Raw genomic sequence first — 71069 nt, 5'->3', positions numbered from 1 at the left:
CATGTCATCGGCGCACTTTGGCTTTAGGTCCAAAGAGCTCGAGGTGCCACCGAGCAGTGGCAAATAACAGAACTGAAGAGAGGGTTCGGGAGCCGATTTCAAAAGGGAGGAAGAGCAGGCAGCACCTTGCGTGACTGAGCTCCCGGTAATTTCAACACAAAAGGAAAACGAAGCTGCAGAGATCCCCCCTCCTGGTCTTTGACTGTAAACATTTAGTGACTGAAAATACCTGATTTTTCTTTTTCTTCTTTTCTGTATGTATGACATTGCTCTCATTACCGGTTCCTAAATAATTGGGTAGTAATCCTCAGCTCACAGCTTTGGAGGCGTTGGTGTGGCTGCCACAGTGATGGAATTCTGCAATAAACCAGCAATTCAAATCACTCACTGAGTGGGAGCTGAAAACTCCCTCAAAACTCTCAGTGCAGAGAATGCAGAGAATGACACGCCTGTAAACAGCACCTTCCGCTAAGATAGATATGTATATTAAAGAGTTACATTGAGAACACGCTGTCCAATTAAAGAGCTAACAGATTGGAGTATTTTTTTTTCCTTATGTGTTTTTAAAAACAGCTCTCATGTTGTGGAAAAGGAGAACAAACAGAAAGCAGAAAGGTATTTTTGAAGTATACAGTTATAAGGTGCTTGGCTGATAATTTGCAACCTTGGTACACAACATACCTTTTAGCAAGGCTATTTATTTCTCGGGGAGAATGCTACAGTACTTACGATAAAGGCCTCTGTTGGACCTCTTCATCAATAGCAAACCTTTAAGCACAGCACATTTCATAAATAGGAGTTCCACTAACACAGACTTCAAAAGGATAGAACCTGATAATTCAAAAATAGAGCTATATTAAGTGTTCCAACAGTCCATCCATAAAAGCAGCCTCCAAACGCCTCCTCTGTGCAGCATGACAGTCTATTAGAATAATAGCAGGGGAAAGCATAATTACAAGTAATCATTGGTTGGAAAGGAGCTAGTTGTTTTTGTAGAGTAAAATGCCTTACTGAACCCAGCAGAAAATGCAATGCTGGTTCTAGCAGTGAGGGCAGGTAGCCGCAGAAAATAATCAGAGCACAAATCTTGAGTGATCTGGGTTTATTTTTTAAAACCTTCCGTATTTCTTAATATTTTCCCAGTGAATTGCACTTAATTTGCTGCCACAGTTTAAGTCCGGTTACCATATTATTGCTGTTGGTTGGGCAGTGACATCCCTTCTGCTGGAATTATCAGCTCGGTTTTGGAAGATCCGTGACTTAATGACTTTCTTCTCGTCGATGTGGAGATGTCGCTGCTTATTGCAGGGGGCTGGGACCCCATGACCTTTAAAGGTCCCTTCCAACCCAAACCTTTCTATGGTTCTATGATTTTAAGACAAAACATCTCCAGCAGCCGCCATTTTTAACACATGAAAGGCTGTCCCTGCAGACTATAAAGGTGGTTCAGTTACTTGTACGAGAAAGTTCAGAAGGGATTCACGGGTCTTCCCCCTTCCCCATCCACGTAGTACTTGGACCTATGTCTCCAAGAGCAAAAAAAGAGCCCACAGGTAAAAGCAACTCCTGTTTGCGTGTAGCTGAGCTCCAGAAAAGCCACCGCTGAGAGCTCCATCTCTCTTCTGTTTTCTAAATGCTCTACCTTCACTCCTACCTCTTTTATACTCCCCAGCCTCAGACATCTGCCAGCCATCACACTCCACCACCAGTTGATAAATCTGGAGATTTGCTGTTGACTTCAGTAAAAGTAGGACTGTGGGGTTTATTCCCATAAATCAGTCTCCAGGATGATTTACGGTTATTCTTGTTAGAGGTGTATATCTTAATAACCTCTGCGTACCACAGCCAACCTGCTTACTCCAAAGATCTAGGAGATCACGGCGGAGATCACGAAGCTAAGGAGCTGAAAACTTCATTTGGCACTACATTCCTCAGCTCCCTTGTCATTTTAAAAATTAGCAGTTTTCCTCATCACAAATGAGTCCAAGAATATACTTGGGCCAATTAAGCAATTATAATTATACCACCAACTGCCAATCACTTATCTTTATTTTGCTATCCCAGATAAAGGACCAGCAACTCTTTTGTATTCATCATGTAGAAAGCACCTTTGTAGACCAGCCTATATTTCCTTGCTCTTATGATAATGCTTTTAGGGTAAAAACACCTCTTTGTGAGGACAGTCCCATTATAAAGCGATACACTTAGTCACAGCCAGCGCTTACGGAAAAGTTTCAATGTTCATTACATTAGCTAGCCCTAAAAACGGAATACAAACCAATTTTAATCAATATGTAGTAATAAATAAATATTAAGGAGCTATACCACTAATGTACAGGTAGCCTAATTAAAGTAACAGCATTTGCTGCACTTACATACCTTAATTTTCCCTACAAAATCCTTATTGAACCACTACTTTTAAAAAAAATTGCATTTGCAATTAGAAACACTGAAGTTACATTATCGATTTTCTGCTAAAAACCTTTTTAGTAAACAAGCACAAACTACATTCATTAAATGTAAGTGCTTGGAGCTACGGTGTGAAATTCAATTCAGCCATTATCATGAATTACACTGATTATTGCTGTAATTATTTTCTCTTGGATACAACTGCATTTCAGTTCCTTGCTAGTTGTGTTGGACATATAACCATGTTCATTTTATAGCTAATAATACTCAACTGTAGTTTCAGCAATTACTATCACTTATACAAATCATTAAGTTAAGCTATGGGTACCTAGTTTAAAAAAAAAAGTAAGTAAAACATCCTTTTTTTTTTTACCTTTGAAATAACTAATGGCATTGGCAACAGAGGAAAATTATCAATGTTAAATGATTTACATTAGAAAAAGTGATCACCTGTAATACACTTTCACTGATATTTTGGTCACAGTGAACTCATAACGATCCATTTAAAACCTGCCAGGTAAACTATGCTTTTGCCTTTACCACACAGGCCAATAGAACAAACCCTTTTTAAAGTTTGTCTTTAAAAAGACAAAGACAACAAACCTTGTTAAGAGAACAAACTTTTCTCAAGGGCCATTTACACATTGGCAGGCCACAGCCAAAATTAAATATCCCGATGATTTGATCCATTAAAACAATTTATTTCACAGATCACTTCAAGCATGGCAACAAAAAATGTTTTACAGTTAAAGACTCTTTCCCAAACCCAGTGACCACAATCGAGAGGCTGTATTGCCAGCAATGGTTATTGCTCTTCAGCCCAAAGAACACCCAAACTACCCCGCATTTTTTAGGACAAATCCGTAAGTGTCGATTTCAAGCGTTGCTGGAATAAGAACTCCGGTATCAGATGCTATAGTAAAAATGACGTTCTTGAAAAGCAGTTATTTCTAGAATAGTGGCGAAGAGCAACCAGTGAAAAACACGCTGCAAACCAGCCCGTTGGCTCATGGTATGACAGCAAAATTTTATTTGACAGAGAGTCTCCTGCGACGACAGATGCTGCTGCAGAGAACCGAGGTCCGCGCGCATCCCTGCTTCTGCCTGCTGCTCTCGGGTCCAGCCACCCTGCCCGGGAATGAAGCATTTGTTACCATTTGCCTGATATTTGCATATAGCAGCGTGGATGTACAGCGCAACAAACAAATGTTCACCGGGCAATTCACAAGCTACTTGCGTATAGAACAAAATTCTATACTTGTGTACAGAAAAAATTCCCAAGGAGCTGCCGAGCCGAGGGTCCGAAGCAGAGCGTGGGTGTCATCCCAAGTTTGGCATAAACGTTGCAGTCTAAAGAGTCTGATGTATCGATTGTTCCCCGTTAAACTTGGACTAAAAAGGGAAAACAAATATATGTGAAATGAAAAATCAATGCCTTTTAGTATTGGATGTAAAACTCAAGTTCAACATTCACTGTCGCTCAAGCCAGACCCAGCACAGCGAGGTCCTGGGGGCTCCCGGAGCCTGGGCTCATCCAGTAGCTTCATTTGCATCTAGGCAAATGTTTGCCCAAGCGCTCACGTCCCCCGGCTCTGACGGACTCTGCATTCTTGCACCATTTTACACAAGCAGAAGCTTTGCCCTGGAGATATTTTTAGCAAAGGAGGCATTTATGCAACACGTTGGCCATGTCATTACCGTTCAGAATATTTTTTTGTTCATCCCGTTTCCCCTATGTTTCTTGTAGGAAATCCTGTTCACACCTGACTTTACACATGTCATTTGAAATTAAAACAACACGACAGCAAAGATCATTTGAATGTGACCTAGAACAAACATGGAACAAAGTCTTTTACTACAGACACGCTAGTCACATTAGCAAGTTTCTGTAGATTTATTCGATCTACTCTGATGTATGCTTTAACAGAATCATTCTTCTCTAAGTTATGTTTAAAATCTTTTTTCCTTTTCTTTCTCAATGGCACAGGATTAGCCAAAGGCATTCCAAAACAAAACCTGATGTTTCTCTTACTTGCAGCCATCACTGTATCTCGCAGCATAAGGGGTGCTAACTTTGGGGGGTACCATCACCCATTTACTAAAGACTTGATTATCCTTTTGCTTATGGCTACCCTTCAAAAGCAATGCAAATGTCCACTGGGGCCATGAAAATTCTGTAACGAGATACAGTGTGAGAGCAGTTTACTTCAGATTGCCCACAAAACTGACACAGGGCTCCAGCTCTCTGGCTATTTTCCAAGACGTTGTCTATGTCCTGACAGCAGCTAATACGTCCTTGTCTTGAGGAAGAGCACCCACAGTATTTTCCCCTGTAAATATAAAGAAAGGAAGATCTCAAGGCAACAGGCAGCCAGCCAGGAGATCTCTTCCAGAACCACGGTTCTCCTGAACACCCCACCAAACCCATCAGTGCTCAGTCGGCACTGAAGGGCTGCGACGCTGACCTTCAGCGCAGGAGTCCTGGGCGTGTTTCTAGCTCTGCTGCTAGAAAAGTCCTTTAAACTATTCCTGCCTCAGTAACCCTCACTTATAAAAGAGGAAAAGTGGTATCACCTTTTTTTCCAAAACGATACGAGTTTTACTCGTGAAAAGTTACATCACTTGTAATCTTTTCAGTGAAGAGCAAATATACCGAGGTCTCTGTACATACAGTATTAGAAAAAATATGTTTGCTATATTTGCCAAAATGCAAAAACTTTAAGGACAACACATACAAAGTCTCTGAAGAAATAGAAATACCACCTCTCCTCCCAAATCCAAGAAAGGGATTGGAAACCTGGGAAAAAATTCAACAGAAAATTTTAAAAGCACTGTGCTCTTACTGGCTGTCCCGCTTTATTACGTGCTAGATTAGAAAGCACTGAATAAATAGCAAGGAAATCTTACACGAAATGCAAGCATTAAATACACAAGACAACAATGGATATTCCTAGATATCTTCTTCATATAAGAATCTTTCCTCTGGCTGCTTTGAAACCATGTAACATAACCTTCAAAGCAGGGAAGATGTGTTGTAGAAGTTCTGCTTAGCTAACCATGAATACTAATTGCAGGAAGAATGATCTGCCCGGGGCCGGAGGGCATGAGCTCAACCAACAGGCACAAAAGTTTCATCACGCTACTGCAAACAATGGAGCAGGGCACTGCTCAGGACACAAAACAGCTTCCCGGAAAGGGGATACCTCCCAAACCTTAACAAAACTCTGGAGGAGAAAAAGAAATCTCCTTATCGAAGTAGCCTTGGAAAAGAAAGGGTGAGTAACGAGGATTTTCACGTGTGCGTATACTTACTTTTGCACGCGTCTCTGTATTCTCACATGGCAGACGGGACTTTTATTATTCGGTTTGACTGTGCAAAACCCAGTTGCCCCAGTCCAGCCGAGCATCCTGGTTCCTTTGCTGATGTGAGGGATGAACCACTCCAGCTATTCCTCTCGGTTCATCAAAAGCTCAGCGGTCCCTCCACCACGTCTCACTGATTTCTCCTTTGTTGGGAAGGTCGTACACAGGCGTATCCCCACCGCAGGGGGCAACGCTGGCACCGAAACAGAGCTTTGGCCACAGCAGCAGAGTCCAGATTTGTACGTGTGCCTGAAGGAAACTGAGTCACATCAGCATTACCTCCAACGAAACGTGACTGAATTACCATCACCGGGCCAAACAAACACCAGTGCTACGATCCCATCGTGTTCCATCAGCTCAACATTTTGTAAACGGGACCAGATCTGTGGGCGCAAGATCGGCACCGAACGCTCCTCCGCTCCTGCCTGCTCCTCTGGCCCAGAGCTCACCCAACCTGGACTACCAGGTTACCTGCTAACTTCTGCTAGCCTAAGGCCAGCCTTTTTCCAGAGGCTTGTTCCCACCTTGGCCAAAGGGAAGAGGTGCACTGCTTCCTCTGGACCCTCCAGAGACCCTTTCTGCAGGACAAAGCCTAGGAGCGCTGGTGGGGACGGCCACCAGTAAGCGGGACCTGAACCGCACCACCTCATCTCAATCCCAGTTGTGGGAGACGGTATGAAACCGCATCAAAGGTGGAAAGAGGAGCCCGATACGAAATTCTCAAGAGGATTTGCAATCAATATGTGAGCCAAAGGTAGAGCAGACCTAGAAGAATCAGGAGCCAGTGAACTAAAACCGTTCTCACAGCTTGCAGCACAGCAAGTAGGATAAGCGAAGCAAAGCCTTGTGCGGTGACCCACAAGGACAGCCACCAGGTCCTGTTTGCTCAGTTTACCACAGGTTTGCCTTCAAGACCAACCCATGCCAAAGCTGGTCTGGTTTATGCCGTTCCCCTAATGGCAGGTGAGACAGCTGTGTTTAGTACCTGCTCTCCAAGTGCCTTTTTTAGAGGCTTTCTGTGTCCAGAGCAGAAATCGATGTTCTTTGCTTGGTAACCCAAGTGAAAACACTCTCAACTTGCAAGATGATGCGGTTGGCAGCTGCATCATGCACCTTGAAGTCAATAGATGTCACCGAATCGAATCCTGCCCGCTCGTTAAGGGCTCTGCACGCTTCACGCGGGCAGGGCAGGAGATATAAAATCCATACCCTACGATAACGTGGGCAGTCCATACTCCGAGGCTTGGGTGAGAGGAGGAAGAGAGTCAGCTTTCAAACTTGAGGACACCACCTCCAGATCACGAAACCTCTGAGCGGTGAACTGTGAGGGGGTGGAAGAGTATTTGGGGCTGGGGGGTCGCCGTGTCCTTGCGCTGGTGTACACTATATGGTGCGAGCTGCTGATGATAATGGGCATACTGGGCTAGGCGGACCTTAGGAAGACAGCATTCATCTTTCTTACAGATGACTCGGTTACATTCAGTCCTGCCTTGAGACAAGGAACGAGCTCAATGACCTATTTTCTAGACCTCCATTAATTTGACAGTGCCAGATGGGAGAAAATTTTAAAAGGCTTGATGTTCAAAGAGAGAATTGCTATCGTTGTTTCAAAGTCAGGCTCTTCTCCCAAGACCAGCATTCAAAACTGCAGGACTCAAAATCACATTTGAAACACGTGAAACACTCTTACAGTTTTCTAATGAGTTTAATAATAATCCTACTGATAGCAACTCTGTGATGCCTGCCAACCAATACAGAACTGCAATACTATCAGGAAAAAAGGAAGCTTCTATTTCTGGATCGGGGGATATGTAGAGATAAGTAAAAATAATCAGAGGAACTGTGGCTGGAAAGCCAGCCTGTAATTTTTCAAAAGCAATACAAGTGTTCTCTGGACCTTGTTTTCAAACATAGATTGGGATGGGATTCGCTGTGCTCTGGCTAAACCCTGCTCCCACTGAAAGCAAGAACAAACCAGTGCTGAGTGCTTTTGGAAAACGAAGTTATATTTTTTCTTTCCATTTGGGATGTGCGCAATGGGACTCAGGAGAAGCCAAAGGCAGACTTTCAGGCAATGACTAGGAAGTGAAGCAAACAAACACATAAACAAACAAAATATCCTGCTTGCCTAAAACAATTCTAAAAGGGGGTTTGTTTTATTCTCCTGCAAAGCTGGTGCTCGGGTAGAGAAACAGAGAGGATGGGAGAAGTCGGGGAGGAGAGCACGTATCCCAGTCCAGGAAAATCACGGAAGTCAGGAGTTTTTGTTGTGCAGGGCTCTTGGTGATCATGTAGGCAGCTTAATGGACTAAGTCTGGCAGAAATATTTTGTGGCAGAGCTTTCTTATGTGATAAGCAGCAAACTAAGAAGCACGCCGTGATGGCGCTGCCCACCTTCAAAAGAACGGAAAACCTAATTAGAGAAAGAAGCGTCCTGGGATAAGTTGATTCCCCTGACAAAACGCCCAGCTGCCCGTGGAAATGATATGCATGAGGGTAAGCGGGATAATATTGTTAACTTAACCTGCTCCAACACATCTTCATAGAACTTTGCTTTTTATTTGTTATTAAGAAAAATTGCAGCTGAGGTTTTTCCTCCTTCCTTGTAGTGCTTGGATCTGTACAATTGAAGTACTTAAAATGACATTTATATGACTGCTAGCAATGGTTGATCAGTTAGTGTGACATGGCACAGATAAAAGCTCCAATTAGGCCTTAACTGTTTACTTAATAGAAAGACCTGTTAGGAACAAGAAGGATTGCCTGTTAGCAGAAGAACAGAACTTTTTCACGTGGCAGATTATCAGTATTCTTTAGATTCACACATAAACAAGGCTGAAATGCAATTACATTTTCCACAAGGACCCAAATGCTTTTAACCTTTTCAAGGTAAAAAGAGGGGGAAAAAAAATGCTGAAACTGCTGTTGAATTAGGTCTAGCCAGCTTTTTTTTTTTTTTTTTTTTTTTTAAGTTTTTGTTTCATTTTAATAATGGTTTAGTCTGTTTCACAGCCTGTGGCCTCTTCAAACCTGTTACTTTTAAAGATATAGCAGATGCTTCCTAAATGGAAAGGAAATTGTAATGATGCAAATCCCTATTCACATGATTTTCCAAATAGGTTTGAGCACAACAAGCTGTATAGGGCAGGTGGGGTAGTGTTACTGACAACCAAAAAAGGTAAACTTGAATACAAATAGACAAATCAAGCACACGTTTGTGTTTGAAAGTTTGTAGTCAGCTCCCCAATCTGCATGCGAGAAAATAAGCTATTATTGGCACTGAGTGTCGTTCTTAGCAACAAAAAGCTAGAAATTAACTTAATTGCTGAACTGCACCTAAAATCAGCTGCTTTAAACATTACAATTTGGATTTTAGTCTCATCAAAATTCCAAATATGTTAAAATTCTAATTTGCAAATGTGCTAAATTAACACTTTGAAACCACAATATTTAACCTGTTGGCTAATCTGATGTCAAGTAAAAACAAGTCAAACAACATGGAAATCATATACTGTACAAAAAGCCATAGCAACTTACCTAAAAATCTTTAGTATGGGGGTGCCATGAGGAATTCTGAAGTTTGGTTTCATTACAAGCCCTATTATGTCTTTCCTCATCCTAATAACTCATAATCTGGATAAAGAGGAAGCTTTTTGATTTAGGAGTTTGTTGACATTTTCTTTGCTTTAGAAACATAATTTTGCAAATCCTTGTAGGTTTATGTGAGCAGCAGATTTGCATCTGAAAGCAAATTGGCTTCATTTGGTAATGCACGCAGACATGGTGCAGCCCCCACTGCGCGACCAAAACTATCTTTGAGAGATGCATCCTATTCTGAGCGGTTATTTGTAAGACTGGTCAGAAAACTAGTTAAAATACACCCCACCCCCCCTAATTTCTCTCCTCCCAAGTGTAATCTGACTTCATACCAAGAGGCAAGATGCTTCTTTTTTGGGGGGGTGAGGGTGGGGGGAACAAAAAGAAAAACCACAACAAAACACAACCGTGCAATGTAGAGTTGGCCAGTGGCAATACTGCCATCAGTGAAAGATCACCTTCTCACATCAAAAAGGAATACAAAAAAAGTCATGGAGCACTAGCCAAAAATGTTACTTTAAAGACACTGTTTATTACTGCTATTTCTGTGTAATATTAATATATCTTAAAGGAAGCAAGCCAGACAGAAACTCAACTTAAGGCTTTTGACAAACTTTTCTCAAAACCGCCCCGAAAAGATTTCTATAAAAGGCAGTGAGAGGTGAGAAGTGAAATATTGCCATGGATTAGAAAGTAATTTGCACTGATCAAGTTCAGAGAAATATCAGAGAAACCTAGTAAATAGATAAATTGACTACCTGACAGTGGTGACAGCCAATATTGACAAATGTAAGGCACAGCAAAAGCCATTTGAATTCATACACAGAATAATCTGTAACCACACACCTTATACTGAATTTCCCGTGTTTAAAAAAAAAAATAATCTATGCAATACACAATCAACAGTGGTGCTAAAAACCTTTTGTACAGAAAAAAATCGCTACTCCTTTCTGTGCGGTTTCAACTTTGCATTTGCAAATAGCTGGCATGCCCAGTACCAGTACGCTACAGATAGGCTGTAAAGGAATGGTACAGAAAACGCTGAGAATAAAGAGATTCTACAAACTGATATGTCACCAGTGCTTAAAACCCTGTAGAGCTTCCTAATCACGGGATCTTAATGTAGATTTAGCAGCTACTCAACACACTAAAATAGGCTTAATAATTTACTAACATCAAGATCGCTGGCTCTGTGTCCTTCAAGATCCTCATGTGAGCGGGGGCTAAGAAATAACCTCTATTTTGTAATTTTCCAAGGGCCACTGCTGGCTGTGCAGCTCTTCTTTGCTGACCCACGTGCCTGTGAAGGAAGAGAAACAGCGAAGGCGTCATTTGTTCTTAACGTGAACATGGAATTGGATTATTGGTGTGTGCAATTGATGACCATTAAAAAAACCGTGCAGGCAAATTTGGGGAAGTACAGAAACAGCACGACAAATGCTCTTCCTAACTGCCTGAAATGAAGGGTGCATTTCACTCAAAGACCAAGAAAAACTAATTATCACCAAATACTTTAGCAAGAAAATCTTTAACAACTACAAGAGACATTTCGTTAACCAAAACTTGGTTTTAGCATTTTGTAGTTTTTAAGGTGGAGGTGGCAAGGCAGGCAATTCAAATAATCTCAGAAAATTGTTTTCCTATTCAGTTAGGCTACATAATAATGGTAATGAAATATATAAACAAGAGGTAAGGAAAATATAAACATTTACCTTACTGGTTAGAAGCAGGTAGGATCCCAGTGCTCTGGAAATGTACCAAATAACATCTTTATATAGCCAACCATATTTTCATAGGAAATCTTTTTAGTTTAACGTTCTGGAAGTAAAACACGCAGCAAAAAGAAGGTCTAATACAAATGCAGATGTCACCGCCATCTAGCCTTATTCAAACAAACAGCTTCTCGCACATGTGGCATCGCTTTGGACACACACGTGCACACAACTGTGCACAGAATCAGGCTCGTGGAAAGGAAATTGGAGTTAAAAAAGAAAAATCTCTGTAACCTATCAGACTGCCACTACAGAAAAGACAATATCCACAACTTGTTGCCTTTCTGATCTTGTTCTTTCTTCTAATATCTAACTAAATGTTTTCCAGCTTTTATTTATAGGGTTCTATGAGACTGAATATTTCACTATCAAAGTTAGCGATTCCAACAGGAAATTGTTTTCTGGGGAAATTATTTTTATTTCAAATTTTAATCATTTTTCATTAAGCATCCTTAAATAGTAAGCTTACTATACACAGAATTTACACATTTAGAAGAAAATTAATAAAGTTTCCAGTTTCATAACTTATACTGAACTTGTATAAGAGGACCTGTTAATAGAAAGTATCTCTTGTGCTATAGCTGCTTGTCTGTTTTTCAACAAATTTTGGACTATTCCTTATTACATTATGGCATTGGAACACTGACAAGAGAAATTGCTTTTTGAGTAAAATACAACAGAAGACCTCTGCTTCTAAATACTTTTAATTAGTTTCTAACGTAACGGTGCCGATAACGAAAGGATGCTTCCTTAGCCTAAAAGCCTCTCCCCCAAAAATTTTCAGCAGAAAGAAAGTTGCAAAGCCTGGAGCCCTTGCTGAGCTGGGGACCAGCCTGGGTTTCCCTTCGGATTGACATGATTCATGATCAGGAGGGCTGGAGAGGCACCAGCCTTCCTCCCGCAGCCCTCACCCTGCTCCGATGGGATGCAAAGGGAGAAAATACCCCCATCACAAAACATGACACCAAACTAATGGTTACAAATGTGTTTTCAAGAAGGAGGAGGGGGGGGGGGAAAGGGCTTTAGAAAAGCTTCTATTCTACTGTATGGGAGAGCTTTTGTCTTTTTAAAGCAGCTTTTTTTTTAATCATCTCTAAAAACACCCCTGTTCAAGACTACATTTAGAAACGCTGGCTAGAATAGCATAATTCATTTCTTATGCCAAAATCAACAGCAGCATTTTGCAAGCGGCGGCCAAATAAAACAAGGCAAGGATTAAATCAATTTAACACCTTCTAGGGTTTCTACCAAATGCTCCTAGAGAGAAGCGTGGTTTTGTTTTCCTGACTGTCTGCTCCCTTCAGTCTCTTTTTAATTTCACCCTGTGTCTTCTTCGCTTGCGAATACTCGGCGTCGTGAGCACAGCCGGGCAGACACGAGACAACAAAGCACACCCACAGAAACAGGGAGCTGGATCCTCACAGAGAGCAGAATTGTGCCTGGGCTGGTGCGGAACGCCGGCCAAGGGAACTGCTGTGCAAGGGTTGAGCAGGATGAGGGTGCCGGCACCGTGCACCCCACGTCCCAGCTCGACGCATGATGTAGGTGGCCGAGGGTGGCACTAGGGCCAAGCTTCTCCTTCCAACCTCCGGTTACTTTTGCCGTGGGTAGAAATGGAAGGGAAGGTTGCTGCTTTGCAGTAGCTCCACCAGCTTACAAGAACATATTGACCTTGTCTATCAGCCCCAGAGCCTGCCTGTGCTGGGACTGCAGCTATTTTTCTTAGACCCACGTTTCGATGACCGACATCTGCTGATTCAACACCAAAAGGCTTTCACCCTATTGAACAGCCATCTAATTCAACTAAGACACTGCTTTCACATGCCACAAACACGGGGACAATCAGAGATGGGCTGTAATGGCAGAGCACAGCAGTTTACTTCTTTTCACTTGACGCCAAAAGTAAAATTAGCCAGAATTCAGACCCAAAAATATGTGCAGTACCCATAGTTTTCTTTAAATTCCCAGCTATACTAACGTCATTTTCCTTTCCCAAATCATGAAATTTCCCAATATTGTCTCAGACTAGATGCCTGGCTCTGTAAAAGTGGCTCCGTGCTGATCCAGCAGCACACGGAGCATTTCAGTGAGAGCAGAGCCCACCTGAGGATGTACCTCTGCTTTTAGCAAGGTCTGGACCACACCGTCTCTTAAGGTCTCTTATAAACTAAATCATTCTGTGATTTGATACCAGCCCAACACCAGGAATTGGTGTCAACCTTTTTCCTTTACGCTTACTCAATGGAAAGACCACCAATACACAACATATTCCTGGAAATTAGCACCTGGGCACCTGACAACTGAAACGCCTGCTGTTATACACTTTTACCTAGCTCTTGCCTCACGTTTACTTCCAGAGGAGATTTGATAAGGCTTCCACTTCTGTTTAAAGCTGTCTTGGTTAAGGTTAAGATATCTTTCTGCACAGGGGAGTTGTCCCTGTGAAGTTAGTTGGAAGGGTTTCACCGGTAGTCTGTGACTTTCCAAGACATTAAGAAACAAGCCTTCAGCAGGAACGCACAGAGAGCATCACCCTGCAGTCAGCGGAGATGGAGCAATTACAGAAGCTGGTGAGCTGAAATAGGAGCCAACACGCAAAAACAGCTTATTAAAACTGTTACAGTAGTGGGGAATCACTCCAGCCTGAAGACACAGCTCATCTGCTTTCCTTGTTTATGTCCTCAGTAGAGAGGCACGCTAAGGAACATTGACTTAGATCCCCTGAACCCAAGACGAAGCTCTCAAGGAAGAGGTTTTGGTGAATCATAGTTGGTTATACACCGAGTGACTAGCAGATTGGGGCACGAGAAAAGGTTTTCCTCCTTTCTTCCTAGCTAGATGAAACCTCCCTCAAGGCATAAGTCTCTGCTTGAAAAGGAATGCTACATGCAAGCCCGTGCTCCAGGTAGTGCATTCGCAATGAGATGTAAAGTGACATCCATCTTGATTTAATGCCACTCAAGAGCCATCGGGATTCTGAGCAGCACTTGGATACAATCCAAAGGCGATGATTGTGCATTGCAGGCTTCAGAAACATGTCCCAAGACCACAGCTCTCTCCTTTCCGCCAGTAAGTAAAATATATCCCAGAGGCTTCTTTTGTTATACAGCAATCAGGGTCTCCAAACCCATTTGCTGGCTGCAGCACATCTCATTTCCCAGTTTCTTTCTCTTCCACCATGCTCACTGTTTCTATTCAGTCCTAACAGCTGCATCTCAGTCAAAAATCAAACTTTCTGCAGACAAGCTAGGCTTCAGAGGTGAGAAGAAGGCATAAGAAATACCAAAGACAAAAGACAACCAAGTCTTTTGCTCCTGCCTTAGTGTGAACATGGCAAATCAGATCCGAGCGCTGCCTGTCACGCTTCCCTACGCTTCTTTCCACAAGTAATATTTGGATTAAACCAAGTCATATACATCTTCCCATTATTTTCCTTCTTTCAAGCTTTTAGTCTGGCTCTGGGAAAAAAAAAAAAAAGGGGGGTGGGGGGGGTGGGGTCTGACACTTTCAACCAGATGGACTTGGCCATGGAGTAGAACAACTGGACTCTGAATTTTTTATGCTGCAAATGTATCTCATAACGGAGTAAGCGTAAGGGAAGAGAGGCACAGGTTTGTGTGCATCTGTGTGCGTGGGTACACATGAACTTTCCTCTCATCTTAGTTTTAAACTGCTAGAGAAAATCTTCAAAATGGGCAACAGTCGCAATGCAATCAGACAGACAGACTGTCTGCAGCAAAACGATTTAATTCGGTCCTGTTGCCCCTTCTGAAAAATGATGTCGACAGAAGATAAGGAGACAGAGAGTTTAAAATTGTTCTATCAGTACCAGTTGCCTGTTAGGAAGCTTATTCGAGGCAATTCAAAATTGTTCAGTTTTTTTACAAGGCAATTGCCCATCAGGAAGACTTTTTGTAACTGAAGTAAAGGCTAAAATGGTTTACATAGCAAGAAGAGGTACCGTGGATTTGTACATCTTCTGTACCATAGACTCTCGTGTGCATATTTCCCTTACCTTGTTTTGCTCTTTCTTCTGTTTGCTGCTGAAGCTTTTTCTTCCTGAGAGTCTGTTCATTAGTCGAAAATAACAAGAGCTTTTTCATTTTTATTTTCCAAGGCAGGCAATTCAAATAATCTCAGAAAATTGTTTCCCTATTCAGTTAGGCTACATAATAATGCAAGACCAAACCTTGTCATTTAGTAATGAGCTGAGATGGATTTACTAGGGGAAGACTAAGAGATTGATATGGCTCTAGCTCATCCTCTTCAACGCCACACCGACCGGCATGTGCTTTGCATAGAGACTGCCATCAGCCAAGGACAGGAGCACCTCAGTAGGGACCACTGGGTTAAGAACTCCTTCCTCATTACTAAATGCAATCATTCCTTTCTAACCCATACCTTACGGTGGTCATTTTATTGTTTTGATATTATTTATACATCCATGTTTGCTCATGGTAAAGAAAGTAGACCCGAGATAATCAGTGTATTATTCTGTATATACTGGTATATTAGCATACAAAGCAATGGCATTTGGAAGTGCCTGAGCCTGGCCAGCCTGGGTCTCTAACTCTGGGGTACATCTCAGCAGCTGAAGGAGAGCTCTGAATAACACCCGCCAGCAGAGCCCCGAGGAGCTTTCTCCCCATCAGGAACTGCCCAAACAAAAGGGGTGAAGCCAAAAGCCGGGAATGGCCTTGCACCCTCCATCCTTTCGCATCTGTTTATTTTCTGTTACTGTTTTCTCTCTCCACTTCTCTGTCCAGTACCCTTTCTGAGAAACTTCACCTCGAAGCTTTGGGGGGCTCACCAAAAAAAAATGCATTATTTTGTTAAAAGTAGAGTTGGAAAGAGCAACGCCAAAGTAATTAATTCCTGATATTAGCAGATGTCATTTCCATCTGCAGGTCTTTTACCTGAGCTCCTCCATCAAGTTCTTAGTAGCTGGTAACATCCAGACCCCAAACATCACCAGCACCATTTTGCCAGCTGAAGGCAACGCGTCTCTCTTCAGCAAGGACGGGATAGAGACTTCTTTCTTTCAAGTCCCATTTTGCACCTGTGCCTTAAATGGAACATGAACTGACAGGGAGCAAGGTAACACAGACAGCAGGCGTTTGCCCTGGGCCTGTTTGCTCGTGGGCGAACGGCAAAGGAGAAAACAGAGGGCTGCACTACGAGACGCGCTGCGAGAACCACTGCGGGTCCCTCCCCCGTGTCCCTGGCAGGGCACCCGAGGGGGCTGGATCCTGCCAACACATTCACACGCTGCTGTGATCACGGATGTTTCCACACTGACTCACAGAAAGACACAAAAATGTTCTTGTGTACCAGCTCTTCCTCCAGAAAATTTGCTTCTCAAAGTTAACCAATTCAAGGAAAACCCTCGCAAGCCAATTTCATCCACACAAAGACAGACCACCAGGCATGACACCGTCTCTGCTGCCTCACGAAAAATGGCATAGCAATGTTTTTTGCACAGAAATGACTGACTTCTGCAGAACACGTTATGTTAAGGACCAGCTAACCCCACTGGTAAAAAGGCAAAGATCTGTGCTGTCCCGTCGAACTAAGGCTGAGCATCTTCAACTTTAATGGGGCAGGATTTGTGCTTGAAAAGGATAACAACTATTAAGTAAAAGATAAATGTTTATCAGCCAGAGTAATTTCTGTTGATGCTCGTGAGCCATTCAAGACTATACAGCCTACCCGGATATATTTTGTAATTAAATTTTCTATATCAGTTCTTACCATAAAGTAAAATTGTTCTTTAAAGATTTATTTTATAAAGTTAGTCCACAAAAACTGAATAAGGCATGAGATGCTGGCGAGGCCATTCCGATTCAGACCTGTTACAGACCTATAACTCACTTAATGCATAGATCATAGACATCAGTTATGAGTTTGATCGATGTATGTTTGGAATATCAGTGGGTAGACAACCATGAAAGACATCATACACACTGTCCCACGTGGACAGGTTCTTAATAAAGGGGGGGATCCCAGGCGTATTTTGTTACCGTGAATGACACAGGTGAGAAACATAAACTTCAAGGTTTCCTTATCTGTCAGTAGTCTCCTATTCACGAAACAAGAATTGTGGTCCCACACACAGATTTGCTTTTACGGACTGACCTCATGGCAACAGTTGTCTAAGTGCAATGTTTTTCTGGTCAGTACAGCAACACCGAGCCAGAGAACAACTATTCAAGAAAGCTTAGGAATACGGGCCAGCCCCTCCCTGATTTAGGGCAGCCCTGTGTCCGTCTCCCTGCTCAGAGCTGCACTAGAGCCACTTTACCCACCCACAGAGCAGCGCGCAGAAGTGACATCAGCCCTCGGTCACCACTCCTCACGCCTGGATTTAAGGCAGCAAGCACAACGTTCTCTTCACCTCCTCATCCCTGAAGTCCTTAAGCAATTCTCTTCTCTGCCAAAAGGCTGAGTGCTGAAGGCTGTTTTATGACTGAGCATAAAGCAATGCCAGAATGAGGAAAGTGCAAAGGTGGCTCTCGTAGACTCGTGGAAACAAACATTATTAGATCACCAAGTCTGCCCTTCTTCAGAAGACAACACGGAATTTTATACGGCAAACCCTTCATCAAGCCTAATAATTTGTGTCCCTCTTGCAGCAATAAACTGAAGGCAGATCCATCCAAGTTTGTAGGGTGAGCCTGGTTGGCTATTGGAGCATATGACAAAAAGATGTGGTGGATTCCCTGGCTCTCAGCATTTTAAATCATGTCTGAACGTCTCTGACAGACTGGCGTTAGCCAAACGCAAGTCATTTGGCTTAATTCAAAACAGGGTGAAGTTCCCCATAGCCTATATTACACAGGCTGACCTAATCGACAAGATAACCTCCCTGTACTGCACCCTACTCTGCAAATACCACCAGCTTATCGTATGACAGAGGCTGCCACAAACTAGTGCAACATTACTGCTCAAGGCATGAACGTGGAACAGCCCAGGGTCCGATCCTGCATCTCACAAGGTCAATGGGCGTTTTTTTCATTGAATTCAATGCGAGCAGAAATGACGCTAAGATTTTTCCAGTTCAGATGTCAGCTATTAATTTGGATGATGGTTATTTGATTCCAAGGAAGGTCAGTGGAATCAAGTTAAAAAGACAGAGATATATTCATATATCCTTAAACTGGGAGACACCACAATTCACTGATAACCTAAATTAGATTGAGCTAGTGCTATCTCTAATTAGGATCTTTCACTATGAACAAGGAAAGAGGACAAAGTGAATTAGCAAAGGAAACAGTACATACATTGGCTCAAAACAATAACCAGAAATGTTAGCTTCCATGTCAAGATGCCACGCACAAAGAAAAAAATGTTTCAAAAATTATTTTACTACGGAAAATCTGAAACTATTCAGAATTAGAGAGACTCACTAGAAATGTTGGTGATATTTATTAACTAATTAGCTAAATGACCTTTGCGTCATTTTTATACACAGTTTTCTTTCATAAATATTTCATGAATTACATGTAATTATTAGTAACATCAACTTTAGTGAATTAATTACTGCCAATTCCTATTAATAAAATGCATCTTGTAATAAATAATGTTAGTTTATTACAGAGTATTGGTCTCGGAGGTATTCACATCTGTCAGTTGCCTTCTACTTCAGGCTAAAAGAAAGGTAATCAAATAACTGTAATTATTGTACTAAATATATCACCGTTTGTTTAAAATGTCAATGGGAATGGATAAAGGCATTTGTAACAATCTGAACCGAGTATCCTAATCCGCAGCGGCGTAAGTGCGTATGACAGAGACCCACATTACCATCAGGATACCGGCTGACGTCTGGGGCTAACAGACAGAAATGTCAACAAATGGTTATTTCTCTGATTTACTAACAGGGGGGGTTTGCCTATAGGCCATTGGCTTAGGGCTACTCTAATAAAGTAACAGTGAAGTTCATTTGATGGCTCCTAATTAGCCCTCGTGAAAGGGGTGTTGGAGTTAGTCCAGTCCTGGTAGGCAGGTTTCCACCTACTGACGGATGCTACCGTGACTGGTAGCATCCGAGGCTGTTGGACCACGGACTACAGGAGAAGAAAAACCACCAAAGTCCACCTTCCTCCTGCCTTACAGACAACTACCAGGTTTTGGCCAAGCCTGCACGCAACCCGTGACTTTCCAGGCTAAGGCCAGGCTGAAAGGCTCACCTCGAGCAGTGCTACTGCTGCTTCTTTGTGCTGCCCTGGAGGGTGGACCCTTCTCCAAACAGCTGCTCATAGTCTCACATCTGGCAGGCACGAAGAGCAACCATCCTGGCAGTCTGCTCGGGTGCAGCATGGAGCCAAAAAGCAAAACCAGGGAGTTTTGTCTATTTATCACCATTTCCACACAAGAACCATAAATAATTCCCCAGTACTATACTGTTCAAAACTGCTCATCTTACATATCTGAATGCTTAAATACTGGCAAAGCAAGACAAGCTTAATTTGGTGACGTCTGTCAACATTTAAGCCCTGGAATAAACCACAAATTGCCACGATTTTTCAGGGGTTTATAGTGAAGCCTCCCAAAACAGTATTATCTAAAAAGGACGTATGAGCATAAGAACACTCCTTTCTAAAATGAATGAGAATTCCTTTCTAAAAAGGAAATATGAGCAGTTGGTATAGACTGGGTTTCCTATTCTGCATTTCCGCCCTCTTTTACTTTTTTCTTTCATTGCATACAGGAATTCCTGGAGCAAAATAAAAAGGAAGACTAAGACGGAGATGAAAATGGAAAATCCAAACATTGTACCTCAGGAAAAATGGTATTTGAAAAATAGCAAATCAGGTAGCGATAAGCCCAGCCTCTTGTATGAGCCTAACTTATCTTTGCTCCTTTTCTGCTCCCCAGCTGCATTACAGTGGTTGCACACACACCCTACACCCTGCTGCCATGTGGTTACTGTGATTTATGCTTTCATCCGCAGTCAGCTACACGATGAAGCTGTTCTAATTCCTATGCTATAATCCTTCAGACTTCTACTGGTAGGAAATACTAAACAGAGAAAACTGCAAAGACAACAGCAGAACTTGCAAATTCTCTGGGTTTGGCTTCTGGTGCAGGGATATCTGCAATGCCAGCATTTCCGTGGCAAACCTGGCTTTGTCCCCGGAGTCTAGAGCTTCACAGGAGTCTCTGCCAAAACCGTATCATTTGGTTTTACTCTCCCCACGGGCTGCTCATTATTCTGGCCAAATCCTGTGATATTTCAGAAGAGGAAGAGATAATTACTGCTTGGACAGGAAAGCCTGCTGTCTCAGGATCTTCTTTCCTCCCTTTTGCTGAAAGAGACTGTGCTTGGGCTGTGGCACCCTGCTCCCCGCCGGAGCACCCAGCCTGCCCCATCTCCAGCCCTGCTCCAGCTGGGAAGCAGGCAGGCGTCAGCCGACCTGCCTGCAGCTGGTTTGCAGGCAGCAACTGCAGGCAGCACAGCTGATGGCTGCTTTGCCATGGGGGCATCCTGGCCTTTGCTCTCAGGCTCCTGTCAGCTGCCTGCAGCTGGGCATCAAAATCACGTGCTTGGGAGTCCTCTTTTCCCAGAAAATGACTGATGTACTCAAATGCCTGGGACTCCAGACCCATCTCTTGTGGCATAGGGATGGGCCTGGCTTAGCTCTGTTTGGGTATCAGCTCCTTTGTCAGAGACAAGCCAAGAATGTCCAAGTGGACTAGGGCCACCTAAGAAAGCTTTTAATGGGAATGACCTGGTGATAGGCTCCGGAGATCTTCCGGAGCCTGAGAAAAACTGGCAGACAGGTACTCTTGCTCCAGGGTCAACACATCAGGCAAAATAGGGAGTGCCTGCAGATTTCCAGCAGTGTGAAACGGTAGCAAAATAAGCCTAATTATTTTTACTTATTTAAATATGAAAGTGAATCAGTTGTGGTGATGATCATTACCTCCTGCATCATACCTGCTACCTCAAAACAGTTCTGCACCCCAACAGTTATGGCAGCATCCTAGAAAGAAGCTGGAATTCCTTCTAGCAGAGTTCACGGCTGAAGGTGGGTCACCACAGCTCCGACGAGCACCCTCTCCGCTAGAAGCTTTTTGTTGTTGTTGTTTTAAGAGAAAATTGCATATATTAGGCAGGCTTTGAAGTTACTACCAGACTGTAACAACTGGAAGACACGAGCAGAACATCATAGTTGGTTTTAAAGATGAGGGAAGTCCTGACCTGCTCAGCTCTATTAAGGAGCTTTGGCTTTCAGAAACTTAGAGAAACATAAGAAGAAGCAAAGCACTGATCAGATTTAGGTATGTCCCAAAGTATTGCAGCAGTTGAGAGAGTGGTTACATTCCTCATAAATACCACTTAACACAAGTGCATTAATAAAAGAGAAGGCACTTTCTCAGAGCATTACTTCTGGGACTGACTGCTTAGAATGAGAGTAATTCCTATCACCAGCATTATCTGGTTTGAGTGTAAATTCTTCTGGATGGGTGCTGCCTCAGTGGGTTTCTATAGCTCTCCTGATAATGGAGCACAGATCTTCACCGCGACTTCCCAAACGCTGTTGTTGCAAAAGCAACAGGAGATGGATAACACCTGTAAAGTCTGATGTTGTATTTTGAAATGTATCTCATTGAACCTCTGTATTATAAGGATGGGGTTGCCTCATTTGTTTAAATGCAATAAACATTTAATGAATGCATGTCCTGCCTTCCTAATAATATTGAGGAAAAGTTTTCACTCAGAGTTGATGCCCATAAAGTATAACCACCAGGTAGCAGGTTCCCCTTCTTAGCAGGTCTGAGTATTTGCTTTGAGTTGCAGCAGACTGGAGGTAACCAGTCATAGCCAGACAGCTTTAAATCATGTAACATGAACGTACCAAGCTTGTTTCTTTTCCCTGTCAACCTCACCAGGGCAATATCTTAATGCTCAAATTTCATTCATTCCCTATTCTTTGATGTAGTCTTCCTCTAGATATATATACTGAGTTGCAGACAGGAAAAAGAGATTTTACCACCGCGTGGTAAAGAATTTTTTCAGGAGCTTCTTTAATTTCCCCGCACATTGTAGAATAGTACACTGCAAAATTGAGAGGCACATTTCTGAAAGTTTGAAGGAAAGAACTAGGAAGAAAATGGAGAAAATCTAGCTTAACGACTCTTTCAATTTTGAAAATTGCAATTTGACAGCAACCCTGTGGGCTGGGAAATAAACGTTCATGCCTTTGCCTCTATAGTCATTTGATTGATGTCAAATTGCTTAAGATGAAATAAAGAGTGAGATGCAGTCATATTTTTCCAGCTTCTTTCTATAGAATTGGGGTCACAGTATTTGGGATCAAAAAGTTATTTATGACATTTATTTTCTACCGCTGATTGCACTTTAGCCTCTCAAATTCTTGGTTTTATCATGAAGATGTACCTTTATATTTAGAACTTTGCAGCACCATGGTTTCTTAGACAGAAAAAGTACACTTCTGATACAGGAGCCCACCATTTCCAAGACTTAATCCTTTGATCTGTACAGATTCTGATCCTGACTCTACAAGACCCTTAAATGAACACATTTTAAAGCATGTATATAGTTTCATTGACTTCAAAGGGTATAAATGCAACATATTCACCTATAGGAGTATGTATCTTCATATCAATAAAGGTTCTTCCGTGGCTGCCTCTTACCAATACGCTCATGCTGTTGCCAGGATGAGCAGGGCAAGTCTTCCCAACTGACAGAAAAAAAATCTCTTCCAAAGAGAGAGAGCAAGTGAGAAATCACACAAGACTTCGGTAACAAACATCGCCTTCTCCCGTTCCCTCCCCAGCCACCCCTGCTAGACAATACAGTTTTCCCCTGTACAACTGGATTTTGGGTTGATTTTACTGCCTCCTGCAAGGTTGGCGCACAGAGTAGACGTGTCTTGCACATATGGCCAGGAGTAACGTTTGTTGCAAAGGTATTAGAAAGTTTTAACAATGCTGGGTCTGGCTGCTATACAATAATTTCAGGGCTTTGCAGAGGAGATGGCTGTCATTAACACCATTATTGATGGAGACTGACGTGGAGAAGGTAAAGTGACTTGCCCAAAGCCCACCTGCAAACCAGATACACCCAGAACCCAGGTTTTGCTCATTGCCAGGTATCAAAAGCTGTAAGTCATATCTCAAGCCACAGCAGAGAAAAATAAAAAATTCCTTAGCAGGTATGACAAATAGACCTTACCCTTCATATAAGTTTCTTGCACAAACAGGTGTTATTTTACAACACTCCAAAAACTGGAAATAGGGGCTTCCTCATTTAGACTAAAAACCTTGCTTTTAGATAGTTAAAGGTAGGTGAGATAAATCCATCTCTAGATTTTCTACCAGAATTAAGACAACTAAATGTTTTTTAAAATGGCAATTCAATTCCTAATGCAGAAATCGCCCTTATACAATTTTATTCTCAAATGCTACTCCGTTCATAATTTTTACAGCATTTTGAATTTAAAAAACAAAAAAGCAGACAAGAATCACCTTATCGGAATAACAGGAAGAAAATTACACTGACAAAAGATAGGAAATTCAGAGTAATTAAAATTACTGTTGATTCTATTTTTACTGAAATGCTACATTATTGTTGTTAACTTTATGTATCCTACAGCTTTTCATTCATTCCAGTACCCCAAATGTTATTCAAATGTAAGAAATTTAAGAAAGAACAGCCATCCAGAATTGAAAACAAAAGGCCCCCAGCATTTAATATTACAACATGCATAAAAATAAATTTAATTAGTCACCAAGGGAAGGGGGGGCGGGGGGGGGGAGTGTTACTAAAACTTCATAAAGATAATTACCTGATATAAAGAGCAACTAACAAGACCATTCTGCATTGGATATTATCCAGAAAAAAAATCAAACCTATGTTGCTGCTTCAATACCATCTAATACTAGGAATTGGCAGAAAAACATCTATTCTATGAATAATAGCTCAACAGTCCCAAAGGACTTCAATACATGAATAAGAAAAAAAAAATCTCAAGCCTTTCCAAAATGGTGCTAATGCTCCACTGAAACTTAATTTTATAATTTACTGGCAGTCAAGATGGCAGGAAATAAAATAATTTGCTATATATTCTGCACAACAAACCCCCTGCTTTTCCTGGGAAGGGTAATTATCCCTAAAAAAAAAAAAAAAAAGGGGAAAAAAATACGACATCTCATATTAAGCTAAAGTCTCATCAAGAAGAGAAAGAGTGCCTCATTACATGTAATTACCAGGGAATTAGAAACATCATTTAACTAAATGAGCGAATAATGCTCAGGATATTGAAGAAACTTGCCTGCACTTCTGCAGAGCACTCTAAGTCCCATTACAAAAATTGCACCTCTTTAATGGAATAATTTTAGGCCTTGTCTGCCTTGCTTTAAAAATAAAGAGCCTCAGAGAGGCAGAAAGAGGCTGAAACTACCATAAACAACTGTTGAAAAGAGCTGCAGAGTAGGAGCAGTCTCTACTGGATACCATGATTTAAAATGACTCATAATCTAACATAATCATGAAAATTAAACCTAAGGACTTGGGTGGGAGGATGGGCGAGAGGGAGGGAAACGAATTACCCTTTTTAATTGTACTTACTCAAGACTACAATGTATTTATAATTATACATTATAGATAATGGGTGAAAGATTCTAGGTTAAAGGTAAATCTTATATAGAGGGATGAAAGGCTGCTGCATTAGAAGCCAGCTCAAAAAAAAAAAAAAATTATACCTGCTGATAGATACTTACTGTCCTGCAATGCAATTTTTTTCTAATAGTAAAGAGTTATATGGGGAATTAGTAACAGCCATGATAATGCATTACATGCAAATGACATAAACCACAATCTCTATTTTAGGAATACCGTATCTGCCTGTAAAGGTGATTCTGATGCTGTAGTAACAAATAAAATCTGGAAAACGTTATTTGCCACCATTTTGACACAGAGGTTGATCCTGTGCCAAGAGAAACAGGGTTTTCGTAACTGATTTTAGCCAGAGGAATTGTCTCCAAGCTTTATATAGCAAGTCACTAAATTGAAAAGATCTCCCTTGAGTTCAAAAGGGTTTGGTCAGGGTTTGAATCCTGGTTCCACGTCACTCTGCAAGGAACTAAATAACTGAAGTGACATTATAACAAAGTCCCACCAAAATGTCTACAAGTTGATGCACAGGAAAAGCATCGCTTTTTTCTTTTTTGTAATAAAATGTCCTTAGAGACATGAAAAATGCAGATAAGTAAAACAAGAAATTAGGGGATACATCTAATACATCATCTGAAACATGTACGCTTCCTCTATTAACATCTTCATCCTTCATTTCCTTCTCTCCACAAAAAAAAACCCACCTCACTGTAGAGATTCTAGGCAAATAAGGATGGCTTTTTCTTTACTGTAAACAGTTCCACAGCAGAACAAGATGTTAGCATAACAAATACTGAAATAAGAGGAAGAAAAAGGAACTATAACCCCAAAGTGTTGAATCAGGACATCTCTGCTGGGTAAAGCAGGATATCAGAAAATTGATGATTTTTGCTGCTTCCAAGATCATAAACATTTCAGACTGCTCACATAGGCTTAGCTTGCAATCAGAACAGCAAAAAAACCTGTTTGTTTGGGAATTTTTTGTTTTAGTTTGAGAATTTGATGATGATTTAGAAGACAGTCCAGAAAACAGCTTGTGGAAACGTTAGGGCTTTATTCAATGTCTCAATACGTCTGCCACTTAGAAGCTATATTTGAATTATTTCTGATTGTAGGAATAGAGTCTTGATGAAACCATTAAACATTTAAACAAAAAATTCTCAGTGACACGGGGAGGGAGGGTGAACAGAATTATTTGGAAACCAGTGAAATTTCCAAAATGTGAAAGAAATAAGATAACCACTGACGACAAGAGAGAAGAAATCGGTTAATAAACAGTGTGGAAGGTCATTCAATGCTGAAACAAAAGCACAGGTGGGGCCACATGCCTTTGGAGTAGTGCAACTTGCAGGAAACTCCTGATGCTGGAAGAGGCACGTGATGAGATGCACTAAGCAGCATCCTTGTTCTCCCTTGCAGCTCAGCGGGCGTAAGCCCTGGTGCAAAGCTCCCGCATACTTGGGATGCGCGCCGTTATCTTCTGCCCCGAGAGGTGAAGTGATCACGCAGCGGTTTCTCTTTGGGTGAAAGTCATGAGGCGGCTTTTCAGGTGCATCCTGAAACAGCGGCACCTGAAATTTCAGTTGTTATGTAAACATCACAGAGAACAAAGCAATGGTGAACGTAGCCCTGAAGCACGTAAGGGGTGTTTGAAACGCCAGCGCTACGCTCACCGATGAGAATAAAAAGGGTGGGCTGTGTTCTTCTGAACCTGCATGACTGAACAGCAACGGGTGAATCCTGATGCTGCCACAGGCTCCGCAACCTCACCTACTGTTTATAGAAAAGCCAGGTTTTTATTTTGTATTTGGACACTTGCAAACAACTGCCAAAATAGCTTTCATCCTATGCTGGACTGAGCAAGATATTGTATATCGTGGATACTTCGGCAAAAGGCATTGTTCTTACAAAGTAATTGAAGAAGGGTACTGGAGAGTCTTAGCCTTAACTGATTTTTTTATTCCAGTTCCCTGAGGAAATGAGATTCATGCAATGAAATTGTCTGTGTCTGTCTGCCCGTCCCCTTCTCCTCTCATCCCCCTAATAACTTTGGAACTGATTGACCAATTACAACTGAGTTTGACAGGGGAAGGAGTCTCAAAGATATCAAATTCCTGTATCCCTCATGAAAGCAGGCAGCCAAGCAGAGGAGACAGCCTTTAATAATGTGCCCAGGAAGGAAAGGCCAGGAAATCTACCTGGGAAAAGTTTCCTCCTGATTGTGGAAGAGTTTACATCTAAACTTGATTTCTCATGTGTCTAAGAAGAAGCAACCACAAAATCCAACTATGCAGAAAATCAGACTTTGTTCTGCGACTCACTGAATTACTTGTTCACCATCTACATAAATTCCATTTTTGTATGGACAATCTCGAGACCAATACAAGAAGAAAGAAGACACAAGTGGAGATCAGGAAAGAAATATGACTTTGATTTGCATTTGCAGCCTCCATATTGATTTCCACCTCCATCAGAAAAAGCGTAATTCCAAAAATTTCTTTCCCCACCCCATCTTTAAAAATCTCACTTCTAAGCCCATTATCTGCCTAATTAAATTTTGGATGTATAAAACTGTTAGACCCATCTTTCGGGAGACTGTACGCTTTAATCGCAATTACATGCTGCATATTTCATGATATATATCTTTTGCGTATAATTAGGAATAAAAAATGTAATCCCAAAAAGATGTTTAATAATTTAAATCCCGAGGATTTGATTAAAAGCATTCGAGGATTGCAGATGACAGGGAAAGAACAGTGACTCCATTATAACCAAGGGAAAAATTCAAAGATTTAAGCACTTCTTTTATTTTTCAAACCAAGCACTATAATCTTAAAAACAAAGATTTTAAACAGGAACGGATAGAAACATTTCCCCAGATATATTCCTGCCATTTAATTTATGGTATAGGACCGAGGTTTTTGCAAAAAGGCCAGATGTTTCGTTTGAAAAGTTTGTCTACAAATATTTCTCACAATGTATCCCTCCAAAATCTCATTAGCAGAAATTAATGTACTCCGACAGAAACAGGGCATTTATCTTAGCACTCAGGCAGCATCACCTCCCAGCGATCGTGTGTTTGCAGGCCACTACATAAAGCCTTTGCGTGAAGAATCTAACAGTCTCAACATAAAAAAAATAGATGGAAGAGAAAAAGCCAAAGTCATGTTCTCAGAACATGTAATTTACAAATACAAGAGATATTTATACTATCTTATTACAGTCTGTGTCACCAGTTGACATCTTTTCATGATGCAGAGGACGGTACGGATTATCACTAGCAAGTAAAAAATTAAAACCAGTAACTTTACATATTAAAGCAAATATCAAAGAATAGGTTATGTGTCATCATGGGACTGGGAATAGGGAGGCCTCTCCCACTTACAAATATTCCACGTGTTTGCTTCCAGGGAAAATATACCTGCAGCTTCTCAACAGCTTTGTAGCAACAGACGAGCATCCTACAACGCACAAAGCTGCACATGTAGCACTGCAGCAACTGCAGCTATCGACTCCCCAGCAGAACATGACATGTCTGTGTGGGACAAGAAAACCGATTCATCAATAAGAGACATCAGAAACGGGGTGTGGAACATGCTACGTAAAAAAAAATATATAGATATATTCTTAACGTCTCCACTCTTTTGTCTGCTGCACAGGCTACAGCTGTGCAATTTTTTCTTTTTTGAGCTTTACAAAGCAGATTACAAATTCTCTACTTAACATTTCTTAATACTCTTTGATTTACAGGGCCCGAGTTATACATTTTTTCTGCCTAGATAATACTACGTAGAAACATGATGGCACATATTATTACATTTAAAAGCACCACCTCTAAAAATGCTTGCACTTTCATCCTGTTACATCTATCCTTCACTAAAGTAGTAAATAAAGTCAATCTTTGTATTCTGCTGGAATCTCATTATGCCACTTAGCAGTACAATATATCAACACAATAGTGTATGCTGTATCATGGTATAAGAAAAATTTGCATGTAAGAAGATTCATCTAAGGATCTTAACTCTCCTTTAACAATTTGGTCTCATTTACCTTTACGCAGAAGCATTGTTTGTTCGATGGACAAAAAAAATTACATCACAGGAATAAAAAAAGATTAACTCAAATAACTCCCCACAGCAAGTCTACAGCAGAGGCAAAAAATTAAACCAATTATGTGAGCTAGGAATCAAGAAATCCGTTCAAGTCCTGCCTTTACTCTATGACAAGGAAATTCGCTTCCTTATTCCATGCCTTTGTTGACATCTGTGGAATGAGAATATTTCTTCTCTCTCAACCTTTGGTTGTCTTATCTATTTAGGGAACGAATTCTCAGGCCAGAACCATTTCTTACAATGCATCTGTGCAGCACTAAGAATAAGGCAATTGTTGTCTTTGTTGCATTGTTGTCACTGCAAAACAGTGGAGATTTGCAGAAAACACAAGCAGGGAAAAGCAAACCTTGCCTAGTTTAATTTAATTATTAGGAACTCTTTGGCACAAGTGAATAAATTTTATTGCTTTGTTTTTACTTGATGCTACCTTGGCTCTGTTTTTGCCAAAGGAGAATATAGTGGGTTTCTGTAAGCGCGGAATTGATTAAAATACACAACTACATGCCACACTGGTACAAGAGTTGTTTAGTGCCAGCGGACAGTAAAGCTAGCTGCAAGCTTAAACCATAGTTATTGTAAGACTGGTGTTAACAAAGTATTTATATAGCCAATAAGAATCAGCTACTCTGCTTTATTAACCTTACAAAAAATCAGAGACGCCTACAAAATTAGTACATACATTGAATTTAAGTACTGTGGTCTTATTTAACAGGACAGTTCTGCTGAGCTTTCTCCCAGTGGAGCTCCCCAGCACATGCCAGCTCTGGCGCAGCAGGTCACACTGACAGGGTAAGCTGGTAAGCACAGACAGATTCAAAGCTGAAACGAGTTTGCCTGTTAATGGTGGTGTGGGCCATGGAGGAAAATAAAAGCCTAAGAATTTGAAAGTTTTAAATAAATAGGAATCCCTGCCTCAGTTACAAAGAATACTAGTTTGCTGTAACAGGAGCAATGCCAGGTGAATGCACGATCAGAGATAAATTTAGCAGCGTAACACACACGCGCAAGTGCGATCAGTACTAGCTGATCTTTCCTGCCCAAAGATGGAACCGGTTAAAGCCACACCACTCCTGGCAGATGCTTGTCTAACCTGTGCTTGAGAAATTCCACAGATGGAGACGCTACAGCTTCTCCAGGCAATTTATTCCTGGGCTTAACCATTCTTACACTTAGAAAGTTTTTCCTAATGTCTACACTAATCTCTGCTGTAATTTAAGCTCATTATGCCTCGTCCCAGTCCCAGTGGACATGGAGAACAGTTTATTCCCTTCCACTTTGCAGGTAATCACAGGAGACTGAAGACCTATTACATCCCCCGTGTTGTTATCATGCGTTAGCACATTCATATCTTTTCATGCTATAAGAAAATGTATGATATAGTCAAAAAGTGCCACACATATAGCCTTATGAAATAAGACGTATTTCACAGGAAGTGCCTTTAGCATGCCAGTCGTGAGAATATCTAGGCGGGTCCTATATTTGACTTTTCATTTCTAAATTCTAGGTATCTAAATGTATTACAAAGTATCAGTTAAATACTATTTTGAACAAAGAAGCCTGACACGTTTCAGAGCAAATATAACTTCTAGTCCTCCAGCAACGTGACATCAGTTGCATATTGACTAAAAAATTACTAGCCTTGTGGTTATGATTATACTAAACAACATAAAAGCAGCTAATGGTGTAATCACCAGAACAGATGTCTGCTAGTCAAAAGAAATAGGTTCTGCTCCAGACCACTAATACCGATCACTGATGGTGGATGTGTCATTTAGGCCAACATTTGCAAGAGTATCCAATAGTAGAAACGCCCAGCTTTTGGGCATCTATCTTAACCGATGCACCAGCTGAATTACAGCTGAACTTGGTGACTACGTAACTCCAACTACAGAAAATCCTTAATTTTCAAGGCAGTAAAAACTACTAGACACTTACAAAAGTGTGAGACAGTTAAGGAAGGTGGAGCTAGCAATACCTACACAGCTTTGTAAACATCATTCGCAAAGGCGTCACTTAAGCCTTTGTGTTTGGGGCTCAAGAGTTCAGCTTTGAGCTCAGAGCAGGAACTGGTTTTGCTTGGGAAAACACCACCTAAAGGACAATTTTTTTTAAATATATTTATTATAATAGCAGCAGCAGCACAAAACATCATGTCCGAGATGCAGCACAGCTCCAGACCTGTATGTGGTAACCATACATTGATTATCTTGAAGTACTGGCCAACAGAAAAAAGTACACTTACCAGCATGCTTTTGTAACATTCAGGGCACAGATGCCACTTGGCTTCTAATACCACAGTGTTATGAGGCTCTTGTGAGAGACAACCCATGGTATTTTTTTCCTGAAAGCAGTCAACAGTGATTGATGACTCTATTAGAATGACGGCTATGACTCCATGTTTTCTGTATGGCCCTCAACACCATCCAAAAAGCAATGACTTAAGGAGCTTTTTTAGATCTCAATTCCTCTGATCAAGAGTCAGTATATCCTCTTTGTTCGGCTGCTTGTTATATAGGTCAGAAAAGGCTTGTTTCATGATTTCTCCGGCTTATGAACCTCTGCCTTGACCTGCATTTCTAGAAGAGAGCTAATAAAAGGAAGATTAATCTTGTAAAAGAAATAGCTGTATTCCAACTGCACATATCTGTACCTAACGCAGAGACACAGCTGTAGCCCTGACCAACTAACATTTCTCTTCTCTGTTATGCCTGGTTGTCTCACTTATTTTCTACAGACTTTTGTTTCAAGCATTTACATAAAACACCAACACACCACAAGGAATTTTCCTACCATTTTTAAGCCAAAATGGAACTAGTAAGTCCAGTCCATTTCCTCCTACGTATCTTGGGCTACCTTTGCCGACTGAAGCATGCAGATACCAGTACATCAAACATTAACAGGTTTTTTCCCTGGATACTTACCAATGAAAAGTTGCACAGGTGGCATCTTTTCCAGGTTATATTATGTGCCTACTTTGTTAACCAAACTATTTGGAATTCCCCTAATTCTTTCTTTGTTTTCCCCCTACGTTCTCTAGCTCTTATTTCACTTTGTTCCCCACAGTTGTACCCTGTAACTCCCCACACTATCTTCTCTCCATTTCACATGTTCCTTTCTCCACATCATCACTAAGCACCTTTTCATTCAGCACAGCCTATTTCTGCCTTCACACGTTATTTATTTGATCCCATCCTCTCTTTAAGGTCTCTCTTCTCCACACGCAAGATCATCGTTGTGCTTTCAGGTAACCACAATTTATTTGTGGGTTCAATCCTGTGTTTTGTAACATCATACACTCTCAGCTGAGAGGAGATGGAGAAACAACAGATATTGCACGTTTGCTCTGCAAATACGTATGTATTTATACCTGCACACACACATTGTGGCATGGGAACCTGGAACACTTGACAGTGTTTTTTAACACAAAGTCTGCTGTTTCAGCCTACAGTTATCCCCCAAACTAGGGATTTTGCTTACTACCTCTTCTCTAGTCATTCTTGCAGAAACCTTTGGTTCCCCACGGTTAAGCCCCAGACTCTTACGTATCAATGCATTCCTTAAACAAACAAATATAAAAAAAACCAAACACCAAGGTGTCATCACATCCTAAAGTGACAGCAAACCTTCAACCTTTGCCCATCATCACCAATTAAAATTGGAAGAAATAGGGATGGTACATATCTATCAGATTAGAGGCTGGATGCTACTGAAGGCATTATTCATATTTAATTCAGGAAGATCTTTATTTTTTTCAAACCTATCAAAAACAGTTTATACTATCACAGAATCCATATCTAGCTCATGACAAACTATAAAATATTCCACATAACTCATTTACTATGCATACCTAGTAACAGCTCAAGCTTGTTAGCTTTCTGCACACACAGAGCCCAGCTTCCTCTCCATCACCACCTTCTTTGCAACGATCGGTTACTATTTCTGTTGTCAGCAAGTTTATTCTCTTAAAGGTAATAAAGTACTCCCACTGGCTATGCAGGCACTGATAACTCAGAAGAAAAAAAGTTGGAAGTAAAGTATGAATCCAATCACCACTCCAAAATACCCACACCTTAATCATCTTTGATAAGCCTCAAGGTTTTGTTCTGTCCCTCCTTACTGTTCACTATAAAGTGAATACTTAATGCTTAAGTACTTCCCAAACACCTGATACAAGCTACTATTAAGAGAGCAGTCTGACAGCCTGTTCTGCAGAGTTGGATGAGATAGCTTTTATTGGTGGTACTAATCAGAAAGCATTTAACTTTATTTCCACAATAATAACAGGAAAGTACAATATTGAATATAATCTTTTTTAGCAGAAGATGGATTTGCAGGTTAGGTTCTTGATCAGATCTACATTCGTGCTTAGAAAAAACAAACACACAGTGTTTAAGTTGTTTTTTCTAATACTACTATCCTAAGAAATTTTTAATTTGTCCAAGTTCAAGCATTTCCTCACACCCACCCCCTGCTCTAAAGAGGCTGATACAATATTTTATTACAGATTAGACTTCTTACCAGCTGACAATAAGGCAAGCAAGACACTCAGAGGAACAGCACATTTTCATGGGGTTTTGAGGCCAGAATGACATCTCCATTGTGGGGAGATTCCTCTTTTCTACAGTTCCACTTGTGTTACTCCATAAACCCTGGGCTACCAGGTCAGATCTGCAGACCTGGAACAGACCACTCAGCTGTAGGCTGAAACTCTACATTTGCTCCCCTCTACCCTCAATTCTTCCCAAGCATCATTAATTTTAAGCTTTTATGCAGTATGTGAAAGAAACTGAAGTACCATGTGTTCAAGTTCTTTCCTCCAGAAACAGTTAATGATTCTCCAATTAACGTTCAAGTCAGAGATAAACAAGCCCACCTAATACAACTTCAGGCTCTTGTAGCCCTGTGAAAACATTGCCTGGAGAGCCAACGTCCCCAGGTAACAAAGAAATTCCCGGTTCACCTCACTGGAAAAAGACAAAAGGTTCAGAAATTTTCCGTCAGGAAGATCTAGAACTCAAGAATTCTTGCAACTTAAAGGTTTGGTCTTAACGTTTGTTTCACAAACAGTAAAGGTTGTTACACAAAGTATTTGTTTTCAAAACACCTATGGATATTTATTGAACAATTATGAGACCACTGAAAGTTTTCATAATTATATACTACAAAATGTGCTAAGTTTTTATAAAGGTATATGCAAAGCTGCCTACAGGACTGAACTAATTTAGCTACAGACAACAGATAAAGAAAACAGTTTCACTAATATTATAAGCAGGCAAGTAATGACAAATTAAGACATACTACAATACACAAACAAGTATTTCTTAGTTAAAAACAACATCAGTACAAAGTTTGTTCTTCTCACTTCTACTGTTTTAGTTTAGACTTGTTAGGAGCAGGTGGGCACCTCTTGCAGAGAGGAAGTATCACCAGAAGTCTAAGTAGACCTGAAATAAATAAACTGTACTTCAGCAAGCAACATTTAGAGTAATCATAAGCAGGTAAAACATTCGACATTCTATAAAAGCAGAAACGTGTAGAAAGACCACTTTCACTTGTATCACGATACAATACATAATAATTTAGTGATCAAAAAGCTGATCTCGCCAAGTTTTCTTTATATAATACAGCACCATCTTGATGAATTTAAAAATGCATCATGCAGAAATGCTAAGTGATTTAAATTAATATGCAAAAAGATCACTATGAAACAACTATTAGTCTTCGGACCCAAGTAGCTTACTTTTAGAATAAACCAGAGATGACTCACACTACTGTAACATTAAAGTACACGCATCATTCTTAGTGCCCTAAGGTTGGCACAAGCAACTTGTAAATGTCAGAAAAGCATATAAACCTTGTTAATGTTTTCAGAAATTCATTTAAAGATAGAAACAGGTCCAAAAAGATGCCTGTCTAAATGCATTGCAATTACGTTACAATTATTTTCCAAATACACAGATATGCTCTGTCTTTTCTCAGCTCATTACTGACTCAAACAATTTGCTCTTCTGGGATCAATTGTTTGCTAATAAATAATTGTTTACAGTCACAAAATGATATTAAGGAGTATTCTTATTAGTTTTCCTTCTACAGCCTAATAAGATTCAAAACTAGCTGATTCCCAAGAGTCTAACCTTAACCTTGCTGTGTTTAACAGCCCAGGAAATGATGAACCATCTGTTTCAGAAAATAACGGAGGGCCAAGAGGAAATATTGTTTAATTGTAGATTAACCTCCTCATACGGCAGAATGAAGCATCTACAGAATTAGCAACCATAACTAGCAATGAACAAAAATAACTTAAAGCAGCTTTTACTATTACAAGACCAACAGCAGCAAGTATTCTTTTATCACCTTTTTTTTTTTTTTAAGCCCTCCCAAATGTATGTAACAAGTACAACCTAATTTTAAAAATAAATTTGAATCACCACCTTTGGATTTTTTAATTGAGGAAGCCCCAGAAATAAATACTGAAATAGTTCTGGTTTTATTTTTCCATGAGTATCAAAATTATTTTACAACAAACATCTGCAAGTGAGAGATAGTGCATTTACTCTTCTGTAACTTCCACCTCACATCTCCACAGTGATAAAATGGCTGCTCTGAAGCAATATACAAGTCACATAAGGGGGGAGGAGGGGGGAAGGTCTTGAGGTTTTAAACTCAAGAACTTTGATCACTTATGTGTGTCTATTTACATAGCCACTTAGATACTAAATAATGGAGACAACCAGATAAAGTGTAAGACAGTTTGAGTACTGGCAGAAAAAAAAAAAATAGCAATGACAAACCACAGGAATCTGAAAATAAAAACAACTGCTTCTGTGCTAGCATAATGAAGAGTAGTGCAGTTCTCCACTGTGACAGCAATTTTTCTATGTAACATTCATGCCAAAGCAAGCTTAACAGAAATCTTTTACCTCCATCAATCAGTTTGCCCCATTTTGACAGCAACAATGATAGAAAAGCGTGTCAGAGGGCTGCAGCGAACTCCAATACATGCTAACTGTGAAAGCTTTTCCTTGATTTTACACAACCTTCCTGGAAGAGTATCTAGATTCACTTCTGACTGTGACAGCTGTATGCATACTCAGCGCGTAAAGATTTCATTAATTAAAAGTTTTAAATATCCAAACACAGTAACATTTACTCAAATTATTCCTGAATTCTTCACTTAATTCTTGAAGCAATGAGGTAGCAGTAACTCCACCGCTTCATATAATAGCACCCATTCAAAAAGGATAAGAGTTTGACATTCTTCTCCTACTAAACAACTAGGCACAATTTTATCCATCAGACGTCTATCAACCTACGGATATTGAAAGCTTGGGTGAACAAGATAAAATCAAAACCAACCCTACTGTCAAGCTGCGCTATCTACTTGCATCAATAATGCTATTCATGAATTTAGGAAAATTAATAAATCTTGGGATGAATGCTCAGAAAGTCTCAAATACAGGTGAAGCATACTCACTTCGGTTTTGTTTCTGCATCTGTCACTTGGCGAATATAGATACCATCTTCAGGATGTTCAATGTCATCCATTTCATACATATATGAAGAAGCTATTGCAAGGGTAGTTCCATCATTGCTGAAGGCAAGTGATGCTATGCTTGTGGGATACCGATGGAACTGACACAGCCGCTTTTTATTAAATGGATCCCAAATATTTACAAATCCATCAGAACCTCCTGAAAATTAATTTTTAAAAACAGTTTGTAAATTATAATTGGGAGAACGGTAAGACTGAAAAGATACAGCAAAGGAAAAAAGAAAAGGAAGAGAGAAAATTACCTGGAATTACTTTGTCAGTAAAAACACAGGGTTATACAGAGTTGCATAATTCAGTAAAGAGCACATTGAGTATTTCCCAAAATCCCTGTTAAAGCTATTAACGCTCACTGCATCAAAGAATTTAAAAACCCTGCTCCTTGCAAGAAATATGATTTAAATGCTTAAAAAGTAAGGGCACATGAAGTAAAAGCTGACCTGTTTAAATCAAGAGTAAAGGAATTGATGCAAGTGTTGCAAAAGATTATCTACTCTACCTGTAGCAAACGTGTTGTGGACATTGTGGAAAGAAATAGCATTAACTGGATAAATCTGCTCAATGTTGTTTTCCTTCAAACGGTGACACTTGAATGCGTATTTCTTCTTCTGGATTTCTGGACTTGGATCCAAATATTCCACTGCAACACGACCTTCAATAGAACTTAAAACATAACCCTGCCAAAAAAATTTTGAGATACGCATTTTAGAAGTTTACAACTGGAAAAGAGATTGGAATACAATTGATCTTGTATCCCTCTAAATTCAAATAAATGAAATGTAAACAGTCTTAAGTTGTGTACAACCAGAAATTGTTTGTTACCACAGATCCATGGCATCATCAATAAAATCTGCTCCTAAGAAAGAAGTAATGAGAATATCTCAGAAAGCTTTTCTCTGCATTGCACCATAGTTTTAAGCTGAAAGTGAGACTTTTAATTACACCCGCAGGTCCAAACACAAGTTGATTTGGGGAAAAAGAAGTGTTAAGAGTGTTAAGAACCCCTTGTATTCACCCACCTATCCCCCAGGGCCTCAATATCTGAAATATTAGAGATACTCATGGGACTATTTAGTTTCAGAATTACATTAAAATTAGTTCAGAGCTTTATACTACCAACTAAACACTCAAGTTGAAATAGTCTTTTCAGTGAAACTTGATTATAAGTGGCGTCCACTTATCCAGTTAATTACAGTCCTGACTTAGAGCAACCCGAGATGCTTTCATTATAACTTCTGAGTTGAGCCCATAATAGATCTCCAGAAGTGGGACTGTAACAATATCTAGCTACAGCAACGTTCTTTAAAATCCTTAAGACAATACAATCTGGAAGATCAGCTTGTTTTACTATAACTAGAACTTAAAACAGACAAAGCATTCATGCCAGTTCAAGACCAAGTAACTAGGTCTCGCAATTCCTGTACTATCACTATGTACACAGAAAAATTCCCTTCCAAATTAGTTTGTCAGAAAAAGCTAATCATCTTGCTTTACTTCAGAAAGAGAAATACCACAAATACGCTATGTTAACCTACACGGAACAGCTGTATGATCACCTAAATTGTGCAGTTCCCCCTAGATAATAGATCATGGGTTCTTGAGTGCACGACACAGACTCAGACTTAAAAAAAAAAGACAGAAAAATATATAAACAACATTCATACAGTTTTAATCCTGCCCCTGTTCACAGCCTATTGAAGAACCTAGGGCTACAATGCATAAAGGCTGCTGAGCAACCACCAATTCTGTCTTCCTCTCTTCTACCGCAACTTTGTGGGGTCCCTTTTTTGTTTTGTTTTTTTTTTTTTTTAATTACATGCCAGCATTGTGATGCATTAAATATGCTATTTTTAAAAAAAGGAGACAAAATTGCCAAAAAAAATGAAAACACAATATACTGTTAAGTCAGTGACAAACATTCCTAAGATGCACTATCAAAAAGAGTTAACCTGCAACAAGAAGCCTCAACACCATTTTTTCCCCCTCCCACAGTTTGATTATGAAACTTTGAAGACCAGAAATTTTTTAAAATGAAAGATGCAGAAAATTTGAAAAATAAACCACCATTATTCCTAAAGAATACTCAGCAGAAGTGTAATGACTGACATGGTTCCCATACCTGTTTATTCGGAAACGCTCTGATACAGCGGGTCTGGTACTTCAGACTTGATTCTCTTCGCTGCTGAACATAACCCATGTTCCGCAAATCCCACACCAGCACTCTCCGGCCTGCTGTCCCCACAATCAGTCTATCTCCAGACACAGAAAGTGTGTAGACCTTTTAAAAAAAAATATATATATACGATATTTAACACTTACTAGCCTGGATATCCATTGTTCTTTGTACAAAATAAAATGTCAGCAATATGCAATAACAGAACAGGTGCCATCTACAACAAAGTCTATAGCTATAGAATTCCCTTTAGCTTTCATTTATAACTCAAGTTTGGGACAAACAGCAGTGGTGTGCAGCTGGTTAGTGATAAGACACTGATGTAGCATTTCAAAAGCTCACCCTTAATTCTGTACCCTAGCACACAGCTGAAAGAGTCAAGCCCACCGCAGTCTCATACTACATATAACTAATTTAGTAAAAACAAAAACCAAATTTAATATGCATTTGCTCTTGTGCAATTTTACATTTCAAGCACATTTGTTCAGTTACCAGTTTCCAGATCTCAGCGATATCCAAATAACCTTCCACACGTGAGATTTCTTCCTTTTGCTGGTGTTACCAACATTCTAAATGCTACACATGTACAGAGGTATTTCTGTATCTTTCAAAAGGGAAATCAGTATTATTCGAGTTTTCCTCAAAAATTATTTCAAGCATTAAATTTATTGGGTATTTCAAAGCAAGAGGCAAACAGATACAAAGTTACAGGGTGGGAAAAAGGGCATGGACATTGGAATTCATCTTTGCTTGGTATGCACAGCTTGCACTCCCCACTATCAATTCATGATCCTGCAGTTTAGTTTTACAATACCACATAAAACGTTTTTCTTCTCAGTTTTCCTCCATCTGCTAATCACGTGTTTTTCTTTTTAAACAGAATACTTCAAGCTGACATTCATGTTAATAAAGGGAAACAGGTTGCCAAGAAATCATTAAAAAAAACACAGTACTTTGTATACTTTAATAAAACTAAGTGAAATTGAAGGAAGCAATATGCTTGACATCATTAAAAAAGACTATGGCTTGGAATTTCAACTCTACTCCAAAAATTGGCTCAGAAGTTCTAATTTTTGTTTATCAAATTTCTTATGAAAACATTCAACATATAAATCGTTCTGTTTCCAGCTATTACTTGGGATGCAGTTAATCTGGAAATAGGTTAAGAAAAAGAAAAAGGTTCAGTCAAAAACTCTGTGCTAGCAAGTGAATTGCAAGCTGTTGATACACAAGCAAGACAGAATCCGGCTACCTGTAGCTGTCCTGTCACTGAGCTGCTAACAAGAGCTAACTACAAGAATGAGCTTTTTCAAAAGTGATCTAATGCAGCTAAATACATAGGAATCAGATATTGTATATACCTCTGATCAAGAATTGAAAGCGTAAGAGATCTGGTATCCTGCCAGAAGGCTTCAATTTACTTTTGGCATGTCCTTGTACTATTTCATTCAAGCACCTAGTTTCACTTTCTGGTTCTCTGATAAAGCCCAATAACATTACCTGGTTCTGGTAAGACTGCACTGAAATACCAGACAAAACAACTTTTCTCTCCATTTGCTATAAACATTTCCAGAGAAACTATGTTTTCAAAAAGTTAATTTCTAATAAAAAAACTAAGCAGACAGATGTGTATGTGAGTTAGTGTATGTGTGTGTATACATATAAAAAACTTCCTTTAACCAATCCACATTCATTCAGCATGCATTCTTGTTCTAAAATGCGATTATTGAACGTCCCTCTTAAGACTGAGGTCTTAAGATGGGGAATGTCTTAAATGTTCATACAGGAGTTGCCTGAAACCCCTGATGATCCCAATTGCCCAATCTGACTTGCATATAAAAAGGGCAAGAAAACTTTGAACCAACAGTAGTTACACACTTTAACAAGACAGTTTTTCAAATCTGCCTTCGTTATTGATGTAAAAATTGATCCAAAAATATTAATAAACATTTTATATTATGTGTTTGTATACATGTATGGAAACAAAGGCATGAAGAACATTAAATATCTTAAACCTTCTTTACAAACTGATGTCACACCTGTATAGTAAGTATTCTTTCTACACCACACAATCATAAATCAAATGAAACCATTGTCATGCAGTTGAGTAGGTATACACATTTATCAAAGGCAGTATTAAAAAAAAAAATGACATAATGAACCTTGCTGAACCAATAAGCAGCTTGATTCACTGTAGCTGTCCATTATATGATATTCTGTCAGCAATTTATCACAGTTCTTTACATGCTACATACAACTATAAATCAAAACTAGAAATAATGCAATTACTTTATTCTGAACAAAGGTCTTGCCAGAAGTAGATTCAGCTATGTTGTAACAAAATAGCTATTTAGATGCAATAGGGAATGTAATGATGGCTCATAATTATGACTTGACACAATACGATGTGACATAGCTAAATGAAATTTTAAAAAGGTATAGGCAAAAAAAAAAAAAAATCATGTGTAAAATTATCCAGTAACCCAGTCTGTGTTTAGGAGTCTATAAAAAAAAACAAAACCAGAAATTACTACTCTATAATTCTTTCAATGACACCATTGTAAGCAGTGTAAAGATTAACACGCCATATAACCATTAGAGAAAGCTTAAGACATTATATTTTACCTTATTTTTCTTGGTCTCCCATTAGCACAGAGGATTTTCATATTAGGAGAATGTCTGAATTTACTAGGCATTAGTACAATGACAGGTAAATTACAGTACAAGCAATTCTGTTCGATCTTTTAATACAAGTGAAAAAACAAAATATTATTTCAGGCAACGTAAATGACCTCCTACTATACCTCTACACACATTTTGAAATAATCAGACCTTATGACTGCCGGGATCTGATATATCTAAAAGTCTTAACGTTTAAAGAAAATTATAGTGCATATTACAATTAAGCCAAGGATTATTAACGATTGTGTGTGCATTTCACATGCTGTTTTCGTTAGGTTTTCCTTCCTCAAGTTTGCTTTCAATTATAAGAATTTGGTCCACCACAAGCAATGAGAATTAAGTTATGCTCTCCTATTGATGAAAGCTCATAGCCTTAACCTAAAAATTGCAATATACTCTGAATATCAATATTTTTAAATGCAATATTTTCACAGCTTAAAAACCATTAAACATAACTTTTCAAATTCAATTCCGTTTATTATTTAACATATCACCTGGAATACAGCATGCAGTACATACCTTTTCAGGTTGAGAGAAGGTTCCTGCATTACAAGGAGTTCTGGGATCCCACAGTTTAACTGTTTGGTCCCAGCTTCCAGTCACCATGACATTCACTTCTGGGCAATACTCAACACACCTGATAGGAGCATCATGGGCACCAACAAGGTTTTCTGTAAGAAAATGCAATATATTGCAACTTTGCTGGCTTTACAAACAGTCAGAATGTGTTGAATAAAGAATAAAAAAAGGACACACTACTGCAGTACGAACACACGATTTTCTGACATTCCCACAGGTGTATTGATATGCTAGCAGTCCCTTTAGGGATAGTTCAGTCTTCAGAAGTGTAACTTTTGCAAAGATCAGGATTGTTAAATTTAAACTTATGTCTCCTGAGATTATGAAGAAGTTAAGAATTTTAGGCAGCCAGAGAGAAGACCTTCAGAGGTATAAAGAAGTGTTCAGTATGAAATGGTATCACCACCTTTGACACAGACACCAATACAGAGAGTGACTTAACCTTGTATATATTAGCATTAAGACAAAAGACAGACATTAATATTACATATTAATAAAAATATTACTATAAGCACTTCTAGAAAGTCATCTATAACAGAATTATTTGACCTTTTTCACTAGATTACTGCACACACAAGTTTGTCGAGCCCTGGCTATTGGCTGGTTCTGGCGATGACATTTGTCTCAGGCTGAGATTTGCTTTTCTCTTTAACACGCATACAAACACACACAAAAAAAGTTAAGACAAACTAGCTCCATATTTTGCACTAACGAGGCACTGGAACTGTTACTGTCAAGCAATGTTTTGTTAGAAAAAACTGTAGTAAAAGGCCATGATGAGACAAAGCAAAAGCTTTATATACATTCTGCCATAGATGTGAAAGATCATTCTAAATACATCTAAACCACAAACCTTTGAAAAATAACATGCTTGGTTTGAGTTCAGCTTAGCCAGTTCCCCCTAACTGAGACACAGCAGCCTACGGCAGAGCAGGACTATCACCAGAAATCCAGTTCGAGGCATCCTACAACAAGCATCTACCAAACTTTCTGGAAAACTGTCAAACACTTCCATGCTTTTAGGTCGTACTTATTAGGGCCTCTAGTTATCCTGCTGGATAAAGGTACATAAGATGTGAACCTTAAATCATCACTGTGACAAGTATATAGCTATTTCCTTTCCTTCCATTTTCACCTTAAAATAAGTAAATTAAAAAAAAATACACATGTAAAATACGTCCATGAATATTCATCACAGGAAAAGTTTAAACTCTCAGTTTGGCAGCAACAGATTCGGCCCTTCTGTTAAAGGTGTTATAGCACACTCTTCAATTACACAGTAAGAAATACTGCCTTTTTCAGTGTCTCGGTGATGAGAAAGGGCTGCATAGCAAAGGAGAATGCTGAGCACTAACACCGACAACTTAAATCAATAAAGGCTACTACTTAAAGCAAATATCCCCCATCTACAAAACTTGAAACATATTTCACTCACGTAAGCACATGCATCTGAAGCTTAGACCAGGTGTTGAGACCACTTACAGAATTCAATCTGCTCACCTTGGTCCGTGTTTAAATCGTGCATTTTCAATTGCTGATCTAATCCTCCACTCCAGGCATGGGTAGGATCCTATAAAGCAAAAAATTTCACCTTATGACATGCATTAAGTTTCCCTGGCTGCTCTACATTTAATCTCCCAGGCTCATAACACAGCACCTGCTTTCAAGAGTTTTGGGAAGATGGGAATTAAGACAAGGGTTAAGTTCCAGCCCAGATCTAAACAGGCAGATGACAGAAGCTTTGCAAAATGTTTAAGTAAAGCGCTTTGAGCTATATGGTTATTTTTTTTATTTACAAGTAAAACTACAAAGAAACAAAAGCAGTTAGAGGCTGTATCAAATAATTTCTATTTCTGTAACAGCAAAATACATAACACTTATCTTTAAATGGCAATCAACCTAAGCCAGTTCCACCTAATTGAAGTTTATTCTTTCTAAAACTAACTTAGAAACTAGAAACCATTTGAGAGCCTGTGTGCTGCTCCACAGTACGATACTAGCTACGTGACAAAATGTTCAGTGAAAGAGGCACAAGCAGAATTAAAAATTTAAACTGATCCTTAAAACATCCAGTTACACATCAAGATCAAGTCACTGGAGAACATGCCAGAATACAATGCAAAAAAAGACGCTAGTTGAAACTTTCCATCAAAAAAAAAAAAAAAGGGCAAAACAAAAAAGTGGCACCAATAAATTTAAACCAGTCATATTTCAAATCCAGTGCATTAAAAATACAGAAATCAAGTGTCTGGTAAATGGCTCACTTGGAACAATGCCATGTTTCCAAAACAGCACAGTATGAGAAGGTTAAAAAGAAAAGAATAATTGGCTATGGGCATTTACTGTGAATAATGATTTCTGGCTATATACTACCAGTATGACTCTTTGCAAGAAACACGCACACAACTTACCATGCCTTAGCAGAAACAGCACAAACCAGCTCAAATTACTTTTGCCTATCACTTCTACCAGAAACAAATTACTTGTGTGCCTGCACCCTTCACAGGAAATACCTATATTTAGGACTAAAACGACGTTCATTAAAAGAAGAATAATTGGCAGAAGCAAGCTATTTTTTTTAAACCTAGATTTCAGATAGGATTTCACTATCCCTTTAATTTCAGGGACTGACAATTTCTCATTTACCTTAGGCACTGTATGTCGATAAAATAATAATTTTAAAAAAAAAAAAAAAACAAACTTCACACACTTACGTAAAAAGCGCAGTCAAGGACAGCTCCTGAATGTTGGTATTTGAGTCTCATGGTGTTGGCAGGAACATCATAGAGCCGAACAGTTGTGTCCCAGGATGAAACAAGCAGAAACTGAGATGTATTTGGACTAAACTTTACTGATGAAATACCATCGTCTGGAGTTTGATTTAGTTTGAACTCGTTTGATCCCGTCATCTGAAAACAAGACAATAACACACAGATACCATTTTAGTAATAACAAGAACATAAGCCTAGCAAGTTAGTTAGCTGACTGATCCATCTTAAAGGTAACTTAAAGTAGACCTGAAAAGTTTACTAGCTTTTACACAGGAAAAAATTCAGAACACCCAGATTTCTGACAAACTCTCTAAAATTCAAGATGCTGATCACTGTCCAAGACCTCAATCAATTCCTCCCCCTATAGAGAGCTTTTAAATCTAAGCATCAAATATAACATGGAATAAACAGTAAAAAAGTTTATTTTTATTATTATCTATAAGCTTAGATATTGTTACTTACAAATTTATTTTTCCCCCACTCTACTGTGTATGTATGTGGCTGTATTTTTCAAAGTAAATATTTATAAATTACTGTGAGCATCAGGAAGTTACTTTAAAAAACACAAGCAGGCAGAAGGGAATCTGATTTTGAGAAGTCCAACAAAAAGTACTGATTTGTTCCCGATTTGATATGACTGTCATATACTTCCAAGAATTGCAACTGGATCATCTTTTAAATAGTTCTGGGCTCTCTGCAACTTTCCAATCCTTAAGCTTCCAAAAGTGCTACAAAATATTTCCAATGAAACAGCTTTAAGATTATTTTTTCCTCTTAGAGTCTAAAGAAGGTCAGATCAGAAAAGAAAGTTATGCTTTGTGGGCTACTGAAAGGTAGAGCAAGCATATAAATGTGATGCGATAGAAAAAAAAAAAACAATTCAATGACAAATCAATGACTCTGAAGGTAACTGCAGCACTCGCTTCATAGGACTAGTTGTATGTACAAAAATTCAAAGGAGAGCAGGGGCTATCAACAGCAAATTTCAACTGGGAAAGCAGTGCAGAACTTACAAACACTCTGAAAGAAGAAACCGTTCATTATATGCACACCAACAAAATCACCCAAACTTTTTTTAAGGCTTCAGAAAGCACATTTCCCTTATGCTGAAAGGACAGAGAAGTAAATTAGCTCAGATTCTCGATAACACTATCACTCCTGAATTTGTACATACAACTGCAGAGGTAAGATTAGACCTCTGAGAATAAATCACGACAGAATGAGCATATGAACTAGGACAAAGTTCAAATCTAGTGCACAATTATTCTAGTTCAGCACTTGCCAGTAACTGAACAATCATCAAGTTGTATAATAATGTGAGCGCTACACATTCTTACACTGGAAAAGTTTCCTAAGTGGGAGCTTTGGTAGGTGTTCTGCAAGACATCCTTCAACAAAACAAAATAAACAACAACAACAAAAAAAAAAAAAAAAGACACCAACAACACACAAAGCGCTATTTCTGTTATTTCAACATGAAGTGAGAAAAAGAACTTTTCAGAATTGGAAATGAAAAACTTCTTTCTTAACCCCTTTTTTCAGCTCTGCTTTGGGAATACTCGGGCAAAAGAGAGATAGGCTTGAGAATTTGCCACACATATTTCTATATGAATACTATATAGAATTTGGCAGCACCTTCATCACACTTTCAACAGTGAAATGTACCTCAGTGAGCATTTCAGATGGATGAATAAAGACACAAAATCTAAAGGAATTCAGAACAACTAGGAGAATTAGACTGGACGTGCTAATTGCCTTGTCTACTTGCAGCAGAAGACTCAACAAGCATGAGGATTTGAGGCACCCGGTACAACAGTTACTAACCAGCCCAAAAGCAATCAGCAAGCAGCACTCCAGGAAGCAAAGTTACTAACACCAGAAACCTGGAGGGACTGCAGAATTTAAATATATCCTGCCTTTTACATATATTACCAAAAAAAAAAAAAAATATTTTTTTTTTAAAGTCACACAAAGAGCTCTGCACATTTTCACAAATGCAACTGCTTCACAACCGGGATTGCCAGACAACAGTAACTGCCACGCCCGCCTGAAACGACAAAGTCCTGATAAAATGTTCAAGCACCACAAGACAGAACTCATAAAGATGACATTATAGCGAAGATGCACACTGCAGAAACTGCGATGCTGACTAAACCACAGGGTGCACTTTTGCAATCCCATCATTCCAAAAGCTCATTTTACCGAGCAGACAAGAGACCAGCGCTTTTATAGCTCCTCTTAAGGCAGCGCACTCTATCATTTAGCTGCACGGTAAGCGTTACTCTAACAAAGCAGGCCGCATTGTTGAAAGCGACAGGACGGCCAGCCTGCACCTTCATTAAGAAGACATGGAAAGTACCGTTTTCATATTGCACGAGTTCCTCTCGCTGCTCCACGCAACGCCACGGAAAAGCTCTTTTCTTCCTGCAGCTGCAGCAGCGGATCACGGAAGCGCTGAGGCGTCACGGCCGCTCTCACAGCCCGGTCCCGGGGAAACACGCGTCGGGATGCGGGAGATGCTGCCGGCTGCGGCGGGAAGGGAAGAGAGTGAGAGAAGGGCCCGGGAACCGAGGGAGGGCCGAGGCTAGCGGCGGAGAGGCTGCGGCCTCGCCGGGGAACGGACCACGGGGAGACGGGGCGCCCCGGGAAGGGCGGGAGAGGCCGTCCCCAGGCCGAGGCGCCCGCTCCGCCTCAGCGCTGCCCGGCGACGGAGGCCCGGCCGTACCACGCAGGTCTCCGCACCCACCCACCCCCCCCGATCCGGATCCGGATCCGGATCCGGTCCCGGTCCCGGTTCCCGGTCGGGCAGGCCGGTCTCACCTCAGCGTTCCGCCCGGGCCCCGCGCCTCACGGCCCGCCCGCCCGCCCGCCAACCGCCGCGCACGCGCACCCTCCTCCCCCTCCACCCACCACAACCGCACCGCGCCGCAACGCCATTGGCCGGTTCGAAAGGGAGGAACGAGACGTCCCGGCGTGCCCCGCGCTCCCGCAGCTCCCGGCCTGCCCCGCCGCGGGGCATGCTGGGACCCGTAGTCCGCCGGTCCCGGCGAGGAGGCGGCGGCGGCGGCGGCGGGGGGGTCGGTCGGTCGGTCGGTCGGCCGCCTTTTCCCCGTCGCTCCCGTTATCACCAGCGGCTGCTAACGGGGGTTCCTGGGAGGCGGCAGCACCGGCGTTGCGGTGTCCCGGGAGGGGCTACAGCGGCCTCACCCCCGCCCCGGCCCCGGGCTGCCCGGGGCCGCGGTGGGGGTGAGCGCCCTCCGGTTCCCCCCACCACCACCACGGGAGACGGCGGCGGGGCCGGGCCCCGGCGGGTCCCAACCAGGCCACGGCGCCAGACCGGTGCGGCGGGGTTAGGGACAGCTGCTTGCTGGGCTTTAACGACCTTAACGGGCAAACCCGAAATACGAATTATTCCCCCTAAAAAAAGAGCCCAAAAGGCGGAGCGACCGCACCGGCACCCGCTCACCTCGGTGTCCCCGCCGGTAGCGGGGCTGAGCTCCCCCCCCCCGGGCCCGCCGCTACCGCCGGGCACGGGCAGCACCGGGCAGCAAACCGGGGGTCTGCGGCTTCGGCTACGGGCTGGGGAGGGCGGGGAGAGCTTCCTCGTCCCCACGCGTTGAAAATCGCCTTATTCACCCCTGCGGATTTTTTATTTCTCTCCCTTTTATTTGTTTTTTCGTTCCCCGGCGAAGGCACCCCCCCCCCCCCCCCCCTTATCGGTGCTGTGAACATCGCCCGGTACCGGCGGTACCGGCGGAGCCGGTGGCCGCGGTTTTAAATCCCTCTTGCCGCGGGATTTACTTTTTTTTGACTCCGTCCTCCGTGGGGGAGTCAGCCGTGGGTGAGCCGGGGCGGCGAGAGGAGCCGCTGGGCACCGGGATCCATCACCGGGACCTGCCCGTCACCGCCGCTTTTAGCGAAATACTCCGCAAACCAGAAAAACGGTCCCCGTTTCCCAAATCGCTTCCGAGCCTTCGAGAAAGGCCCTTCGTCTTCCAGCCAAACCCGGGGGACCGAGCCCCCGCCGGTCCCGCGGGACTACGGGCAGGGCTACGGGGCAGGCCCGCCTGGGAATCCCTGCAGGAAACGAGATACCGAGGAGGAGGCAGAAATAAAATAAAATAAAATAAAATAAACCCTCGGCTTTACAACATGTCGTTTTCGCTCTCCCGTCCATCGGTCCCAGGCCCCGCGGGCCCTTTCCCGCAGCGGCGGCTCCGCACCGTGCCCGGTCCGGCTGCGGGGCACCCCCCGGTACCGGGGTACCCCTCCGGGCAGGGCCGCCCGGTGGGAAGAGGCGATGGAGCTGGTAAATTTACAAACGAGGCTTAAAACGTTTTATTTTTTTTTTCCTTTCTTTAAAAATATTTACAGATCTGAAATAACGCTTTTTTAATTATTTTTGTTGTTGTTTTTCTTTTTTTTCAAGTGGCAGGATAGTGGGAGGGAAGCGGGAGAAGGGGTGCCCCCCGGGCTTCTCCGTTTGCCCGTCCCTCCCATCAGTTTCGTTCCTCTTATCCCCACCGCGGAGGAGGGCCGAGAACCTGCACGAAACCCCCGCGGTGGCCCCGGCCCCCCGGTTTCCCGGTCCCCGGCCCCGACGGGGCGGCCGCGGGGAGGGAAGGGAAGAGCCGGCGGCTTAATAGTCGATCTTGTTGTAGAGGTTGTAGAGCGGTAAGGCCGAGAGGTTGCTGCCGGGATAGTAGAGAGGAGCGGGGAAGGCGATGGACCGGGGCACCGGCACTCGGAGGAGAGAATTGTCTCTGAACACCAGCGGCATCCCCACCAGAGTCTGCGCCGAGGCGTGGGCCATATTGGCCGCCTCCAGCTCGGCCGAGAGTTGCCTTTTCCACTTGTTCCTGCGGTTCTGGAACCAGGTTTTCACCTGGGTCTCGGTGAGCTGCAAACTGGAAGCCAGGCAGGCCCGTTCCGAGCTGCTCAGGTAGCGCTTCATGTCGAAGGTGGATTCCAGCTGATAGACCTGGCTGCGGCTGAACACCGTCCGCGTCTTCTTCTTGGCCGTACCGGCCTGGCGGTCCCCGCCGTCGCGCTGCCGGTCCCCGCAGGAGGGCGAGGAGGGTCCCAGGCTTTTCTCCTTCTCCTCCTTACAGTCCTGCTGGGGGGGCGAGAGGAAGGACCCCCTCTCCCCGCTACCCGCCGCTCCGTTCCCCTTGGCGTTGCCTGTAACACAACGAACAGCGCGGCGGGGGGGGGGGGGAGGGGGGGAGGAGGGGGGGGGGGGGTCGCACGGCGGCCGGGACCGGCACCCCCCGACGGCAGAGCCCGACCCGACGACCCGGCTGGGAGAGGTGGAAAGCAGCGAGGGGAGCCCCCGGGACAAGCACCCGCCGCCTCCCCTCCCGGGGGAGGGAAGCCATCCCCCTCGGGGCTATCCCTGTCCCTCCAGCACATGGATGGACGGACGGACGGACGGACGGACGGGCACGCCTCGGCGAAGGCAGCCGAGTAGCAGGACTAGGGGTGCTTTCCTATCCGACAAGAGCCGGCGGGTTTTTACTTTAGAGCATTGCATTTCACAGACCGTTTCGTCAGGAGTCACGCTAAAAAAAAATAAAAATCTTTCTTCTCTCCTCCCCCCTTTGCCCGAGCGCTGTAAATAAGCAGAATCCAAGCAAACCAGCGTTACCCATCGCATCGCGCCCCTTCGGGGGAATCAACCCCGGGTGGGGCGGGAAGGGAAAAACCCACCAAAAAAAAAAAAAAAAAAAAAAGCCACCCTATTTTTAAGGGTGTTCCTTCCTCCCTTTCAGCCACGGACGGCGCAAACACGCTCTGCCCCGAAAGCAGGGAGGGTGCGACATTCCCCCCCCCCACCACCACCCCTCTCCTTCTCCGCCCGCCCCGGGTGGGGGCCGGGCCGGGGCCGAGCCCTCCGCGGCCCATCCCGGCGGGGCCCGTCCGCCCCGTCCCGGTACTTACCGAGACAAGTAAACGTGATGGGCTGATGCTTGCGGCAAGCCTCGGCGGGGCCTTGAGCTTCGGGGCAGAAACAGCCGCGATGTTTCCAGTTTTCCTCCGGTTCCTCATCCTCCGAGGAAAGGGAAAGGGTCCGGCCGCGGGGGGGCCAGGCTGTCACCCTCCCACCGGTTTCCCGAGGGGGTTCCGTGCTGCCGCTGCTGCCCAGGATGGACTGGATGGTAAAACTGGAGATGGGAGCAGCCGGCGGACAGCATTTGCTGGGATCTTCTTTGCTGCTCATCCTGGGTTCATAAGAAAGCAGAAGAGGGAAGCTCTCGCTTTAGAGGAGCTCGGGGGATCGGGGTGTACGGGAAAAGAAGGGGAGGGGGACACGACGACGACGGGGGGGTTGTTTTGGGGGGTGTTTTCGCTTTGCTTCTGCCGGCTCTCCCCACGCCTGCCCAGGCGGACTGCATGCTCCTTCCCCCGCGTCCCTATTGATCTGCGGGCGGCGGGCGGCGGGGCTTCATTTGCATGGAGGTGGCCTCCGCCGCGCCAATCACGGCGGCCACGGAAAGTTTGGAAACCCACGGGGGTCGGGGGGTAAGGGGGGGGAGTCGGGGAGAACCCCCGCAGGGTCCCCAAAGCCGTCCCTCGGGGGTTTAAAGGGCTAATGGTGACCCCCCCCGGGGTGGGATGCTGAGAGCCCGCAGTGCCTCCTCGCCCTCCACCTCGAGTGGGTGAGAGGGACGTGGGTTGAATGGCTTATGCCGGGGGGTGGGGGGGGTGGGGGGGGGGTGTTGGGATAAACATTTTGTGCATATCCGGGGATCTTTAGCCTTCTGGCTCATTAGAGAGGAGGGGAAAAAAAAAACAACAAAAAAAAAAAAACCACCCACAAACCCAAACCCAACCGTTACGGTGTGTTGCCTGCTCGGCAGCGCTGGGAAAAACCTTCGGGAAATGGAGTTTTTTGGCGCTGCGCTGCAGCCGGGAAAAAAAAAAAAAAAAAAAGGCTCAAGAAATGCCTCCTGCGTTTTCTTCCCGGGGTCTGCAAGCCCGGGGGGAGCAGGGAGGGAGGGGACGTCCTCCTGCCTTTCCAAATAAACTTTGGCAGGAGTCAGGGGCTCTTCCCCTCGGGGAGGAGGGGGGGGGAATAAATCACAGCCGTGGCAGCTCTTCCCCCGCCACTCCTTCCCGTGGAAGGGGAAATCTGGGGGCGACAGTCGCTCTGTCACACCTACCCCCAAGGGAACGGGATGGAAAGGGGGGTAGCAAGGGTCCGAGGACAGGGACACCCCCCCTCCCGGGGTCCCCCACCTTCCCGGGAGCTCACGGAGCCGCGTGGGCCCCGAGAGTGGGCCCGGTTCCTTCTTGCCCCCCCCCCCCCTCGGGAAGCTGCAGAAAGGGAACCGGTGGGGACGACACCGGTCCCAGGCTCCCCCTGCCGCCACTCTAAAGGGCTGTACCCCCCTCCCTCGACCCTCCTCCCCGCTGGGGCCACCCGTGTCCGTGGGCTGTCCCCTAGCCCGCAGCCAGCCCCGACGGCTGCGCCCCAGCCACGCCTGGAAATACCGTCGATTAATGAAGACGGGGCGAGTTTTGCCACCGGTTGGGCCACAGCCCCCGTACCCCGTGGGCCAGGGGTCAACAGCTCCGGTAAAATAACACGGGGGAAGTGGGGGGGGGGCACACTGCTGCAGCCCCCGGGTACGGCTGGGGAGGCATCCGACGGAACGGAGCGAGTGGCCGGAGCTGCTCCGGCTCGGAAATCCCGGTGGGTTTTTGATGGTATTTGTGTTCAGGTGCGATACCCTTGGCCTTGGAGCGGGGGGGGGCGGGGGGGGGGGGTCCGGCACCGGGTTTTTTAACCCCCGGTTGCCCGAGCGGCGTGGGGGCGAGGGTCCACGCCGGCCGAGGCAGCCCGGCTCCGGCTGCCGATTCCTCCTCCCGGTGCGGTCGTTGCCCCTCTCCAAAACATAACACCCACCCACCCCCCCCCCTCCAAAAAAATCAAATCGGGGAAAGCAAAGAATGAGCTGGAAATATACAAATCAATAGAGACAAATGTCAAGACGTTTTAAAATGACATTTTCATTAACTCCGAGTCACCATATTATGTCTGGTATATTGAATAAAGTACTTATAATATAATTAGGTATAGCGAGATGACGACTGTTACCCAGACCAGCGGCATAATCTTTAACTACTTAACTACTTGATAGACTCATTAATGGACTAATTGATTAGGAAAAGTGTTCCAGCTCCTCCTCTCCCTGTGAGGGGCAGGTGCTGTCCTGTTTTACCACATTAACCTTTTCAGTGCTTTTCAACAGGGTCGCGACACATTACAAATGGTCAGCTTTAATCATGATGTCAGCTCATTAACCCGGAAAGACCCCGCACTGAAATACAATTTAAGAAATCGTCCTTCATCCCGCTCTGCCGCCCCGGCTGGCCCCGCAATCCAGACCCCAGCACCCCTCCCGCGGGCGGGGGAGCGGGGCAAGCCGGGGGGGGGGGGGGGCTCCGGGCAAAAGCCGTCGAGGGGACCAGCCCGGCCTGGCGAGAGCCCCTGGGGGCTGCTAGCCCCTCGGCTCCTTCGTGGGGACGGGCCCGGTGGAGGGAAGGAGAACGACCGAGGAGCAACCCCCCCCCCCCCCCCCTTCCCCGGGCAGCCCCCCGAGGTGAGACAGCGGTGGCACCGCTGGCCTCCAGCTGCCTCCCGCTGCAGAGCTCCTTTCCTTCGAAGCCCACCAGCAGGTCAGGTGTGTCACCCGCGGGGTCTTCCCTTCTCCACGGAGGGGGTCGTGTCCGTGGGAGACGCCCGGGTGACTGCGGCCGGGCCCCGGGGGGATGCTCCCGGGCCGGGGAGGTGGAATTTGGCCGGGGTGGGATGCACAAGGGAGGCGGGCAAGGGGTGAGGTGTGCCCGGCCACAGCGAGAAAACGCCCCGATTTCCCTAAAATGAGTATTTCGGGCGAAACTTGGGAAGCGGCAGCTCCTCTCGGCGGGGAGGAAAGCCGAGGCGGGTTCTGCGGGATGCTGCCGGGAGGGGAGGACCGGCGGGCCGAGGGGGCCCAGCCACGCTCTCATTACCATCTGATCAAATATTCATCAGGGCAGGGGCTGGCCGCCACGTTAAGGGTTTTGCGTGGGGGAAACCCGTGGCTGGTCTCTCCCACCCCCCCCAACCCCCCCGCCGCCCCGCAGCCCGTCCCGTCGGGGCGCAGATGATCAACCGCCACGGCGAAGATAAACTTTGAAAGACAGAGCGAACGCTTAAAGTTTAGATCTCCAGATTATTACAATGCTCGATATTAAAGTGGCCCTGAGCAAGCTTTCAAAGGGAGCCTAATAAAAATTGATCTCCGCTGCTTTTGCAGCGCTCGGAAAATAGGCTTGTTGAGCGGCCGTAATATCGGGAGAAGGTTCCCTCTGAAATGACAGATGAAGTCATAAACAAGTTTGATCTTGGAATCAAGCTTCGATAAATATTAAACACAGTCCCCTTTACACGTGTGGATTATGATATATGGCGCGTCCAAACTTTAAAATAAGGAAATACCAGAGAAAATGATCTCAATAAATTTTCTAAGTATAAACGTTGATTATGTTTCGATTTTCATTCAAGAGCCTCTGCTGCTCGTTTTTTGGTGCAAATGACATCTCGCAATAGGCTTTTGGGGAAAAGGGCTCCCTATTTGAAAAAGAGAGCCCTAGAGGTGTACAATTTATGTAATCTGTGGCTGGAAAATGAATCGTGTAATTTATTGGAAAACAGAAAGTCATGAAGATTGGATCAGCATAGCCTATCCAAGGCCCCCTATCCATCAAGTTCCAATTAACAACCTAACCAGAGAGCTTTAATGTGTTTCCAATCTAGTGGCCTGATAGACTCATCAATTCCTCTGGGAGAAATTAAGAAAATCGACCGCCCCTTGGCGTTGTAGTGTCATTCCTTTCTGCAACTATATGTCAAATTAAAAACACAATTAAAATTTAAACTGTTTCAATCAGAGGGTGCCCTGCAACCTATGTTTCACTTAATAGAACTTTGATGAAAATCTGATGGTTCCACTCCATCATGAAGGCGAATAGAGCTGAGGAGAGCAAGAGATTCTTTATATTTATTTAAAATATCAGAGCTCAGGAGAGCCAAGACCAGGTGACCAAACCTGAGAGAAGCGGAGCTTTTATTCCCGTCGAGCTGCCGCTTCCCACGCCCGCGGGAGCGCCCGGGCGACACGCGTGTCCCCGTGTGTGTGTGTGTGGGGGGGGTTAGGGGGACACGGACCTCCCACGGCCCCTTGGAAAGCGACAAGGAGTGGGGCGAGGGAGTTTTAATTCGGAGACACGGCGCCGAGCGAGAAGGATTGACAGATTCGGGCTGTAAAATAGACACGACCCGTTCGGCAGAGTCACGAAGGGCCCGGGACGCGGGTGTGGGGTATAAGGGGGGGTTGTGCGTGGGGGCTGCCGGGGGAAAGGCTGCAGGATCTGCACACACACACACACCCCCCCCTTCCCCGCTTCGACTTGATATTGATGTAAACAGGTTTACACCTCTCCTTCGGGCAACTTTGCAGGCTTAAACCGGGGATGTGCGGTCCCGGGGAGGGGGGGGGGGCGGTTTTAGCCGCCCCCGAGCGCTCAACCCCCGCATCCACGCACGGTGCGGAGCGGAGGGAGCTTTGGCCAAGCTCCCCCCCACACACACCCGCAAGCAGGGGCACACTCACACCGGGCCCGTTCCTTTCGCCTTCTTTTTTTTTTTTCTTCTTCTTCCCCCCCCCCCCCCTTTTTTTTTTTTTTTTTTTTCCCCACATTTTTGAGGTGATTCCGACCTCTCAGACTACGCTTTCGCGTAGGGACGGATCCACGGGGACGGCCCGGGTCCCGCCACCCGGTTCCCAATCCTATGGGAGCGGCGAGAGGATAATTTTTGGATGTGCGAGAACAAACCAAGGTCATCAACACCGCCGAAAGAGCGCAGGAACAATAGATTCATTTGAAACAATATTTTACAGACGTTTCGCGATCAATATGAACTGAAGCATTATGCTGTACCAATCTGTTAATGCTCTTAATGGTCTTCTCATTCCGTTAGCACACTATACCAAGTCGATAGACTAAAGTGATTATTACAGAGACACTTGCAGCATATTTGGGGGGAAAAAACCCCCACCAACTCAATTCCCCCCAAAACTCAAACCCCACGGATTTCCACCATGTTTTCAAGTGGGATTTCTCCCCCAGAGCGGGGAGCGGCTCCCTGTGTCCCCACCTCTGCCGCCCGTCCTGCCCGTCGCAGCCCCTGCCAGCAGAATCCAACATTTCCCACCAACCTGCACCAGCTAAACGCGCAAGTCTTGGGGTGCAGAAAAAGTTAATAAGAAGAATAATTAAAAAAATACCAACCTCCCAAACTTGCTCGCTGGGAGCGTGCGGCCGAAGCGCGCAGCCCCGTCCCTACTCCAGCCCTCCGGGAGGCAAAACTCTTCTGAATCCCCAAATCTGGTGGCCGGGAAGTTTATATCTTCCCCCCTCGTTGTTTGCTATATACAACGAGCCTCTATTTACTACCAAATAAAAGAAATACATGTGTGTTTCAACCACAAACAGGCCAGCTAGTTCTGTTCAGCCAAGCTCAAAACAGTGGCCGAGAAGCAGCGGGTTATCTCTCGAATTGCAAACAAAGGCAGAGATTTGCCGAGCGGGGTTGCAGCAGTAAACAGAAGTGGCCACGGAGTTGCGAACAGCTTAGAGGAATGAAGCAACTTTCTCTGAATCGCACCAACCTCCCTGCCAAATAGTTTTAGTCTCTGTAAAGATGATTTTTTTTTTTTTTTTTTCCCCACCGCCACTCAAAGCGATTGCTTTCACTTCATCTGAGCGCAGGGGGTTGATGCGGGCTCTGCAGAAAGTTTAAGCAGGGCCAGGGGTGCTGGGGGGGGGGGGGGGGTCGTGTGTGTGGGGATGTGTGCAGGGGGGGTACGGGGGGGGTGTACCTTGGCAGCCTGTCCCGCTCCTCGCCGGCTCTCCCCGTCCGAGAGCGGCTCAGTTCAAGCCGGGAAAAAGCCGGGTCTGCTGCAGAGCCCTCGCTCGGTGGGCATCCACCGCGAAATGTCACCTCGTCCCTGGAAGGGAGAGATTCAACCTCTCGCTTCCCGGTTTGCCGGAGCGTTTGGGAATAGGATGGAGTTTGGGGAGACTTTGCGAAGGCTTGGGAAAAAAAAAAAATAATAAAAAAAAAAAATCTAAACGTCAAACTCGGTTTAGTTGCGGATCAGGACAGAAAGGAGCATCCCCCTCCGAGGGCTCGTCTCCCGGTTGGGGAGGGGAAAAAAAAAGCCTGACCCAGCCCGGGCAGCCCCGCTGCAGGGGGGGGGGGGTGCGGGTCTGGGGGCGACGAATTGGGTTCACACGCCCTCAGCCCACCTTCCTTACGAGCTTTCACTGCTTGTTGTCTGCCGTCGGTTCCGCGGCAGCAAGAAGCAGAAAAACTGGGCACCGGTTTTCCTATTTTATTTTATTTTTCCTCCCCTTTTTTCCCCTCCCCTTCCCCTCCCTTATTTTTTTTTTTTCCTTAATTAGAAAAAAAAAAAAAAAAAAAAAGCTCTTACCCGAGCCCCATCACACCCCACCAAGATCAAACTTTCCCCTGGAAAATGCCCCCGAAGGCGCCGGGACGTGCAGGACGGGTCTGTGCCCGCTGTCCGCGGCCGGCCCACCCGTGTCCGCAGCCGCGTAAGGGCCGCGCTGCGGGGACGGAGCCGCGCAAGCGGGGGGTGACGGCGCTGGGATCCAACTGCTCCTTCCTCGGCTGGGAAAGGGCCGGGACGGTCCGGAATCGTTTTCTGGGTACCGACCACAAATAAATGAGGGGTTTGGTTGGTTTTTTTAGTATTATTTTGCTTGCCGTTTGATAACATCGTGCTACCGCGCTGTAAAATGGAAAGACGTATTTGCTATTACAACAATATTTTTAATGAGCCGCAAGCGACTTGTCCCAAAGTTAGTACTGCAAACAGAAAAGGCATCACTCTGTTTGTAGGCGACACAGCGAGCGGCGTATTTTGACTCCGAAACTCTGTTTATTTTTCATTTACGACCCATTGCCGGGGTTTTTATCCCAAACGAAAAGAAAACGCAGGATTATCTTTTCGGAACGTTGAGTTTTATTTTGATTTCTTTGGCCCCAAATCCTGCCCTCGGCGCTATAAACACGTCGATTCGGGCCAATCTTCGGGAAGCGGAGAGCGATCCACTCTCCAAATAACCCTGCCGGCTGCATTAACACGAGTGACGGCTCCGGCCGTGGGGCAGAGGGGCGCAGTCCGGGGGGGGGGGGGGGGGGGGTTGGAGACACGAGCCCCCTGGGTGCCTTTGGACAAACCCCCTGCGGCAGCCCCCCGCCCCCCCAGGAGAAGAGGGGAGAAGGGGAAGGGCAGCACCCCCCCCCCCCCCCCACCGGGGGAGGGGGCAGAGAAAGGGGCGGCCAGGACTTCGGGGGGGAAGCGAAGACCCCCCCCCCCCCCGCCCTCCTCCGTACCCATCCCGGGGGGGTCCCTGGGGGTCTGGGACCCCCCCTCCTCGCTCGGGGTTACCCGGCTGAGATGCTCCAGGCTGCGGCAGGGCTGGGAAAGGTGTGTGTCCCCCCCCCTCGCTTTGCCCAGCCCCCGTCCCTCCGCCCCCCGTCGGAGGGGGTCTCCGGACACCCCCCCCCCCCCCCCGCTCCCGGGGACCCCCGGTGGGGGCGGCTCCGTGCCCGCCGCCCCCGCCGGCAGCCCCGGTCGAGCAGGGCCGCAGCGCTCCCAGACAACGCTTCTTTTCTTTCTTTTTTTTTTTTTTTTTTTTTTTTTTTTTTTTTTTCCCCTCTGAAGCCACACTTAAAAAAATGATAAGGAACGGGTTTTATTGATTATTTTTTTTTTTTTCCACCACAACATTAACTTTATAACAATATAGGCTGTTTTAAAAATAGGACCGATCCCTAACAGAAAGCGAGAGGGCAGAGAGTACAACCGAAAGGGGGGGGGGGGGGGGGATATTAAAATAAAATAAAGAAACCAACCCAAACCCTTGGGAAGACAGCAAACAATTGTCAGACAACAGGTGAGCGGACACTAAGACAGAGAGAGACTAGAGGTGTCCGCTCCTCACTTGATTTCTGCCTATTAAAATCCACATACTCGATGGACTTTAGAAGGAAACTGTACATCATATCAAATAAATTAAAATTACCCTAAAGTTGATTGTCCTTCACTTAAAGCGCCCAGCTCACCGAACCTCCCTTATTTATTCGCATAAGCCGGGCTGATGCTTATTCCCATGCCCTGCTCCTCTCTTCTCACTTCCCTTCGCTTTTAATTCCTTTTTATTTTATTTTGTACAACATGAACGAACGCAATTATACAATGCTAAAAATCCTTTCCTCCCCATTCAAATAAAAGCAGTGCTTTAAGAATCGCCGTACAATATTGCACAGTTCAAAAGTACAGTAATAATAATAATAATTAGTATTACAAAAGAAAGCAAAGGGTACAGATTTTTTTTTCCCCCCAAATACCGAAATAACTTTACAAGGAAAAAAAAAAACCCAACCCACCAGCTAGGAAAACAAGAATTATAAACAAGAATTAAAAATATCTAAGTAAACGATAATAAATAAAGGGTCACTCAAAGCGTGCGGGTGTATTTAACCGTTCACTTTGAGGCTGCGTTTCTTGCTCGGTATAAAGTCCCGTGACAGAAACCGAAAGGTACAAAATATGGGAAAGCAAAGAGGCAAATCGGTACCGAGGTCTGCTTAAATGAAAAGCCGCGGTCGATGAAGTTTGAGTCACGACAGGATCAGGAGCCTGAACAATTTGGAGGCAGAAGGAGAGGTCCGAAAGGAACAGAAATTCAGCTTCCCGTTAGCATTTGGCAAATCTCGAGGGGAGCGGCCTGGGTTAATTCATTTTTTTATTATTATTATCCTTTTTTTTTTTCCTTTTTTTTTCCTTTTTTTTTTTTTTTTTTTTTTTTTTTTACAAAAATAAAACTAAAGCCACCGAGACCGTCGCGGTTTTTGTCCACGTTTACAAAAGGTGTGACAGCTCCAGGGTCCTCTACAAGTTCCCGCATTCATTTTCCTTATTTTCCTTTCCCTCCCGCCCCCTTATTTTTTTAAGGTTTTTTTTTTGGAATTTTATTTTTTTCCCCCAAATTTTCGTGACTTTCCTCCTAGCGCCACCCGCCGAGGGGTGTCGTGTCCCCCATCCCACCCCTCCCTCCCCGCTCCGCGGACGCCGAACCGGGCGATTCCCACGAGTGGCCGAAAGTACTTACGGAGCGGGGTGATGGGTAGGGGAGGGGTGGTGGGGGGGGGGGGGGTCGGTCGGTGAATTTTTGCGGGGCAGGGCGGCCTCAGACGGGCCGCAGGAGCGGTACGGAGGTGACCACGGGGTGGGAATAATAGACGGGGTGAGGGAAGGTGAGCAGGGATTGGGGACCGGGGGCTCCGCCGCCCCCCGCGCTCCCCTCCGCGCCCGAGTTCTCGTGGTAGAGGATGGGGACGCGGACGATGCGCTGCGCGGCGGCGTGGCTGAGGTTGGCGGCTTCCAGCTCGGCCGCCAGTTGCCTCTTCCACTTGTTGCGGCGATTTTGGAACCAAATCTTCACCTGGGTCTCTGTCAGGTGAAGGGAAGCGGCCAGGCCGGCCCGTTCCGAGCTGCTCAGGTAGCGCTTCATGTCGAAGGTGGATTCCAGCTGGAAAACCTGGCTGCGGCTGAACACCGTCCGCGTCTTCTTCTTGCGGCAGGGTTTCTTCTCCGGGCTCTCCTCCCGTTTCTTCCAGTCCTCCGCTCCCCCTTCTTTCTTCGTCTCCTCCGAGTCGCTCTCTTCCAGCACGATCTCGTCGGGGGGGGGGGGCTTGGAGTCCAGCTCCTTCTGCTCCCCCTCCGCCTTCAGCAGCGGCTCCGGGGAGTCCCGGTCGGTGCCCGAGGCGGGGGACGAGTCCCTCGGCAGGGATTTCTCCGCGGCTACAAGGGGAAGGACGAAGGGGAGGACGAGGGTGCGGAGGGGAAGGGACACAAAGAGACACCTTCTTCACCGCCCGGACCCCCCCCCCACCCCCCCCCCCCACCCCCCTCCGTGCCCCGCGTCCCGTCGAGGGGCGATGCGGGACGAGCCGGCCGGGTCCCCGCCTCGCCCCGCCGCCGGCCTCTCCCCCCTACGCTTCCCCGCCGGGAAGGGAGAAGGAGAGGAAGAGGAAGAGGAGGAAGGAGGGAAGGGGGAACAGCCGTACCTTCCGTGCGGGGCAGGTGGGCTCCGGCCGGCGTCAGGGCGTAGGGGTACCACCAGGTCTGGGCCCGTTCCAGGCAGTGGGCGCTCAAGGCGAAGCGCGGTGCCGGGATCTCGAACCGGGGAAAAGCGAGATCGCCCACCTGCGAGAGGGCGAAACCGGCGCCGTCCACCGCCGCCGCCGCCGCCGCTTTGCCCGAGGGGGCGAACAGAGCCCGCGGTTGCTTTGGGCTCGCCTTGGGGGGGCCTCCGTTGAGTAGATTCTTGATGTAGAAAGATTCCTTAGCCGGCGGCGGAGGGGCGTTAGGAGGTTCCTGCCCGGTCTCCGGCATCCTCCGGTACCCGCCGCTGGCCCCGCAGCCCGCGCCCGGAGCGCAGGTAGCGGTTCCCGGCGGTGCGGGGGAGAGGAGCGGCGGGGCGGCGGGGGAGAGCGGCGGAGGGGCCGACCGGGGGCCCCTCGCATGGGGGGGGCGGCAGGGCGGTGCGGGGAGAGAGACGGACACGGGGACCGAGGGGAACCCGCGCAGCCGGAGACACCGGGGAGGGGGTTCTGCTGCGGAGAGCCGGGCTCGTCGCCGCCACCGCCACCGCCGCCGCCGCCGCCGCCGCCGCCGCTGCCGCTGCGTCAACCTGGCGCCGGATGCTAATGATGAAATCAAAATGTCATCCAAGTTAAACGCGGGGAACACGCGGCGATTGGGCACGCACAATGGCAAATGGGATTAGGCGGGGAGGCAGCCGGGAGGAGAAGGCTCCGCGCAGCCCCTGCCCGCAGCCGCCGCGGCCCCGGCTCCCCCCTACCCCCCCCCCCCCTCCCTCCACCGCCACCGCCGCCTCGCCGCCGCCCCCCCCCCCCCCCACCTTCCCCTTCCCCTTCCCCGCCCGCCCCTCGCCGTGCTGCTGTGGCTGGAGGCGAGGAGCGCGCCCGCCCGTTATTGCCTTTAGATAGTGCAATTAGGCAGCTTAAATGAGGACGGGGCTTATTAGCACAAAGGGGAACCCGGCTCTGGCTTGAAGCGACCGCGGGAGGAGGCGAATGGCCACGGATACGCGTCGCTTCTGCCACAAAAAAACCCTCCCCTCGTCCCGCCGCGCCGCCTCCCACCCCCCCCCCCCCCCCCACCCCCCCCTCGCCGGTAACAAAAGCCCCCGAGCCGGGCTACCGGGCTCCGGGGCCGCGCTGGGTCCCGCCCCGGGGCAGAAAGGACTTTGCGGGAGGCTGTGCGGGAGGGCTCCCCTCCCCGGCTCTCCCCACGGATCCCCCCCCCCCTCCGTTTCCCGGGGCGTCGTTCCCGGCCCGGCAGCTCGGGAGCCGTTTTTGGGGGGGGGGGGGGGCGGGGGGCGCTCCGGGCCACGTCGAGCTCGGCGGCGGAGGAGCGGAGGGGACCCACCGGCCGCGGCCCAGCCCGCCGCTGCCGCCCGGGGACCCGGCCCCGCCGCCGGGCACAGCGCGCCCCCTGCCGGGCCGCGCCGCCCCCGCCCGAGCCGGGCCCGGGACGGGCGGAGCCGGGAGGGACCGCGGGAGAGCGGCCCGCCGCCGCCCCGGCGGTGAAATGGCGGGACGGCGGCGGCGGAGGGACCGGGACGGGGCTGGGAGCAGGGGAGGGGACGGGGACGGGGACGGGGGGCGGTGTGACCTCCCGGAGGGTTTGTGGTAGAGGGTGTGGGGCCGCGGGGGGGGGGGGGCCGCTCTGCCGGCGGCTGTTTGGAACTTGGGCAGGGGGGGCTCCCGTGGGGAGGTGAGTCGGGAACCTTGGGGGGGGGGGGGCGAGGGGCAAGGGGGAAGGGGGAAGGGGAAAGGAGAAGAAGAAGGGAAAGGAAAAAGGAAAAAGGAAAAAGGAAAAAGGGAAAGGAAAAAGGAAAAAGGAAAAAGGAAAGAGGAAAGAGGAAAAAGGAAAGGAAAGGAAAGGAAAGGAAAGGAAAGGAAAGGAAAGGAAAGGAAAGGAAAGGAAAGGAAAGGAAAAAGGAAAGGAAAGGAAAAAGGAAAGGAAAGGAAAAAGGAAAGGAAAAAGGAAAGGAAAGGGAAAAAGGAAAGGAAAAAGGAAAGGGAAAAGGAAAGGAAAGGAAAAAGGAAAGGAAAGGAAAGGAAAGGAAAGGAAAGGAAAGGAAAGGAAAGGAAAGGAAAGGGGAAAGGAAAAAGGAAAGGAAAGGAAAGGGGAAAGGAAAAAGGAAAGGAAAGGAAAGGAGAAAAGAAAGGAAAGGAGAAAAGAAAAAATAGGAAAAAGGAAAGGAAAGGAAAAAGGAAAGGAAAGGAGAAAAGAAAGGAAAAAGGAAAGGAAAAAGGAAAGGGGAAAGGAAAGGAAAAAGGAAAGGGAAAAGGAAAGGAAAGGAAAAAGGAAAGGAAAGGAAAGGAAAGGAAAGGAAAGGAAAGGAAAGGGGAAAGGAAAAAGGAAAGGAAAGGAAAGGGGAAAGGAAAAAGGAAAGGAAAGGAAAGGAGAAAAGAAAGGAAAGGAGAAAAGAAAAAATAGGAAAAAGGAAAGGAAAGGAAAAAGGAAAGGAAAGGAGAAAAGAAAGGAAAAAGGAAAGGAAAAAGGAAAGGGGAAAGGAAAGGAAAAAGGAAAGGAAAGGAGGAAAAAGGAAAGGAGGAAGGAAGAAAGAAAGAAAGAGAAAGAAAGAAGAGAGAGAAGAGCCCATACCAGCCTCTCAGTTCTGGCCTGCTTCTAAACATTGGAAATAAGTGGGAGCATGCACTGCAAAAATGTGTCCTGGCATATGCAGAGCTATAGACTCAGAAGTGTGTGCATGTGCACGTGGGCGTGGGCAACATTCTATACATGTAAACGTTCTCATGCCCCAGTCAAATATAACTGAATTCTCTTGCTATTTCCCTTTTAAAGATGCACAACTGGCAATCTGAAATAAGACACCTCTTATCTGACTCAAACTTCTCGCTGTTAATGCTTGTAAGCTATGCCCAGGAGTTCTGCTTCCCCCTGAGCATTTGGGGTTATAAATCTAGGGAAAAATTACATAGACCCAATCATGTAATATTTTTGGCTGCAACAGGCATGATATTTCGTATACCTTCAGTGTACGTGACTTTTTTCAGAGCATCGTCTCTTACGTGACCATTTCTAAACTGTTAGTGTCATTGCGAGGAGCAGTTTAGTTAAACAGGGAGGTGCAGAAATGAAAAATCCGCAAAACCTATCTAGGGGATGGGGTCTCAGCAATTCATAGGAGCTTACAGAAATATTCTGCTCTTGTTAACAACTGTTTCACTTAAAGGCATCGGGCAAAGTAAAGCTCATCGGGAATTTTTCAAAGAAATGTTATTTCAGTAGAAATACTCCTCAACTCTGGGGTAAAATAGATAGAAAAAATGAGAGACAGCAAATAGTTCCTGTACAGAAAATAGCTGGGAGTCACCTAACTCGGGCTCTCGCCTATCATATGAGGACCTGGGCTAAAGCTCTATTTTATCCGTTTGCAGCTCTTACATGAAAAGCCAAGGGTGCAAGGTTCTTACAGAACTGCCTTTCTCCATCTCAGTGAAGATTTTGATTTAGATATGATTCACCAAAATCATCCTGTATTGAAACTCCCACCCTTTTCCATCCATCTTTCACTGCTTTGGTAACTATGAGGTCCTAATCCCCCTGGAGTCTCTCAGGGTAAACAACCACTCATGGCAGAAAGCTGAGCAGGGACAAAAAACCAAAAGCCAGCCTCCGAAGATGTTAAAAGAATTTTCCACTTTGCAATTCTCTATTACAAAAAAAAAAAAAAAAAAAAAAAAAAAGAAAAAAAGCAAGCAATGTTCTAAAAGAGCCATTCTACGCCTCTGTCATTTGTGGCGCATATTTATATATTTTTATGTATTTTATTTGTGCCCTCCCCCAGTATCTGGACACTAAAGACTGGTATTGACCACCCCTCCGTGCCCAGTGGTGATAGAGCTGAGTGGATTTTGCTGCAGTCTTTCTTTATTTCTGCTTCTAGACCCGCACTCGTACCATTCCATTGTAAACAGATAATTATTATTTCATTAGTGTTCCAATTCAGAATTAATTGGCTAATTTACACATGGATCAATTGTATAAATGTGATGTTTGTGATAGGTGCTTGATATGATTTAAAGTAATTGTTTATTTTCAGGTTTTGGCTTGCATTGTATTGCAAAGTGATTTATCTCCTTATTTATCCTGTCTCGGCGCTGCCTCTTCTTTTTCATTATTTTTCTAAAGAGCTACACTCTTGCTAAGCTGAAGCGTGAATCTGTACTGTGTGATTCTGTGGTGCCCTACTTACGTTCGCTCCCCAATGCTCTACCTTACAGCCTGCTGATGTTACGTGCTCACAGAGCACCGTGCTAACCAACAGCCCTGTTTGCCTGGCAGAAGTTACCTGCTGCAGCCCGCAGTCCTTGTATTTCACACAGATTCTTGTACCATCCTTACAGCTGTCATCCCTGAGCGTCTCCCACTGTAACCACGGGAGACAAACATCTGCCACTTGGGGTTCAGCTTCCTCTTTTCCATCCCGAGGGAGTTGAGGAAAGTGCAGGGCTTAGTTGCCTCGCTCCTTTGTTTGTCCGACTGGGAGCACGCCCGGCAGCCCAGCCGAGGGAGGACTGCAGCCAGGACTTGCAGGGCAGAAGCGGTGAGATTTGCACCTGCTTCTGCTCCAACAGAAGGTTTTTGACAGGAGCAGGACCTCCTCCTGCACAGCATGCCATGACTTTGCAGAAGGTGGCACTGGCCAGCCAGGAGTCTCTCCCTAGAAGAGCCCCGTGCTCTCCCGTAGATGTTTGCAGCATTTGGCCTCACAGCAATTGGAGGGAAGCAGTAATCCATCAAGACACTACCTGACTTCATGGCTAACTTTAAACAGTTTCTTCCACAGGCAAGTGCTGAAGTACCTCCTTGCATCAGGGTTTAGACGTTCAGAGGGAGAAGAAAGGAGGGATGAGAACACAGTTAACAGCTTGCCCCACGCAGAAACACTCTTTTTGCAGGCAATCAAAATGAATTCTTCCACCATCGGATTTTAGAGCTGCTGTTGTGCTGTCCAGGCAGCTAAAACCAATTCTGCGAATGCCAAAGATTAACTACTGTGGAGTTTGAGCCACTCTCAATGGCTCTCTCCTTCTTACTGCAAACCGCTACGTACTATCAGGGCCTTTGTGAAATCTGAGTTATTCAGAAACATTGCATTTCTCTGTCATTCTTTCAATTGCTTCTTCTGAAACGCATGACTGGAAACAGAGGTTACCCAGAAAAGGGATGCTACTTTCTCATCAAAAGGAATGCCTCTTGCAGGGTGCATTTGATAAGGACGTTTTATTCAAGACTAGAAAAACGACAAGTGAGTTATGCTTCGCAGCCTATCTCAGGTTTCACTTGGTTGAGTGTACCAGGGTGTATGTGATGTGTGTGGGTTGAGAGGTATTTTGGAACAGTTAAAGTTGTTCCCTTAGCATGCCTTACAATGGTATTTTTGTACCTTTAAATGGAAGGCTTTGTAAGTCTCTGTTTCCGGTGGCTTCCTGGCAAGCTGAGAGTCTCTCCTGACAAATAACCTTATAGCACTGCAAGAAAGCAGGTTGTTTAATTTATGAGACTTTTATTTCTGAGGCTCATCACAGTCCTGTGTCTGACTCACAAAGATATCCTTTTCACAGGAAAGAGGAAAAATTTCTAGGTTGTGATGTTTTTGTGAAACAAGTACTGTTGCAAATTCCATGTCGTTTGGAATAAATCCAGGGGGGCAAATGATGTGATCGAAGTACAGTCTTCATCTCATACAGCACTACATACCCGCTCTACATAACGTGATATGATGCTCTGGAGTCACCACAAACTCATACAACATATCCTTTGCTCTTGTCATCGTGACCTGCCCACCTGTCTAATTTCTAGAAAGTACAATCATCTTTGTGTTGATATTAGTCACGTGTGCACAATTTATCACTTTCACACGGGAACTCTCAGAATAGAGGTCAGCTAAATATACTGGAGGAAATCTCTTGTGAAAAGTAGCATTGGAGGATTTCAAGGCAGAACACGTGCTGTTCTTTAAGATCTCATCCAAACTTAAGCTTTACTGGAACTCATCTTACCTGTTTCAAAATACGAGAGGACAGAAACACCCAGAGAACAATGGATAGATGGTAGCTTTACAGCTTCTAAATCTGAAGATTGGTGCTTATATACCTAGTTGTAAACTCCGAGGTATCACACAGAATGTAACAACAACAACAAAAAAAATTCAAAATGAACTGTGTAAACATCAGCACCGGTGAAATCCTAATTAAGCAGATCTCTTTGTGGCCATTAATAGCTTATTTATGATAATCCATGAGTGTCCTGGAACCACACCTGAAAAGTGCTGAGTATTTTCAGCTCCTCCTGAAATAAAAAACTGCTGCAAAGCTGTATGGTGAATGTTTTACTGGCTGGGCTAGAAAAGAGGTGTATAATCCACACTCAGCCTTCAGACCTCAGAACCAAATTATCCATTTGCAGAGAGCCAACAGAGAGCAGAGTAGATCCAATGTTTGTGTGCACAGCAGCTAGACAATGTGCAGTTTTAGGAGTTCTTAAATAATCATTGATTTCAAAAGTGTTACAGCCCATTGACTCAAAAATCAGCTGCTTATAAAGACTCGCGTGTTCATATCAGAGATCCTTGGCAATTGTACAAGTGTTATGCTGAACATACGTACTGAACGTGAGCTGTATTTTGTATTTCATTAAAAGATCCTGAGATCACTTTAATTTCCCTAAGAACCTTTATTATAAATGACATGACAATCTGAACCAGCTTGTTCTGAGTCAGCAGATCCCCAAAATAGTTTGTGGTTTTGCAAAATAAATGAATGATGGGGCCATTTTGTGCTTCCACAAGATCTGCTTTGTCAAGACCTCGGTGTGCTTTGCCCTTATTAATGACCCTGTCTCGCCTGCCAGTCCTCAGGGAAGGCTACTCCTCAGGCAAGCTCCATGTTTCAGGAATCCCAAGAAACCCAAGTGATATGCACACCACAGGAGGGTCCTTCTACCTCTTTTGGCTGGGGTATCGACACAACATCTTGTCTTCGGATATGCAGGCAGCTCAGGTACTCACATCGCTCCCATGGTGCACAGACCCTGTTCTGCCAGTCCTGCAAAACAGAACAGAGAAAAGGTTTCTGGGCTTCTTCACACGTAACATTTCTGTACATTCCAGGGAAAACCTAATTCCAGATAACAAAGCTTCTTATTTCCACTCTATATTATTATAAGTGCTCAAACCCACATTATAAAGACAAAGCATCAGAGGCCAAGGAATGACTGCTCTGGGGCAAGAGTTCTTTCTTGCAAATTCCAGATCAACCTTCTTTGAGTCACAGCTTTACAGTTACATAGCAAGCATTGCTTCTTTTTTTACATGGTTGAAAAATTAGAAATTTGTTAGAAAGGCAAGCATTATGCAGAAAATATTTTTAATGTATTTTAGTTCAACATTAGCAATACATATCAGAAATTCGTCACTAATAAACTTGATTAAAGCAATGCTGGTGGAGAGCAGTAGAAGGACTACATGTGCTGTTGTGCAAAGCTTCCAATGCTCAGCTTCATCAGCATCGTGGCCATCATAGGTACACCACTGTTCTCTGCATAACAGGAGATTGTCTTTGACATTAAGCCACAGAGATGTGACCAATTCAGCCTTGCAGTCCAGAATGGTGGCTTGAAACCCCGTCCTCATACAGAGATATGAGAAGCAACCACGAAGTGCTAACAAAGCTAGCTAGGAACCTAGGATGACTTTTTCACCTTATTTTACATCAGGTAGATTTTTGGCTTTTCATTAAGGATCCATAAATAATACCAGAAAAAAACCCCCACAATGAAAGGGTACTGTGTAAAATTGAACATCTTGTTCAAGGTGGCAGACAGGGCAAATAATAATAATAATAATAATAATAATAATATTATGTATGACAGAAAGTGGAACAATTTCATCTAGGCATATGCATTAACTGTAATACATTTATATACTGTTGAGTACGTACGGAGCAATAGAATTGACAAAATAATAATCCTAACATATTAAGCAAACACTAGCTGTTTCTCTTCAGCAGCCTGATGTGTATTCTTTCCATCCACGTGATGGAAAGAACACATGACCATGTGTTGTCATTCCCAGAGTATGAGAACTAAGTTACTTGTGTAATGCTGTTATAACTCCCACCCCCCACCCCCCAAAAACAAACCAAAACACTTTTAATATATTTCCATTTTCTCTAGATCACTGTTGCATCAAATATTGCAGCCAGGAAAATTGTATCCAGTACACATCACGCTGCTGTGAGAAGTTTGTTATGTATTGCTGTGCTTGAGAGCTGCAATGGGGTGAAGAATAGAGGATAGGCTAAAAGACTCCAGGGCAAACGTGCAGCTGATACCTCTGCTTTTTGTTTGTTTGTTTGTTTGTTTACTGGCAGCAAGGGTTGGTATGAATGAGAGGACAAGGCACTGTCTCTCTAGTTAGAGATTCTGATTTTACACTGTTCCAGAGACTATGCTTGTAAAAAAGCACTGAAGCCGATCAGGGATTGCAGAACACTGATCAGAATTTCCAGATGTCCTTGATAATGCCCTTCACCTTCATAATCAAGCTCTGAAATGATAATATATTGATCGGGATGTTTTGCAGCAGTATGACACACGGAGGATTATTGATAAGCAGCTCTGAAATTTTCAGGTGACAAACAAGGGAGGCGATTAAAACGGGAACGCAAACCCGCCACGATAACCTTCGCCTAGGGAAACTCGGGCTACGTATGATATTCCTACCAAAAGCTTTTCCCTTTTGTCTGGGAACAGATTTCCACCTTAATTTGCGGAGAATTATCGCTATTACCATTATCCTAATAGTACCGAGACAAATACGACCACGAAGAGGTGTACCACCATACCCTTCCCCACGCCTGCCGCTCGCCCCCGCCGCCCCCTGCGGCGCGGTTCCCCTTCAGCACCACGGTCAGCGCCGGGGAGGCGCGGAGCCCTGCGCGTCCGCGAACCGCCGCGTCCGCGCACCGTTCCGCGCCTCCCGGAGCATCTTCTGGCAGGCTTAGGGCCGGTGGGTCCCATCCTGGACCCCCCCCCCCCCCTGCGCTCCGGGCATCCCTGGAGGACAGCGCTAGGAGCAGGCTGCGGGGCAGGAGCTCGTACCTGCGAGCGCGGGTGTGCGCGAGAGACAAAGCGGGGGCTGAATTGCTGCGGTTCGAGGGGCAAGAAGAAGAATTGGAGACCTACTGCCGTTGTAAAAGGTCCCGAACAACAAAATAATTAACTGCCTATAAATCCTGAGATTACAAGCTAAAGCCGGGACCCTTTGTCGACTGTGCCCTGAGCCTTCACGGGCAAATTGAAGCGAATTACATCTTGGTTTATTTTAATATCAAAGCATTTTATAAGAAGACATGGAAATCGTTTCCCTTTCCAATAGTGTTGGCGCGTTGCCCTGTTTATTCTCCAGCTGGTATTTTTTGTACTTCTTAGAGATATATCAAAGTTTATGCAGTACGTGTAACTTGGAGGAGATGGAGAAGACATTGACAATATTAATTGTTTCATAAATAGCATCAGATAGGATATGCTTTTTATATCCTTGGTTTAAACCTTGTTATTGAAAAACCAATACCCTGCCATTTGTTTATACTTTCTTGGCATACAAGGCAGATATATTAGAGTGAATGAAGCTAATAAAAGGCTACAGGGAGCATTTTCCACACTCGACTTCTAGCCATGGCCTCTTTTTCAAAAGAAAACTGTCTTTTATTTTGGAACATTATAACCATTTCATCCATCTGTAAAAACGTATGAAGAACCAGAAATTACAAAGGACCAAATAGAAAGGACCCTTTGTTTTTAGGTAAGCACTCCTTCACACAAGCAATTCCACTGACTCCACAGACCTGCTTACGCAAGTAACTGCTGATGCAGAGGGATGACGGGCTCCACCAGCCAACCCAGCGGTGTGCGGGTCTCTGAGGCAAAGCTGCCTCAGAGACGAAGGCTCAGCATGAAAAACACCTCTTTCCTGCAGTGGTCTTATTTGGATCCAAAAAGTAAGTTGCAGAGCAAGGGGTCCTGAGCATGGCAAGAGGAGCTGCAACCTCTCCCAAAGGCAGCGCATGACTGATAGTTTCAGTCAAGGAAAAGGCTCTTCAAATTAATTACTGGAGATCTTGCAGAAGTTTTTAATCCAAGCAATGGTAA

At 44.6% G+C, this 71069-nt stretch overlaps 3 protein-coding genes across 6 annotated transcripts; all 3 read right to left on the bottom strand.

Moving 5' to 3' along the window:
• Nucleotides 1-25658: 25658 nt before the first annotated feature.
• On the bottom strand, nt 25659-47516 carry BUB3 (BUB3 mitotic checkpoint protein). Of its 3 annotated transcripts, XR_007507355.1 has the most exons (11): nt 47470-47516; nt 47009-47175; nt 44593-44787; nt 43379-43448; nt 41819-41970; nt 38564-38722; nt 36944-37121; nt 36370-36586; nt 32743-34339; nt 31138-31482; nt 25659-28318 (listed from the first exon to the last, which is right to left on the bottom strand). XR_007507355.1 is itself a non-coding variant. In XM_049811221.1 (9 exons), the coding sequence occupies exons 2-9, from the start codon at nt 47015-47017 to the stop codon at nt 34330-34332; spliced, it is 990 nt and encodes a 329-aa protein (XP_049667178.1). In that variant the 5' UTR covers nt 47018-47175; nt 47470-47516; the 3' UTR covers nt 31518-34329. The 3 variants fall into 3 exon arrangements, 2 of the variants coding, with proteins under 2 accessions (XP_049667178.1, XP_049667179.1); XM_049811221.1 differs by lacking the exons at nt 25659-28318; nt 31138-31482 and having other exon boundaries at nt 31518-34339; XM_049811222.1 differs by lacking the exons at nt 25659-28318; nt 31138-31482; nt 32743-34339 and having other exon boundaries at nt 36366-36586.
• Nucleotides 47517-49193: 1677 nt separating this feature from the next.
• On the bottom strand, nt 49194-56217 carry HMX2 (H6 family homeobox 2). Of its 2 annotated transcripts, XM_049811225.1 has the most exons (3): nt 55990-56217; nt 50590-50870; nt 49194-49830 (listed from the first exon to the last, which is right to left on the bottom strand). In XM_049811225.1, the coding sequence occupies exons 2-3, from the start codon at nt 50867-50869 to the stop codon at nt 49289-49291; spliced, it is 822 nt and encodes a 273-aa protein (XP_049667182.1). In that variant the 5' UTR covers nt 50870; nt 55990-56217; the 3' UTR covers nt 49194-49288. The 2 variants fall into 2 exon arrangements, with proteins under 2 accessions (XP_049667182.1, XP_049667181.1); XM_049811224.1 differs by lacking the exon at nt 55990-56217 and having other exon boundaries at nt 49196-49830; nt 50590-51189.
• A 3750-nt stretch (nt 56218-59967) lies between these two features.
• HMX3 (H6 family homeobox 3) lies at nt 59968-61322 on the bottom strand. The gene is made up of 2 exons (XM_049811223.1): nt 60863-61322; nt 59968-60596 (listed from the first exon to the last, which is right to left on the bottom strand). Exons 1-2 carry the CDS (start codon nt 61188-61190, stop codon nt 59983-59985), a joined length of 942 nt encoding a protein of 313 aa, XP_049667180.1. The 5' UTR covers nt 61191-61322; the 3' UTR covers nt 59968-59982.
• Nucleotides 61323-71069: the final 9747 nt, after the last annotated feature.

This window comes from Accipiter gentilis, chromosome 9, assembly GCF_929443795.1.
Source record: "Accipiter gentilis chromosome 9, bAccGen1.1, whole genome shotgun sequence".
Taxonomy (NCBI): Eukaryota; Metazoa; Chordata; class Aves; order Accipitriformes; family Accipitridae; genus Astur; species Astur gentilis.
The sequence above is the reverse complement of the archived record's forward strand: the minus strand, read 5'-3'. Positions and strand labels throughout refer to the sequence as shown.

Coding starts and splice junctions, on each gene's coding strand:
- HMX3 (XM_049811223.1), bottom strand. CDS start 61,190: ATGCCGGAGACCGGGCAGGAACCTCCTAACGCCCCTCCGCCGCCGGCT. Junction 60,597..60,862: donor CCACCTGCCCCGCACGGAAG/GTACGGCTGTTC, acceptor TTCCCCTTGTAG/CCGCGGAGAAATCCCTGCCG.
- BUB3 (XM_049811221.1), bottom strand. Junction 38,723..41,818: donor CCTTCTCTCAACCTGAAAAG/GTATGTACTGCA, acceptor TTTTTTTAAAAG/GTCTACACACTTTCTGTGTC. Junction 36,587..36,943: donor CCACAACACGTTTGCTACAG/GTAGAGTAGATA, acceptor ATTAATTTTCAG/GAGGTTCTGATGGATTTGTA.
- HMX2 (XM_049811225.1), bottom strand. CDS start 50,869: ATGAGCAGCAAAGAAGATCCCAGCAAATGCTGTCCGCCGGCTGCTCCC. Junction 49,831..50,589: donor CATCACGTTTACTTGTCTCG/GTAAGTACCGGG, acceptor GTTGTGTTACAG/GCAACGCCAAGGGGAACGGA.